Raw genomic sequence first — 72089 nt, 5'->3', positions numbered from 1 at the left:
ATCAAAGCTGCATCGGAGGCAGCCAATGGCTGTTCATGAGGAGGAAAGACCCCTGCTGGGCCCCCAAGTAGCAAGCCAGGAGGTATGCGGTCAGCTTAGGCTTGACTCAGGGAAAAGGACGCCCCTGCCATGCATAGTCCCATGAGAAGTCTGCTGCTCAACACCAAGCAACTCATGATCAATTATGATTGACGCAAGCCCTGGGCCGATCACCCTGTGGCTGGCCACCCCTGGAGAGGGGGTCCAGTGATAAGGCCGAAACGCCCAGTGACCCAGGGGCACACTACTGATGATGCGTCCAATTGTAAAGCACCCATCCACCATTCCACCAGTCATCACCAAACACTCTCAAGTATGTGCCAGCACAAAGGAATTTTACAACTTATCCTGTGTTTTGTATACTATGAGTGTCTCCATGATGACAGCAAGTAGTACACACAAAATCCTCACTTAAATAGGGCGGGCTGCACAACTTTTGCACCTGTTAATTATTGTACACGCAGTCCTCTTGTCTTGGGGCGGCATTTACCCTGACGGGTTGAGCCGGCTTCCTCTCTGGCCTTAACAACATCCTGAACCATGGCGGTCCACGCACAGCGGTCTTATGTGAGGTCGCAGGAGATGGCGAACCAATCTCAATTCCGCCAACGAAGGCCGACCGCCTGCGTACCCTAGAGTTCGGAGAGGTCCTTCTTGATAATCATTGCCCAGGTCTTCAGCTGTCTGCTAGTGAGGCACTAGAACCACCTCACCCTCCAGCCGTTGAGTCGCATGACCACACTGTCTTATTCGCCGTTGCAACAACAGGGAAAGAAGAGGCCGTAGATTCAGGCGTCGACAAAGACAGGCGATAAGTACACGATTAATGTGTCGGCTCTGTAGGATTCGGCAGAGGCAGTCATTGTCGAAGTCCGCCAGACTTCGTTGACCAGCTACCCTTATGGACCACGTTTCCCCGCCATAGAGAAGGATAGTTCGAACAATTGCCTGGCAGATTCTCCAGTTGGCCACCAAGGCGAGCTCTCTCCTGTCCCACAGACAGTGCCGATACGAAAAACTCTACGTCCTGCAAGTCGGCGCCTTCCAGAGAGATTGGGTGCTAGGCATCTGCCGGGATAAACGACATAATCATCTTTGACTTGGCTGGTTCTGAGACCAACGCGGCGTTGTGCAGACTATCAAGAGCATAATGCTAACATGAGGCATGGCTTTTGAGCAAGATGGCTGCAACTGTTTCTCTCTGCTGAAAGGCCTAATGAAATCCACTAAAATGCACTGACATCCAACAAAAGTCAAGATTGCTCGAAGAACAATGACTACCAACGCAAAGTTAGCAGCTGAAATGGCGGGAATTAAAGATTCCCTAAACTTTATGTCAAGGGAACTCAGTGAAGTGATGGAACAACAGAGGAAACTGACAGGCCTCATGGAGGAGATCAGGCAGCTAAAGGCTATCATCCAACACAAAAATGAACAGATTGAGCTCAGAACAAAGGGTGGATGACTTGGAACAGTATCCAGAGCTGATGACCTTGTGGTCACCGGCCTGGAGACCAGGCATCGGAGTTATGCCCGGGTTGCTGGCCCACCTGATGACCAGCATGGTGAGGATGCACCATCTGAGGAGCTTGACACCTTGGAGCAACAAGTGGTATGCTACATGAAGAGTAAACATATTCCTCTAGAGAGTCAGCACATATCAGCATGTCACATTCTTCCAAGTAAGGACAAAAAAAACAAGCCTAAAGTCATCATCAAGGTTGCAAATAGAAAGCACAAGGTGGAAATTCTGAAGGCAGCTAAAAAACTTAAAGGCACTGGAGTTTATCTAAATGAGCACCTGTCAAAGAAAAATGCGGAAATTGCTTGGACAGGCCGGATCCTCAAAAAGCAAAATAAAATCCAATCGACCTGGACCAGGAATGGAAAAGTTTTCATCCGGACAAACGGACCACCAGAACAAGCCAAAGTGATTGTGATGAGAACATTGAAAGACCTGGATCAGTACAAATGAAAATAGTGAGTGCATTTTTCTTTTTTCTTTTTCTTCTTTTTTGCTTGATTATTGGATCTCCTGTAAGGAACTCCTGACTCTTTCTTTCAAGACTGAAGCCCTTTCAAGTGTTGATTATACAGAAAGTGGCATATTTGATTTTGAGAATGAAGTGGATCCAGAGACTCATCTAGACTCATCCAGAGACTCCAGAGGCACATTTGATTTTGATAATGAAATGGATTCAGAGACTCATATATTTAAGCATATCAAGGATTCTTGCCAGTATTATACTGAGGAACAACTTGATGACGTACACATAGAAAATACATTTTCTTTGATTCATTTTAAATGTAGAAGTCCACCAAAACACATTTCCAAAATCCAAAATGTTTTGGAGTCACTTAAAGGTAGATTTACGGTAATTGCTTTATTTCAAACATGGATAAAGAAAGGAAAGGAGGTTGATCTGAAATTAAAGAACTATGATCTGTATGTCACTAGCAGAGACAATAGGACTGGAGGAGGGGTGGCCCTCTATATATATATAATGAACTAAAATGCAGACCAGTTAAATGTATGACAATGGCCATAAATGATTTAATGGAGTGTGTAGTTGTTGAGATAGAATTAGAACAAAATAGAAACATTGTTGTTGCATGTGTATATAGAAAACCAGGATCAAAAGTGGAAACCTTCATGGATAAATTAGAGGAAATGATTAATGGTGTAAATAAAAATAAGACTATCGTAATTTGTGGAGATTATAATATTGATCTTCTAAAGGTAGATTCACATAAACAAACATCAGATTTTTTAGAGATATTATATGAAAAAGGGCTGTACCAATTAATTACAAAGCCTAGCAGAATAACCACAACTAGTGCAACCTTAATAGACAATATCTTGACAAATGTTTTAGGGATTCACATCACTACTGGGTTAGTGATGAATGACATAAGTGATCATCTGCCTATATTTGCAATATTTGACTATCAATTCCCTAAAATAACTTATCATCAAACACTTAAGAGGAAAAGAAGTGTCAATCATATTAACAACTTCAGGAATGACCTATTAAAACAAGAGTGGAAAGAGGTGTACACAGACGATATAAACACTGCCTATGATTATTTTCTTAAACATTATATTACTCTGTATAACAAGCATTGTCCTGAGGTTCCATTCAGATCTAAACAAAGGCAAAATAATGCACCTTGGATGATAAACAGTTTGAAAAATGCATGTAAAAAGAAAAATAGACTTTATAAGGAGTTTATCAAATCAAGAACAGAGAATGCTGAAAAACGCTATAGGAACTACAAAAACAAGTTGACCAATATATTGAGACAAGCAAAAAGGGAATATTACAAAATAATGTTGCATGAAAATAAAAATAACATAAAGGCTACATGGAATAAGGTTATGCAGTCAATGTTTCTTAGAGAAGTGACTGAAAATTAAATATTATCTGTGGTTTATAAACTAAAAAACAAGACCTCAACAGACAATGAGGGTATTGACATGAAAATAATAAAAAACACAATTTATTGCATCATTAAACCATTACATTATATAATTAATTGTTCTTTTAAAGTAGGAGTTTTCCCAGACAGTATGAAAACAGCTAAGGTCATACCTTTATTTAAAACCGGAGATAAACATTCATTTGGTAATTATTGAACAGTATCTCTCCTATCTCAATTTTCAAAAGTGCTTGAAAATTTGTTTGTTAATAAATTAGACTGTTTTATTGAAAAACATAAATTATCAAATGAAAGTCAGTATGGATTTCGATCAAATAGGTCTACGAGCTTGACCATCATGAATATTATTGAAGAGATTACAACTGCAATTGATCAAAATAAATACACAATAGGAGTGTTAATTGATTTAAAGAAGGCATTTGACACTATAGATCATCAAATTCTCATTTCTAAATTATATACTTATAGAGTTAGAGGAGTTGCACTGGACTGGTTAACCAGCTATATACAACAACGACAGCAATATGTTGAGATCCATGATCATAGGTCAGAATGTATGAATATTGAATATAGAATTCCACAAGGTTCAATTTAAGGACCCAAACTTTTTATTTTATATATAAATGATATTTGTGAGGTTTCGAAAATGTTACAGTACATATTATTCGCAGACGATACAAATCTATACTGTTCAGGAGATGACTTGAAAATCTTAGCCGATAATATTGAAGAGGAAATGGTTAAACTAAAATTGTGGTTTGATGTAAATACATTATCTTTAAACTTGGAGAAGACTATATTTATGGTATTCAGTAATAAAAGAAAGATAGAAGTTAGTTTATCCATAAACAATGTGAAAATTGAGAAGGTGTCTGAAATCAGATTTCTTGGGGTCATCTTAGATGAAAAGTTGACATGGAAAGCTCATATATTGCATGTGAAAAATAAGGTATCTAAAAGCTTATTTATTTTGAACAGGTTAAATACAGTTTCCCATATAATACAATGAGAATGTTATATTGCTCAATTATTCTACCTTATTTCAATTATTGTGCAGTAATATAGGGAAATATCACAAATATCACAGCAACATAATGCCTTTATTTCTTTCACAGAAAAGAGCAATTCGTATAATTTTTACAGTAGGATATAGAGACCACACAAATCCACTCTTAATTAGGTCAGGATTATTAAAACTAAAAGACATTGTAGAATTGCATACTCTATTAGTGATGTTCAAAGCTAGAAATAAAGTTCTTCCGAAGGACTTACAAAAGTTATTTGTGTTCACGTCTGAAGATGAGAACCACAGAAGGCCGTATGATTTTAAACATCCAAGAGTGCGAACAAATTCGAAACAAATGTGCTTGTCTGTTGCTGGTGTGAAAGCATGGAATTTTCTAAACAAAGACTTAAAAAGTTGCAAGAATATCTTTGAATTTAAAAAGAGTTACAAAAAGAGACAACTGGAATTATATCAAACTGATTTTTTTTTGATTGGACGTGTCATTGTGAAAATGCTTAAACGAAAATTAAAAGTATGTTGGAGTTCGGGTGTTTGTGGAGGGAACAGTGATAAAGTCATCTAAAATAATTTGCGTTAAAAAGGGGGCAGATAAACATAAGAATAGTATTCTTCCATCTGCTCCTTTCTGATCATGGAAATGTATAAGAAACAAAAAAAACAATGAAAGTGTCAACTGTATATGGCTTGTATATATGCATTTTCATGAAAGGAATAAAAAGAAATGATGATGATGATGAAGAGCATCTTGCACCTCGCCACTTGTGGATCCTATTTGGAAGATGTCGTCTGAACACAGTCTTAGTAGATCACCTGCTACACACCCACTAATAGCACACACAATTGTAAACTTTGCACATGCTATTTGGCGAGTCTTATTCGGATGTTAGTAGATCAGGCCCTTAAGCGACAGCACTGCCTGAATATTATCTGATCCTCCTTCCAGAACCTCAGAGTTCTGGTCAGAAGTTAACATAAACTCACCATGGACTGGAATGTCTTATTTATTTTGGACCCTTGATGATTCATTTTGAACATTTGATTATATTGATTGGAATATTTGCATCAACACTAATTGGCTCTAGTGTGTGAATGTGAGTTTGAATGTTGTCTGTCTATCTGTGTTGGCCCTGCGATGAGGTGGCGACTTGTCCAGGGTGTACGCCGCCTTCCGCCCGAATGCAGCTGAGATAGGCTCCAGCACCCCCCGCCACCCCGAAAGGGACAAGCGGTAGAAAATGGATGGATGGATCTTCATTCTATTTATTTTTTAAACGTATCGGGTGCACAATTTGGAATTAATTTTGCTTTTCCTTTGATATACACTGTCAAAATCATGCAGGATGTTCACCAAAATCTTACAATATAACATAACATGTTTGACAACCCTCATTGCATCCACAAATACTCAGAACAAAAGCAAAGTCCATGGAACTCAGTGAAGATTTAAGAAGGAGAATTGTAGACTCATCTCCTGTTATTACTTTACCAAAGCATTGTTCAACCCATCGTTATGTACTGTTCCACATGTTTTCTCACCATGCTTTCTATAACCAACCGGACCAAACTCACACGCATTACAAACATAGCAGCTAAAATCATCGGCCTACCCACACCCAACATTTCAGATTTAAACCACAGGTCCATCACTCGACTGGCAAACACGATAGTCCAGGATATGACTCACCCACTACACCAATACATCATCCCACTACCATCAGGGTGCAGGTACAGGACCATCAAATTCCGGAGGGCCCGCCTTAGGAAAAGCCTGATCCCTGCAGCTATAGCCGCACTTAACAGCAGGCCCGGCCGACCTGTCTGACAAGCCCATAAATGTGTTTGTCATGTATGATGTATTTTTGTTATTTTTGTTTTGTGATGTGTAATGTCTATTGTTTAAATGTACGGCAGTGAAAATGAATTTCCCCACGGGGACCAATAAATCAATAAATCTATCTAATCTAATCTAGATGTACACACGCTTTAGGAAAGTAGACCATTTCTGAACTCCCGCAAATTCCAAGACCATAAATTCAAACAATTGCAGGTAAGAACATTGCTGAGTCAGCACTCTGCTAAGGTCGAGAAAAAGACCCACACGGTCATCCTGAGTTTGAAGGAAAATCAGTTTGAATGTTCAGGAGCAACCACAACTGCTGATAAAATTATAAAAGTGCTATCCATTCCAATAATGAGGGTATGTAAAGTTCTGACTACTGACTGTAAACAGAGATGCAGCCTCACTTTCTGGCATAGTTCTGTGCAACACAAAGTAAACCTTTGCCCTTTTCGCCACATTTCCATGCCTCCCTTTCCCACATTGTTTCACTGTAACGTGCCCTCAAGCTATAGGCTGAACCTGTTTCCCATAACGCAGAGCGCCACTTCTGCTTAACTTCATCTCCTACTGCCACCCTGCTCCCCCCCCCCCCCCCCCCCCTCACCCCTCAATCTATCCACCTCTTAATACCCACAGATGACTCAATGCCCACCTGCCCTGCAGCCATCATCAATCAGTCCAAGTGAGTCGCACTCGTACAATGAATACCTGGGTGTTGAGATACAGTCAATAACAGCCTCCCCCCGCAGGGATAGGTTGAACTTCTGCCAGTGTGTGTGCTTAAGGATGTCAGTGGAAATGCCGTTATGACTATAAATATGTATGGTAATGCACTGCAAGGACAAAAAAAACCCAGAACAGGTGAGGGTTGCCACCCTTTATTTTGGTGTTTTTTGGATGTTCATCCACAAGCATGTTGTGATTGAGGAGGCTTCATTTCATCTGTTAAATTGCTACATGACTGTGTAGCAAATATGTTCCAATAAATTGCATTGTAATAACTTAGTATCATTGTGGCTGCATTCATTCAAGCACGAAAATGATCTTTGTGCATGCCTAAGCAACAGGGTGCGCTGTAACGTCTGTTATCAGAAGCCTGAAGAAAGCTATTAAAGGAAAAGGCACACCAATGGTAAATTAGGTGAATGCTGATTAAAATAGTACATGTGAATATGACATCAACACAGCAGTATTAATATACAGTAAGGTTTTTTAAGAGGAAACAATTCTGAACAACAACATTGTCAAATACAGTCATCCCTTGAAACATCACACTTCAATGATTTTGTTTGGCAGATTTTTTTTTCTCTCTTACCCATTGGTGCTGGTTTTTGTGTATTTGGGATCTGCATAAGTTCTGAAAATTTGAAATCAAACCGTGGAGGCATGGTGGAGATATTTATAAAATATTTTTGCCTTCCTTCATATTTCCATCAAAGAGCCGTTTGGGATTTGCTCCCTTTGTGAAGTTTTTGCTGTTGTGTAACGTCAGCGGATTATCCATATTGTAGTTCACGCTGTAGTTAATAAGCTCCTTTTTTTTCCGCTATCCTCTTTTTGAGGGACAGACTGGCTCGTACATGCACATGCATCCTCCGCTTTTGCCATTCCTAGTACAAAATAATGTATAGTTTTAACTGAAATCTGTCAATAGACTCCATATGGTAGCGCCTTAAAGTACACGAAAGTGGGGGTGGAGAATACGCAGTCGAAATGGAGGCACGTAAATAGGGCCCGCCCACAAAACAGCACATTCCGAAGTTCAAAATGTTGCATCTTCAAGCCACTTTCTGACCATCTGTTCAGGATGTGCCGTTTTGTGTACCGGTAGTTTTTAGCTCTTCCTTAGCGAGTCTACTGACAGATATAAGCTAAAGCTGTACGCTAATTTATATTAGAAATGGCATCAGCAGGAGATGAATGCCCCACAACAAGAGGATAGAGAAAAAGAAGGAGCTTATTGACTACGGTGCAGACTACGATGGGGGACGCGTGCAAATGTTCGGGACTTATGCTTTGAGCGCCTCGTGTGACGTTTTATATTCTCAATGAAACATCAAAGTTTTATGCTTGCTTGCTCTCCTCATTTTGCAGTCCACACGTATCTAATGTGTGACTGCCATCTACTGGTCACACTTATCATTACACCATGCACCAAATTAAATTACTTCAAAGTCGGTTAGCACAACCAGAATGAATCCGTACATTAGGCGCACCGGGTTTGATGTCGATTTTTGAACAAAAGGAACATATTTTAAGTGCGCCTTATACTGTAGTACTACATACTGATAGTACTACCGTATTTTTCGGAGTATACGTCGCACCGGAGTATAGGTCGCATCTGCCGAAAATGCATAATAAAGAAGGAAAAAAACATATATAAGTCGCACCGGAGCCCGGCCAAACTATGAAAAAAAAACTGCGACTTATAGTCCGAAAAATACGGTACATACTTTTCTCTCTGGCACTCATCAAAGGCGGACGCTTTCCCTTCAGAAATCAGAATCAGCTTTATTGTCATTACGCAAGGTAACGAGATTGAGGCCATTCCATACAGTGCGATGTGTGCATGCTAGAAAAACAATGTGCAAATATATAAAAATTTAAAAACATGTAGAAGTGCAATGAATATGGTGTGAAATGAATATATACATGAAAAAACAAAACAAAAACAGGGTGGTTGGTGGAATGGGTTATTGCACCGAAGAGAAGGCAGTTATGAGGGACAATGGGGCAGTCCGTTCAGGATGGTTATGGCCCTGGGGAAGAAGCTGTTCTTTAGCCTGTTTGTTTTGGTTTTAATGCACCTGTAGCGCTTCCCAGAGGGCAGCAGGTGGAACAGGTCAGAGCCAGGGTGGGTGCTGTCTTTGATGATGGCACTGGCTCTGTTGAGGCAGCGGGAGGTGTAGATGTCTGTCAGAGAGGGGAGAGGGCGGCCGATGATCTTCTGAGCCGTCTTGACCACTCTTTGCAGCCTCTCCCTGTCTGCTGCAGTGCAGCTGCCGTACCATACCGTAATACAGTAGGTCAGCAGGCTCTCGATGGACGAGCGGTAGAAGGTCAGCAGCAGGTCAGGCTTCAGGTTGTACTTAACGAGGACTCTAAGGAAGTGTAGCCGCTGCTGAGCCTTCTTGATGATTGATGTGGTGTTGACTGTCCAGGAGAAGTCATTAGAGATGTGGACTCCAAGGTACCTGAAGGTGTGGACTCTCTCTACACGCTCGCCGTTGATGTAGAGGGGGGCAGGGTCGGTGCTGCTCCTCCTGAAGTCGACGATGAATATCTCTGGTCTTGCTGGTGTTGAGAGCAAGGTTGTTCTCCGAAGACCAGGCCGTCAGCTTCAGGACCTCCTCTCTGTAGCCAGCCTCGTCACCCCTGGAGATGAGCCCGACCACTGTGGTATCGTCGGCAAACTTGACGGTAAGGTTGTCACTGTGGGCCGGACTGCAGTCATGGGTGTAAAGGCAGTAGAGGAGGGGGCTCAGCACACAGCCCTGTGGGGAGCCGATGCTCAGCGTGCGGGAGGATGAGAGGTGCGGGCCAAGTCTCACATTCTGGGGTCGGTCCGTTAGGAAGTCCCTTATCCAGGCGTTTGTGAGAGGGGGGAGGCCAAGAGTGTCCAGTTTATTGCAGAGTCTGTCCGGGATTATTGTATTGAAGGCAGAGCTATAGTCCACAGAGAGCATCCGGACGTAGCTCTGCTGCTGCTCCAGGTGGTTCAGAGCAGAGTGGAGAGCAACAGCGATGGCGTCCTCTGTGGACCTGTTCGCCCGGTATGCGAACTGGTGGGGGTCGAAGTCTGGAGGGATATGGTCCTTGATGTGCTGGAGAACAAGTCGCTCGAAGCACTTCATGATTACCAGAGTGAGGGCCACTGGTCGGTAATCATTCAGGCTGGTGATGGGAGACTTCTTCGGCACCGGGATTATTGTAGATGACTTCAGGCAGGATGGGATGACTGCCTGAGCCAGGGAGAGGTTGAAGATCCTGGTGAGGGGGGGAGCGAGCTGGTGGGCGCACGTCCTGAGCACCTTTCCAGGTACTCCATCTGGTCCGGTAGCCTTCCTGGGGTTCACAGCCAGGAGCACTCGTCTGACACTGTGCTCCTGTACAGTGAGTGGAGTGGCGCCGGAGCCCGGTGGGGGCGGGGGCAGGGCTGGAGCAGATGAGTGTCGCTGGGGGGTTTTGAAACGGGCAAAGAAACAGTTAAGCTCCTCTGCCAGTGTCGCACTCTGATCCGCAGTTGTCATATTGCAGCCTCTGAAGTTCGTGATGTCATGAATGCCCCGCCACACCTCCCGTGAGTTTTTGCTGGACAGATGGGACTCTATGCACCTCCTGTGGTCCGCCTTTGCTTTTTTAATGATTATCACCGAAACCTGGCTTCACCCGGAAATACCCGATGCTAGCATGCAGCTAGCCGGACGTACTCTGCTCCGCCGGGACAGAACTAAGGACTCCGGTAAGAGCAGAGGAGGGGGGCTCTGTATCTACGTGCATGAGAACTGGTGCAACAACGGGACAATCACTGAACAGCACTGTTGCCCGGACGTGGAGTACATGTCTGTTAGATGTCGGCCTTTTTTTCTCCCGAGAGAGCTGTCTGTTGTTATCATCACGGCTGTGTATATTCCACCGGACGCCAAAGTAAACACAGCGCTCTCTCTTCTGCTGAACACCGTCAACGAACAGCAGCGGGCCCACCCCGACGGTGTTCATATCATAGCAGGGGATTTTAATAAGACCAATCTGAAGACTGTACTCCCTAAGTTCTACCAGCACGTGAAGTGTTCTACAAGGGGCAAGAACACCCTGGACCACGTGTATACCAACATAAAGCACGCGTACAGAGCTACACCCCTCCCCCAGCTTGGACAGTCAGACCATCTTTCCCTCCTGCTCTCTCCTACCTACACCCCCATCAGACGCCAGGCCAGGCCTATCACAAAGACTGTTATGACCTGGCCTGACGATGCACTCCCCAAACTTCAGGACTGCTTCCAACACACAGACTGGGACCTCTTCCAACAACAGGAGCTGGAGACAGCCACAGGAACGGTGCTGGACTACATAAAGTTCTGCATCGGGAATGTGACTGTGGAAAAAACCATCCGGGTTTACCCCAACAAGAAACCCTGGATGACCAGCCAGGTCCGCACACTCCTCAGGGTCACCTCTCCCTTATCACCCCTGCTTGCTTTTTTGTTTTGTCTTGTCTTACCTTACGCATCCAGGGAAAATACACGCCACACACACAAATACTCCACATCCCATGCCTTCCTACCCCACGTGGTAGGAAGGAAAATGGAGGCACTGCCCCTAGTGGCTGGCAGCTTCGGGCCAGATGCCCACCCCCTGCCCCCTCATTGCAAGTCTGGAGTTGTTTGTCATAATATGTATAAGTGCTTTGGTTTTCTCCTGGTCTCTAAATAAATCCTTGCCCCCCAGGAGTTTAGGTTGGAACTTGGGGACTTGCTTTTCCCCCCCGACACTTTCCACCCATGTTTACCATCTTTCCTACCTTTTTTACAGGGCGCTGCCCATGAGGCGGCTCAATCTGTGTTCCCGTTCTGTCTACCCTGTATCTGTATGTCCAATCCTGTAAATTTGTTGTAATTTTTAAGTCCATGAAAAATGCAATCCATCCATCTGTCCATTACCCAGAAAACTTAACGCCAGAGACAAGAACTGGAAGTAGTTGATATTTTGTTACATGTTTCTGTCCCATCCATACATTTTCTACCGCTTGTCCCGTTCGGGGTCGCGGGGGGTGCTGGAGCCTATCTCAGCTGCATTCGGGCAGAAGGCGGGTTACACCCTGGACAAGTCGCCACCTCATCGCAGGGCCAACACAGATAGACAGACAACATTCACACACTAGGGTCAATTTAGTGTTGCCAATCAACCTATCCCCAGGTGCATGTCTTTGGAGGTGGGAGGAAGCCGGAGTACCCGGAGGGAACCCACGCTGTCACGGGGAGAACATGCAAACTTCACACAGAAAGATCCCGAGCCTGGGATTGAACTCAGGACTTTAGTATTGTGAGGCACACGCACTAACCCCTGTTTCACTGTGCTGCCCCTTGGTTTACATATGAAACAACATTTTTTTTTGGATCAGACAGTTGATGTGTGTGTTTGAACCCCGCACAGAGACAAACATGATTCGTAAAAATTACGGTGATTGGCTAAATGTGTGTGGAAGTTGCAGACATTGGACAGATTGGTTGAATTGGCTGATAAGTACCAATTTTGGCAGCGATATCCGATAATATGTCAACAATACCCAACCCTGCTCCTGTTCTCTGCCACGGTGCCTTTTCCAAGTTAGCCCTCCCTCCTTCACACAAACACACACACACCTCCACCTCGCCGTTTCCTCCCCCAACCTTGGCTCCTTCTCTGTCTGTGTTCCAGCCCATCAGACATGACAGCACCAGCTGGCTGTTGGCAAAACGCACGTCTGACAAAGTCTGCCCATCTTCCTCTTGATGCTCTGTATTCTTGACACCTGGGATGGTCGCGGTGAGGTGCCAGAAAGTGAGTCAGAGGTGTGGCAGTTTGCTGGAGGAGGCTTGTGGGGAGGAGGGGGGCATATTTATTTAATTCCAAAAAAGCAAGATGCGTGAAGACTCGCTGCGAGTGACTCACAGAGCACAAAGACGCTCATTTGCCTTTTTTTACTCTGTGGGCGTCCGCCTGCAGATGTGTGCGCCCTTGCTTTTGTGCTGTGGAGTTTAGGGACGTTATAATAGCAGCTAATGAAAAAAAGAAGAAGAAAAAGAAGAAGAGTCCACCTACAGTCTAAACAAACATCAGCTTCCTCCTGTTTTGGCTGCTCGCTGCACTTCTACGGGGCTTCGCGAATCATTTAACGCCTGCTGGAAACTTTCCAAATGAATAGCAGATGTGTGAGTGATTTTTCTTCAACAAAATCACCCCCCTGTACCTCCTACAACCCATCTTACCTTTTCACCACTGTCCTCACTTTCTTTCCCTCACACATTTTTTTCCATCTGTCTGCCCAAATTTCAGCTGCTGCCCTTTAACGTTTTGCCCTAGTTTGAAAAGAGAGGAAAAAGAAACATCCTACAAGATGGCAAACGCATCCCTCCACTCCCTCAATCCCTGATGAAATGTGTATTTTCAGATGCTTGAATTAGAGTGACCTATTTTTTGTTTCGTCGGTATCATCCATCTGCAGTATCTCCATCATTATTGTTGCTATTGGGGAATAATATGTTCTTTGGCCCCCTTTGGATAATATGTTGATTTAAAACGTATATCCATCCATGCATTAATGTTCCATTCCACTTTGTCATGTTATGCTGACGACAATCTTCTCTAGTATTCTGCAGAATTGAGCGAAAGCCTATCCCAGCTGACTTTGCAGGAAAGGCACCTTGGACTGGTCATCAGTCAATCACAGAGTAGCAACCATTCCCACTCACATTCACAACTATGGCTGACGTCCTTAGCCACTGTACAACCACAAACCAGCTTCACACTTAACAGTCATTTCATGATCAATAGTAGCATTAGTCCCATTAGCAGTTCAAGGAGTCCCTCAAAGTTCCCTCTTGATCACATACAGTTCTCGTTATATGTGCATACATCTGTCCATGAAATTGCTCTATACCTGATTTATTGTGGTTGTCATTTCATGCTGACGACACCGTGCTTTTTTTATATGCAAAAAAACTCATATGAACTCCTTTATCCACCGTGGACAAAAGTCAAAACACATGTGTTCGTATCCAGTGTTGGGACTAACGCGTTACAAAGTAACGCGTTACTGTAACGCCGTTAGTTTCGGCGGTAACTAGTAATCTAACGCGTTATTTTTTTATATTCAGTAACTCCGTTACCGTTACTACATGATGCGTTACTGCGTTATTTTACGTTACTTTTTATGTAGTATAAAGTGTGTTTTATCGGAGGGCTGCTGTGTCGTTCTGATTCTTCTTGTGTCACAAGCCGGAGAAGAGAGAGAGACATGCGCTCTGTGTGGGTGTGTCTGAGTGTCAGTGTGGGGAGCGAGGGGGGGGGGGGGCGTGTCTGATCATGGCGGAGCCAGAAGTCGAGTTTGCTAACATGGAGATATTTTCACTACTTTTCTTTTGTCGAGCACAAAGAAAATAACATTTTAGTTAAATGTAAATTGTGCTTTGGATCAAAGATGCCATCTACTGCCCAAAACAGCAATTCAAATCTGCTGAAACAAGCTACATAGCAACATGCTTCGACGAAGCTAGTAAAGAGAGACAGAGACTCTGATGCCACTTCACCACCACCACCACCACCATTCACCGCTGAAGGTACACACTCTGTCAATCAATGTTCCCTCTAATTGTTCATGTGTGAGCAAATGCAAAAAGTCCCTGAGCATTGAGTGGAGTCCATGTGAGCAACTTTAGACGTGCACACTGTGGCTACACCAGCAGCACACCTGTCCCAAACCTCACTAAATAACAACTTACATCTCCATCCATCCATCCATTTTCTACCGCTTGTCCCTTTCGGGGTCGCTGGAGCCTATCTCAGCTGCATTCGGGCGGAAGGCAGGGTACACCCTGGACAAGTCCCCACCTCATCACAGGGCCAACACAGATAGACAGACAACATTCTCTTATTATTAGAATCAAATGACAGCAGTCATTTCCATTTCTAATATAAGTGTTTAGGCCCACTTATAATGACAATAACAAAAAATATTGTTTTTCATGAACTGTGTACTTGTATTGTTTGTCTGGGTGGAGGTCCTGCTTTGGAAATAATTTGTACCCCTTTCAGACATTGCATTTAGTTCCCATTAAAACATTCACATGTTGCACAATGAGATGTAAGCAGGGGATCATGTGTACATTCCTGCAACTTCCTGTTTGTAAAAAATATATTTTTATTAGTATTTATTTAATATACTAACAGCATTTAATGATTAATATTTATAAATTAAGATTCCTAATAAATGACACTAGAATAAGCACACATTTGATTGGTAAATCATAGTGTAACGACCTGGAATGACACTTTATGTGTGGTGTTGGAGTTGTCCGACTTTTTGTGTGGCTGTAAACGCATCACTGGCTAAGTGCCATATGTGCAAGTGTTGGCGCACGTGAGAGAGCGAGCGGCTGCTGTTGATATAACAAAGTTGCTTTTGGTCTGGTTTGTACTGCAGAAAATGACCAGTTTTGCTAGATATCATTTTTTTTACTAATGTTTTGGTGATGTGTTTATGGCCGACAGTAAAGAGTTTTGCTCAGTAAAGTGATGGATGCAATTCATGTCCTCAAAGCGTCTCGACAGACGTTACAATATTTGAACAATGATGACGAAAACGGTTTTCTCTGTCGTGTCCGTGTCGTGTCGAAAATTGTTATGCGCTTATTTCTTTATTTGATTTTGTGCATGGCATAGATTTGCCGTGCGCAGAGGACGCTTGAGCAGTGCGCAATTGCACATGCGCGCTCCTGAGAGGGAACGTTGCTGTCAATTCTCTTATATACTCTTTCATTCTAGACTTCTAGAGTGTTTGATTATCACATCACTCTAAATGTATAGACTATAAAGTTCACAAACATAAAGAGGGATTCTAGTGGGCCAGGCCAATCTTTCCTTATCTCTAAACTAAAACTGGGGAAATGTGTAGTGTTCTGGGTTTCAGACATGATTTTGTATAAGAATTACTTGAGGAAGAAAATGCCTGGTTAGACTTTGTGTATGTAGTGTGTGCCTTTCTTGGTTTACATCTATGCTGTTATTATGCTGTTTGTTACTTATGTATGTTATGTTGCAGATATTTAAAATAGTTTTGTCAATTTGTTCTGGCCAGAAACAAATTGGCCTTTGTAACATATCTTTGTCTTTGTGTGTTGTATGTAGACCACATGGCTTAGCAGAGTTGAGTGATGCAAATGCATGTCAAGTTGATCAACAGATTGTATTATTCTCCAGTGCAATAACAGTACTGAAATGAAGGCTAAAAGGGCATTAATTGGAGCTTTAAAAAAAAAGAAAAAAGAAGTAACTAAATAGTTACTTTTCACAGTAACGCATTACTTTTTGGTGTAAGTAACTGAGTTAGTAACTGAGTTACTTTTGAAATGAAGTAACTAGTAACTGTAACTAGTTACTGCTTTTCAGTAACTAACCCAACACTGTTCGTATGTCAGCGGCTTGAAGACGTTGTTTTTGTGTTTTTTTATTACATTCATTTCACATTCACAACTACGTCTGATGTTATAGCCACTGTCAGTGGTGTCATTGAGTCCCATTAGTGATTCAAAGAGTTTGAGGTTGGATATACGGCTTTTTAAAGGGAGTCGGACCTTGAAATAAATGACTCATTCTTATAGTTATTTTTTTCTAAGAGGAATCAATCACTGGTAGCAGTTATAGGATAAAATATGGATCAAAGTCATTTGAATCTCCATCAATATAATTATTCGTTTTTTTTAAACATTCCATAAGGATGTCCAAACTACAGGCCACAGGACAAATGCGGGCACCTAGCGTCTTCAACATGGGCCGCGAGACAGAACAAGTTCAATAAACATATTTGACCAGGAGCAATGTATACTTATCATATATTGATATAGCGGTGTGATTGCTGCCATTTTGTCACCCAGCTGATAGCTGATGAAAGAAACTGCAATTAATTGTACTAAGTAGTACATAAAGTACAGCAATACTTATATGACCTAATCCAAACAACCTTCCCTAGTCACGGTGCAGAAAAAAAAAATCAACCAGTACAAGAATTCAACAAACATGGTCACACAACACAATCTGCTCATTGAACTATAAAAAACGTCCAATCAACATAAAAAAAAAAAAAAAAGACACCCATTTAAATCCATTACAAAGGATGATGGTAAAAATGCAAAACACTAGCTTACCAATGTTTGCCGCATTTTAGCTTTTTGATATTTCTGATTGATTAAAAAACCTTGAGGTTGTCATGAAATTAAACAAGGTAGGAGTTAAATGTTCACAACCAATTATAATAATTATTAATTCATATAGCATATCGTTTATTATTCTTCGGTCAATGGTCAACAAAATAAACAAACAGTTGTACATTCATAGATTGAAAATGAAAATGTTGCAGACCGAAAGGGTTTAGACTGAAGTTGAACACTTATTGCGCCTAACCCTATAAACAAAGTCAAGTCAAGTAATTCCATCCATCCATCCATTTTCTACCACTTATTCCCTTTGGGGTCGCGCGGGGCGCTGGAGCTTATCTCAGCTACAATCGGGCGGAAGGCGGGGTACACCCTGGACAAGTCGCCACCTCATCACAGGGCCAACACAGATAGACAGACAACATTCACACTCACATTCACACACTAGGGCCAATTTAGTGTTGACAATCAACCTATCCCCAGGTGCATGTCTTTGGAGGTGGGAGGAAGCCGGAGTACCCGGAGGGAACCTACGCAGTCACGGGGAGAACATGCAAACCCCACACAGAAAGATCCCAAGCCCGGGATTGAACCCAAGACTACTCAGGACCTTCATATTGTGAGGCAGATGCACTAACCCCTCTTCCACCGTGCTGCCCAAGTCAAGTAATTCAATATCCATTATATCAGGGGTTGGCAAACTACGGCCCGCCAGCGTCCAAAATCCGGCCCGCGGGAAGTCCCAAATTTAAAAAAAACCCAAAATCATATATATATATATATATATATATATATATATATATATATATATATATATATATATATATATATATATATATATATATTTTACAAATCTGTCCTTTCTAATCCATTTTCTACCGCTTGTTACTCTCTGTGTCTCCTAGCCACTCAGGCAAATCATATTGTCTAAAAATGCATTTTCCCATCGATAATGTGACGTCATCGGGTTTTTTACATTTAACGCGCTCGGAATATGTATATATATATAGCCCGGCCCCCGGCCAAGTTTTTTGTAACCCAATGCGATTTTTTTCATTCCTAGTTCAGTTGCCAGTCGAGTTGCACACACATGCAACTTGGGAAATGGCAGATGCTGCATCTGCATGTGCATTAAAAATGGCTTGCAAACAAACGGCTCCAAAGTGAAAATCGATTTACGTTTTTCAATTAAGAGCTGTTCAAAAGACTCAATTTGTTTACGAATGTCACATCTCTACGAGGGATGTTATGATATGAAATTTTCCTATTGCAGTTATCTTGACCAAAATTATGACGGTTATCATTATTAACGTGGTATTGTTGAATGTTGTCAAAAGTACTTATGCATGCACTATAAACTTCTGACCAAGTAACTTTTTTTTAAATAACTAAAATAAAAAGACACATTGTTAAAAAAAACAAAAAAAACTATAATGCATGTTTTGTGTTTCTTATCCATCACTGTTAGTGTTTAATTTTTGTATTTTATCTGTTTTAATGGCTAAGCTTTTAGTGTTTTCAATATTGGTTTGTACTCTAGCACTTTAAGATTTATTGAAATGAAAAGTGTGCAACAAAGAAAATCTATCATTTGTATTACTGGCGGCCGTTTGGCGTCCTACTCTGTTCAGTGATCCTTGAACACACTGTGAAAACAACTTTGTCTTGTATTCCTCTGAGTATAGTATATGACCACTCTGTTCTGAGAAAGCACAGCTTGTGGGTTCAAAGTGCACAATTGAATAGCTTAATTGCTCAGACAGTTTATATTGTCATTTCTTAAAGGTGATGCATTTACACAAATGCCTAGGGGGCGCCAACTTTCCAATGTATTTTACACCGTTTATGGCGCCCTCTTCTGGTATGTAATGACGCAACTCCACACGTACGTAACACATGCACGCGCATTAGCTTTAGGTGTTGTTGGCTAATAATAGCAATTTGGATAGCTACCGTTAGCTGTCACTGAATGTACATTCTATCATAACAGCAACATGACTGCAAATCAATTGTTGCTTCTCTTGGACTGCTTTTGTATGTGTGGATGCGCTCCCTGCATGTATACGTGTTGACGAGACTGGGTGAGTGACCGCCGTAAACACCAATCATTTTATTGGGGCCGGTAAAAATTGTTGTTACATAAAGTTAGTAATTGTGAACAATATAGAGCAAGCTAGCCAATGGGGTTCTTGTTATATTTTCTGCTTTGAAAAATGTTACTCAGAGTAAGTTGCAAAAAGCACCTTTAATGGGGAATGGTGTTAATGTGTCTTGTTTTCATGTTAGCATTTAAGATAGCAAGCTTGCTCTACTCAGTCTGTGTGTTATTCAATCCTGTTTTTGTTTTGTTTTTTGTTTTTTATTAATCAATCCAACAAAATAATACACAATAATACCATAATAATACAATTCCAATTCCAAAACCAAAACCGACCCAGCAACATTCCGCATAGCAACCAACAGAGCAATTGAGAGGACACACAAACATGATACAAAACAATCCAAAAGTAGTCAAACAAAAATGAATAATGCCAACAACAGTATCAATATTAATAATAATTCCAACATAGCAGTGATTAGAAATCCCTCATTGACATTATCATCACAGCCATTTATAAAAAATAAAAACATTTAAAAAATGAACAATAGTAGCTTTCACTTGCATCGCATCTCATAAGCTCAAATTCAAATAATGGATCCCATATTCCGATATGTGACTCATTATTATCTAAAATAAATGCAGTTTTTTTTTCTACTGATATAATTTCCATAGGTTGTGTGTACCAGATAGTATGTGTTGGACTATCAACATCTATCCTTTTTTTTTTTTAATTATCCTATTTGTTATGATGCATATTGAAATAAATGCAGTTTTACTCTTTGATGACATGTTACTAAATTGATGCAGATCAGTGTCATTTGGATGTTTATATTTAGGAATGTGATTGCTTCTTTTGTTGTTTTCAACCATAACTATTTTATTTGACATTCCCTACAATAAATGAGCAAGAGTTCCCTCAATCCTGTTTTTTGATCATTTATAATAATAAACTATCCATTTATAATAAGTGGTAATAATACAGTTGTACATCAGTTGTCATTAGTACTGTTTATTATTGTATCCCTAATCTCTATAAGGCAGTGTTTTTCAACCACTGTGCCTCAGTACACTGGTGTGCAGTGAGATACAGTATGGTGTGCCGTGGGAGATTATGTAGTTTCACCTATTTGGGTTAAAAATATTTTTTGCAAACCACAAATTATAATCCACAAATAATGTGCCGTTGTTGAGTGTCGGTGCTGTCTAGAGCTCAACAGAGTAAGAATGTTATTCTCTTCCATATCAGTAGGTGGCAGCCGGTAGCTAATTGCTTTGTAGATGTCGGGAACACGATGCGATGGTTTGTCGTGATCACAATATACAGGCGACAGTGGGAGACAATGTGAAGGTAAAAAGGTATCTATTACTTAAACCAAAAATAGACAAAAGGTGAGTGCCCTAAGAAAAGGCATTAAAGCTTCGGGAAGGCTATGCAGAACAAAACTAAAAGTGAACTGGCTACAAAGTAAACAAAAACAGAATGCTGGACGACAGCAAAGACTTACTGTGGAGCAGAGACGGTGTCCACAATGTACATCCGAACATGCCATGACAATCAACAATGTCCACACAAAAAAAGATAGCAACAACTTATATGTTCTTGATTGCTAAAACAAAGCATGTGCGGGTAATAGCGCTCAAAGAAATACATTAAACTGCTACAGGAAAATACCAACAAAACGGTAAAAGCCACCAAAATAGGAGCGCAAGACAAGAACTTAAACACTACACACAGGAAACCCCCAAAAAACTCAAAATAAGTCACGCCGTGATGTGACAGGTCGTGACAGTACACCTACTTTGAGACAAGAGCTATAGTGATGCATGGTTGGGTATGGTTTAAAGTCATACCCAACAATTGCCAGAATGACTTTTTACTGTAAACATCGACTGATGAGTTTCATTATTTAATGTTTTCTGCTCGTGGTGTGCCCCCGGATTTTTTCAATAAAAAAATTATGCCTTGGCTCAAAAAAGGTTGAAAATCACTGCTGTAAGGAGTCACTCAGAGTTCTCTTCTTGAGCCCATTCACTTCTCGTTACATGTGCATACATCTGTCCATGGATTTTCTATATCCTGACACTATTTACATGAAAAAAAAGTACTGGCTCACTTCCTGCACCTCCAGCTGACACAAATGAAAAAACATGCATTTTTATCCTGGCGGCTTAAAGGCTATGGTGCACAGTTTTTGTTGTGTTTACATTAAAGGAGTGGCACTATGCTGCATTGCAGCTTGTTTAGACATCAAGTAAGAGGCTAAATGTGGAATAAAGTGTGTTGGTAACTCCCACAGCACACTATTTATTCCTCTAAGACTCTGGAAATCTGGAGCAAATTTTTTAAAAGCATTGGAAGGAAGGGGTAAAAAAAAAAAAAAAAAGAGTGAGTAGGAGTAGAGGCACAGGAGGTGACAAACTGGAGAGGAAATAGGTTGACAGGCAGGATGAGGAAAGTGAGAGATGTAATTGAGAGGATTCGGTCTGCTTTGTGCCTCGTCCTGGTGGTGCTTCCCCTGTTGAGGAACAGGATGAAACACAAGTTGTGCAAGTGAGAATGTCCCACAGGTGGAGGAGAAAGATGGATAGATGCATTGTTACCACATGCAGCAAAAAGGGGCCAAGACAAGAGGCCCAGGGAAGCTGACCTAATGTAGCGTGAAGTGGAATAAATGGAGGAGCAAAGTGGGCAGGAAAACAGAGTAAAATAAATGCGGCTATATGTGTGAATGTGGAATCTGTTTCGCCTTTAAGCCACGGGCGTTTAACCTCGACAAATGGTCCCTAATAGCCAGGTAAGCTGATAACGTTTGGCACCAAACACACAAAGACATCAGCAGCTGCTGTTGGAAACTCAATCACTGCTACAGGGGCTTGGAGAAGGCAGCTTGAAGGTGCAGGTGAGTCCATGGAGGTGGGATGCGGGGGTTAAAAGGAAGCAGGACATCCACTTACAAATCCTCCAATGGCGCAATCTGCTTACGGAAGCTTTTTGTCGTCCCTCCACGCTTCCCCCAGGGGGCTCCTTGCGGCAGCTTTTCATGGATTGCCTGCACTGTAACCCAGTAATGTGTGTCTGTGCTCATTAGAGACAACACTGCTTGCCATGTGCTGCCTTAGGGGGGGTCCCAGGAGGAGGTAGCCCCCCCCTTAGTGGGTTCAGACCTCTCATGTAGCGTACAATGACTTGTCGTGGAGCAGGATGCAGCCTCAGCATCGCCAACATTGTGAGTCTCTCGGTGATTCCAGGGAGAGGATGAGGATTCGAAGTGCAGCACGTTATTTATCGGACATGTTGTATGCAGAGTCTTGCTTTTATGGTTGTTGGCGCCGGAAATCCAGTTTTATACAAATAATTTTGTGGAATTGCAGCATCTTTATTGCTGTTGTGGTAATTATAGAGCAATCATGTGGCTTCAACATTATTTACATGTGAGAGCCTCTCATACTGCAGTTATTGTTTAAGGATGGACTTATTTTGTTTATTCTACGGGAGGGAAGCATCATTTTTTTTCTGCCTCTCAAGACCATTATTATTACCGATAACTTATTTATATCTTTTATGAACTATATTTAGATTTAACTGTAGTTTTTGCACAGCTGAGGGTAAGAAAGACTCAATCAAAGGTGGATTTAAAAACTGTACCTGAAAATTTGTCAGAGTCAAATATAATATCTAGGGTTGTCCTGGGGCCGTATTTATCAAGCGTCTTAGAATTACTCCTAAGAAGTCTGCTAAGAGTTGACTTATGAGTAAAGAAATTCTTCGCTGAAAGCTGCACTTAAAAGTTAGTTATCAATCGTCTTGCTCACACTTTCAGTGAAGTGTAGGACTGAATCCTATGTGTCACACTCAGAGCTGAATTACGACATTACTATGTGCCGTAAACGGAATTTTAGGTGACGTCATTTATGTGTCCATAGAAATGACCAATCACGGAAGGGAATCCCTTGTCTAAGAATAAATACATATCTTAGAAATATTTAAGTGGACAATGGGAGCGTATATTTTGACAATAAACTACAAAATAATACAAAACAAACAAACAATATTGGCAATGAATCAAAAATAAATGTTTCCTTTTCTTTCCAATTCACTTTCCCAGTGGCGAGATATCGAAGCATTGTGATGACCGTTAGTTCTGCTGCGTGATGTTGCTGATGAGATGACGCCCCTTATTAAATCTGTGACAAAAATAATACCCGCTCTGTCGAAACGATATCGTTTGATCAGCTGCTCGTCATCAAACAAAGCCAGGACATCCTTCCGCTCCCTGAACGTTCGCACACGTCTCTCTCGCCTCGGTGCCATCCCCCGCTGGCAACTCCTAACCACTTAGGACACCTCTGAAGTTCTCTTAAATATCATGGAGAGTAGGAGTGATTCTTAGACTTAAGAAAGTTGATAAATAGCTTTTATTCTTAAGTTTGAGAGTAGGACTAAATTTCGCAAATTCTCAGGACTTAAGTGTAAAATGGCACTCTTAGACGCTTGAAAAATACGGCCCCTGATCATCAGTTTTGGCTTTAGATCTGATCCGATTTCAAGCACTGATCCAATACGTTGACAAAAGATTATAGAACTGAAAATGTTTTTTTAGCAAGTAATTAAAGTCAACACAGTAACATATTAAGGTTTTTTGTCCCACTTATTTAGTTAGTTTGTGAACAACTTGTGAACTTTTTCTCCTAAAACTACAGCATTATTTTTATATGTATTTATTTATTTACAGACAGGCATAGTTTTGTATTTCATTATTGTTTATTTTGTTAATATCAGAGTCCGTTCTGCAAAAAGGTCATCCTTAGAAGCACACAGCTTATGGACAGGGACCCACAGTTAAAATATACATCATCATATAATATACAAAATACAATACAATACAATACATTTCAGAATCTACCCACCAGATACCCATTTACAATTTCATTTATTAATAAAAAAGGAATATTTGAATCCACCAAATCAGTCTCTGTATCCTATTATTCAAATTTGATTAAAAGATTGCATCTTGAATATCTGAGATAATCTCATCATACATACAGAGTTCAAGACCCAAATTATGCAACTAATGTGAATTCCTCAACCATAAGGGGTGTGCTAAATGTACTAAGCATAATGTCACAATAAATTTAGCTTAAAACGCTTTTTAAAAATGTTTAAAGAATACGTTTTTTTTATAGAGCTATCAATCTCATTCCAGATCACCGGGCCTCTACAGGCTATACTAAAGCTTGCACACTTTAGATGACGATCTGTCCCTCTTAATAAAGGTTTATTTCTAGTGTTATGTCTATGAGAAGTAGTGGTCACTGGAATGAGCTGGTAGAGTCTAGAATGTAATCCATATACTACGCTATACATAATACAAGCACTGTAGAATCTGTTGCACTCCGTAAGCTTTAGAAGATTCTACCCATAAAAAAGAGGATTTGAGGGAGCATTATTGTGAGCGACCTGTGGTGCTGAATTTCCCCCAGGGGTCAATAAAGTACTTTCTAGTCTATTCTATTCTATTCTATTAAAGTTTCTTCTAGGACAAACACTCGGCGGCCTTCCTATGAAGGGATCAACGCCATGTTTACTGTCACTTCGGGGTCGCATGTTATTTTGCGGATCGTTTTCCCAGGATGCAGACGGAAGTCCGGAGGCAACGTGCAGGTAAGACAATGATTTATTTACCATAAATCAGTCAAAATCCAAAACTACAGCGAAATGAAAAAACACAAGAAAAGCATACCGATTGCACGGGAAGCTAAGGGAATAGCTAACAGGAAGACTTAGCATTTATTCAGCAATCAAATAGTATACCCACGTAACTTGTTGCATAGTGCAAACAAGACAGCCAGACTAAGTGTGGCGAAAAGCAGGAATAAATAGCTCTCTGATTAGTGCCCGGGAGCAGGTGAGCATCCCAAACACTAATCAGAGGCAGGTGAAAATAATCAGCCCCTGTGGCAACTAAAACACAAACCCAGGGGTGCTGAAAACAGAACTAAGGGAGTCAAACTAAAATAAAACATGATCCGGGCAACGGATCATGACAGTTTACACTGTGAGGTCTGGTGAGTAGGCCCGACTTAACCTCAGGGAGGGCCCTGGGCCTGAGGGGGTTCTGGGGGGCACCCCCAAACCTCAACAACCCCCCATTTATTTAACAAGAGGCAGTGGGGATTTAGGGAAGAGGGTCGTGTTCAATGAACACATGCAACGTAGCCGGGTCACAGAATGACTGTAATGCAAACACTCCAAATTTAATACAAATAATCAACATGACCCAAAAGTCAAACGCTCACCTGCGACAAACAAGTGCAAAATAAAACATCATAAGGACTCCAAATAAGACTGCAAATAGTCCACAAAGTCCAACAAATTGCGGTAATACGGCAGAATAGAAAATATTCGACATGTAAACTGGTTATAACACAAATGGTGAATGTAGACCAGCGTGACCCAAGAGAGGAAGGGGGAATTGAACCAAGTCCAGCCAGGTACGGATGGTCTTCTCAGTGAGTAAGCCTTTAAAGGAGAACTGCGCTTTTTATTTTGAATTTTACCTATCATTCACAATCCTTATGTAAGACAAAAAACATGTGTTTTTTGTTTTTCCTTTTTTTAATGCATTCTTTATGAAATAAATGCAAACAAAAGTCTATGGAGACTATGGGACTCGCTCTATTCCTCCTATAAAGCCCTAAAAAAAACACCTCCATTGAGGTTTTATATACATGATATAAGTATATATATAATGTAGTATCGGGCACATTTATAAAAACATTTAATATTTACGTATTTATCACTTTAAGCATACGCAGCACATTCATTTCAAAAACGCATCACAACGTTTGCTTTTTTTTCCAACAACATCACTGATTTCAACTCACTGCAGACTTTATGAGAGCCAAAAACATAATAAAACATCACTTACTGCATAAGGTCTGCTGTCATTAGGGTGCCAACTGCTGGGATGTTCATGTATTCCCATTTCGATGAAAAATTACTCATAAACCTCGCCAAGGAAAGAGGGGTGTAACCAGATATCTTTTTGTGACGTTCTCGCCATTACCGGGTCTAAATTGGCTGTCAAAGTTTATCAACATGTTGTATTATGTCCTCACCCTAATACTATCAAGATGAAAGCAAGGATTTATGATCTACAATACACTTCCAGGAAGCAAGGAAACACCTCGCCAGTCAATCATGTCGAAATAGGCACTCAAGTTGGTGATCACGGCGCTACACTTGGTTAATATTCAAGTCACAAAATGTAAATGGAGTATTGTTGGTGGTTTTGAGGTGTTTTTTTATTGGATTTTATGGGCGGCACAGAGAACCTCCTCAGTAAGCAGACTTTACTTACGTTTATTTACGAGTTAGAATGCATTAAAAAAATACATCCATTGTCATGTCTTTCGTAATGATGGTGAACAATAGGCAAAATTCCCCCCAAAAAGTGCAGTTCCCCTCTAAAGAACCCATAGCGTCCAGATGACCAACATTTCCCCAACAAATTATCTTTGTTTATTTTATATATATATATAAAAAAGTGTAGACTGTACTTGGAACGCCCCCTTTCCATCACCCGACTAGATAGGCTGCCTCTTCTTGGTGTGACGTCATCTATAGAACTGAAGCTTATTCCCTGCCTAGATAGTAGGGGTGTGGGAAAAAATCGATTAGAATTCGAATCGCGATTCTCACGTTGTGCGATTCAGAATCGATTCTCATTTTTAAAAAATCGATTTATTTTTTAATTTTTAATTTTTAAATTTATTTATTTTTTTATGTATTTTTTATTTTTTAATTAATCAATCCAACAAAACAATACACAGCAATACCATAACAATGCAATCCAATTCCAAAACCAAACCCGACCCAGCAACACTCAGAACTGCAATAAACAGAGCAATTGAGAGGAGACACAAACACGACACGGAACAAACCAAAAGTAATGAAACAAAAATGAATATGATCAACAACAGTATCAATATTAGTTACAATTTCAACATAGCAGTGATTAAAAATCCCTCATTGACATTATCATTAGACATTTATAAAAATAAAAATAAAAGAACAATAGTGTGACAGTGGCTTACACTTGCATCGCATCTCATAAGCTTGACAACACACTGTGTCCAATATTTTTTACAAAGATAAAATAAGTCATATTTTTGGTTCATTTAAAAGTTAAAACAAATTTACATTATTGCAATCAGTTGATAAAACATTGTCCTTTACAATTATGAAAGCTTTTTACAAAAATCTACTACTCTGCTTGCATGTCAGCAGACTGGGGTAGATCCTGCTGAAATCCGATGTATTGAATGAATAGAGAATCGTTTTGAATCGGGAAAAAATCATTTTTGAATCGAGAATCGTGTTGAATTGAAAAAAAAAATCGATTTTGAATCGAATCGTGACCCCAAGAATCGATATTAAATCGAATCGTGGGACACCCAAAAGATTCACAGCCCTACTAGATAGTGTGGATAAAGGAATGTAAAACTATTATTTTGATCACTTTGTTACAAGTTTTTGTCGCCCTGGTGCATGATGACTTCACAACTGATATGGTTAACATTAACAGCAAAAAATAACTTTCCTGCTCTTTTATACACACCATAGTCTCTGTTTCCTTATTCTCTTTCAGCATTTTCTTAAGCATTTTGAGGATAACATCGGTAGACAAGAACGCAAAATTGAATACTAGTAGCTTTTTTCTGCAGGTACTGACTTGGTCTTTCTCCCTTAAGGGTGCTCCTAATTTTCGTGATCGCATTTGGCTTAAATTTTTCTTCTCCATCCAAACTCCAACAAAAACCCTTCCTCTTTGTAGTCAGAGTCATTAAAATAATGGCTGCAAATTACACTCCTCTCGCTTGCTCTATACCATTTTGCACAAGTCAATTTAAACTGGAGAGGTCCATATTTTCCTCATATTCCCATCATTTGGAAATGTTGCCCTTTCTTTAGTTGTATTGCTAGAACTTAAAACAATGCATCTGTCAGACATATTTAATATCCAAATCCAAATTCCGTGTGAAAATATCATGATTCAGAATGAAGATGGTACCAAAAGACGTACTACGCAATACGTATTGCCTTCAGTCTTTTCTAGGTGACGTCAGCAGGCTGATGCAGGCGCACTACATTAAAAAAGTGGGCATTCCAAATTGTGCTGAAACTTGCCAGAAAACAAGCCTAAGATACCTACAGTTTTTCCATTTTAGGGGGAATTTTACCTGTTGACATAATTTTTAGATCCAGAATTATGAAATAAGTGCACATGCTGTTAGTGATAGAGGGGCTCTTTACTCTTCACATCATGTAATGTACGTTAACACGCTATACAAGCAATCTGAAGATCACAAATTTAAAGTACCGTATTTTTCGGACTATAAGTCGTTTCGGAGTATAAGACGCACCAGCCGAAAATGCATAATAAAGAAGGAAAAAAACATATATAAGTCGCACTGGAGTATAAGTCGCATTTTTTTGGGAAATGTATTTGATAAAACCCAACACCAAGAATAGACATTTGAAAGGCAATTTAAATAAATAAAGAATAGTGAACAACAAGCTGAATAAGTGTACGTTATATGACGCATAAATAACCAATTGAGAACGTGCCTGGTATGTTAACGTAACATATTATGGTAAGAGTCATTCAAATAACTATAACATATAGAACATGCTATACGTTTACCAAACAATCTGTCACTTCTAATTGCTAAATCCGATGAAATCTTATACGTCTAGTCTCTTACGTGAATGAGCTGAATAATATTATTTGATATTTTACGGTAATGTGTTGATAATTTCACACATAAGTCGCTCCTGAGTATAAGTCGCACCCCCGGCCAAACTACGAAAAAAACTGCGACTTATAGTCAGAAAAATACGGTAATCTTTTATGGCTTAATAATTTTGTGTCAATGCTATGTGAAACTCTTTCAACCTCTCCGCAGGCAAACTAAAGAAAAAAAATGTTTGTGTTGTTTTTTTCGTCATTTCACCTTTGTATTAATCATCGTTCAATTATCTGACTGTTTTGCGCATCACGCAACGGTTATGGTTTATTTGTTTCAGACATGCTTAACCCCTTACATTAAGTACCATCACATTATTAAAGTTATACAATTCAACATGTCCGAAAAGGAGTAAGAATTGGTTGCTTTAATCCTGCTCCCTCTCCATATCTCAGCAATTACTGAACAATTTAATTCACATTATGAAATTAAGACAATAATTCATATTTATGTTTGTCATTACAAAGTTTGTTTACTTCTTATGATTGGTGACAACATTTCCGAACAGAACGACAAAAAGAATAGAGAACGTGTAGCAAAATATTGATCAATTATGCAGTAATGAAGGAAGGGAAAGAATTAAAAAAAATATGAGTTACACATATGTTGATGATATATACCATGGGTCCCCAAACTATTTGACTTGTGGGCCGCATTGGGTTAAATAAACATACATATACACATACTGTACATATGCATTCACTGTACATACATACATATACACATACTGTACATATACTTTCACTGTACAAACATACATATACACATACTGTACATATATACTCACTGTACAAACACACATATACACATACTGTACATATACATTCACTGTACAAACACACATACGCATTCTGTACATATACAAGTACATATGCATACATACACTCATGCACATAATCACGTTTCATCAAACATATATTAATGTTGTTGCCCTAGGGTAAACTGGGTATAACACATGGCACACTGACAAAGCTTAACCTAATGTTACTATAACAATCTACAAGGTTAAGGTAGGTTGCTTCTCTTTCTTCCCCTCCATTTTTCTGCATTCTTTCGTATCTCAAGTTATCATTACGTATATGTATTGTTGCATTTGAACAACTGTATTGTTGATAATAAAGGAAAAGTATTGGTATTGTTCATTATCAATAGCGCTATTTCTATTGGTATTTGAATTGCTCCATCTGTAGTGTAATAATGCTCATTGTCATTTCTGTATTATTTTTTATTTTCGCTAACTGCTTATTTGCTATTACTTTTACCATCATATTTGTGCATGTCGTATTTGCTGATGTTGCTCTATTGTTGTTGTTGTTGTTGTTGTTGTGTTTGCTGTTGTTGTTTTTGTCTCTCTGTCTTATCCCCCTCTTGTCCCCACAATTTCCCCCTCTGTCTTCCTTTTTCTTCTCTTTCTATGCCCTCCTGCTCCGGCCCGACTGCACCAAATGATAATATAAATACATTTAATAAAGTCAAATACAAATAAGGCAACAAGTGAAGTATCCTACACTTCTCTTTTGTAAAGTAAATCTGAACAGCCGATATGGGCATCTACATCAACAATATGATTTGCCTGAGAAGCTGGACAGGACATATATATAAAAAATAAAAAAAAATTGGGCTGTGTGTGTGTGTGTGTGTGTGTATGTATATATATATATATTCCTCACGCACTAATTGACTAAAAGAGTGTGTACTTGCCGCACGCTCGCCCGACACTGTGCCGCGAGCGCAATGATGTCACAATATCGATGGGAAAATGCATTTTTAGACAGTACGATTTGCCTGAGCGGCTAGGAGACCCCAAGTATAACAAATGTTAGAAAATAGATTAGAAAGGACAAATTAAAAAAAAAACATGGGACTTCCCGCGGGACGGATTTTGGACGCTGGCAGGCCATACTCGGCCTGCGGGCCATAGTTTGGGGACCACTGATCTAAACTTTACCTCTACCGGGTATTTTTTCTATACTTTTATTGTAATATTTTCAGAATGGCCAAAGTAAGACAAAGAAAACAATCTGAAGTTATCTTTATTTTTTAATGCCATGATTTTAATAATCCGGCCCGCATGTGCGCAGATTTCCCTTCATGCGGCCCCTGAGCTCAAATGAGTTGGACACTCCTGATGTACAGTATTATAGTCAGTGTTGGGACTAAAGCGCTACAAAGTAACGCGTTACTGTAACGCCGTTAGTTTCGGCAGTAACTAGTAATCTAACGCGTTATTTTTTTATATTCAATAACTCAGTTACCGTTACTACATGATGCGTTACTGCGTTATTTTACGTTACTTTTTATGTAGTATCGGCTAGAAACTGAGGATCTGAGTGTGTTTTATTCCAGCGAAGCAGAGACGTGCTTCTGATTCTTCCTCTGCGCTCTCTGTGTGTGCGTGTGACTGTGTGTCTGAGTGTGGGAAGGGGAGGGGAGGGGAGGGGGGTGCGCAATACAACCGTTGGCCAACAAAAAAGTAACCACAGAACACTATACGCCTATACGGTATAGTGTTCTGTGGTTACTTTTTGGTTGGCCAAGCGGACGTGACGACAGGCTGTCCCCACTCAGATCCGCACAGACCGGGAGGGGGCGTGCCTTAAGTCCGGCTGGAAATCGGCAGAAATTTGGAGAATGGTTGTCCCAGGGAGAGGCAGTGAAATTCGGGAGGGTTGGCAAGTATGAGATATTCTCACTTCTTTTCTTTTGTCGAGCACAAAGAAAAGAACATTTTAGTTAAATGTAAGTTGTGTCTTGGATCAAAGATCCCGTCTACTGCCCAAAACAACAATTCAAATCTGCCTGGTTAGGCTCTGTGTATGTCACGTGTGCCTTCCTTAGGTGAAGCCAGCTTTACAGCTATGTTGTTGATTGATTGATTGATTGATTGAAACTTTTATTAGTAGATTGCACAGTACAGTACATATTCCGTACAATTGACCACTAAATGGTAACACCCAAATAAGTTTTTTAACTTGTTTAAGTCGGGGTCCAGATACAGATATATACTATCAAATATATACTAACATCATAATACAGTCATCACACAAGATAATCATCAGGGTATATACATTGAATTATTTACATTATTTACAATCCGGGGTGTGGGATATGGAGGGGGGGGGGGGGTTAGGTTTGGTTGGTATCAACACTTCAGTCATCAATTGCATCATCAGAGAAATGGACATTGAAACAGTGTAGGACTGACTTGGTAGGATATGTACAGCAAGTAGTGGACACAGAGAGAGAGATCAGAAAGTATAAGAAAAAGTGTCTACATTTGATTATTTACAATCCGAAGAGGTATTATGTGGAAGGGAGGGTGTTAGTTTAGGGTTGTAGTTGCCTGGAGATGTTCTTTTAGTGCGGTTTTGAAGGAGGATAGAGATGCCCTTTCTTTTACACCTGTTGGGAGTGCATTCCATATTGAAGTGGCATAGAAAGAGAATGAGTTAAGACCTTTATTAGTTCGGAATCTGGGTTTAACGTGGTTAGTGTTAGTGTTAGTGTTAGTGTTATTATGCTGTTTGTTACTTATGTATGTTATGTTGCAGCTATTTAAAATAGTTTTGTCAATTTGTTCTGGCCTGAAATAAATTGGCCCTTTGAAACATATCTTTGTCTTTGTGTGTTGTATGTAGAGCACATTGCTTAGCAGAGTTCAGTGATGCAAATGTATGTCAAGTTGATCAACAGATTGTATTATTCTCCAGTGCAATAACAGTACTAAAATGAAGGCTAAAAGGGCATTAATGGGAGCTTTAAAAAAAAAAAGTAGAAGAAGTAACTAAATAGTTACTTTTCACAGTAACGCATTACTTTTTGGTGTAAGTAACTGAGTTAGTAACTGAGTTACTTTTTAAATAAAGTAACTAGTAACTGTAACTAGTTACTGTTTTTCAGTAACTAACCCAACACTGATTATAGTACATGCAACAGCTGCAGCAAAAACAAAGGGCAGCATAAAATAGAGAGTAGATCCAGCAGAAAATATAAATTATAAACAAAGAGAGGTAGCTAACATAGAAGCGGTCGGACAAATAAAAACAAAACTTGAGACTTCCCGTGGGCCGGATTTTGGACACTGGCGGGCCGCAGTTTGGGGACCCCTGATATATACTATAGCTTGTGCAGTAATAAAGGACAATCAAGGAAATAAAAGATGGGAAAAAAATGAAATACAAATAACATAATAGATAATATATAAAGTAACATTTTTTTTTACAGAATATACATTTTAGTGATCAAGAAAAAATAAATAAAATAAAATATGTTAAAAATAAGGATTACAAATTAAAGAAAAAAATAAAAGTCAATAACATAAAATAAATATAATTAATGATATATATAAAATACACTATGTTAAATAAGAGAATAAAGGCAAAGACGGAGTTATAAAAACCTGACAGAAATGTAATTCATCAATAAATGCTGGCTATATATATGCCAAAAACCTATAAAGAAGGATCAATGGAGGAAATATATTGCTGATATTGTTGAAATTGCCATACATCAGTGTCCCAATGTCATTATTATAGTGTTCCCTCAAAATGTATTATTTCTGTGTTAGTGTAGTTATTTTTATAGGAATAACTATAATGATAAATTGTACTGGAATGAAGACTGATAAGCAGTCTTGTTGGAGGAATAGAGGAGATGGCGGTAGATGAGGCGCCTGATAAACAATGACAAAAGCGTTAAAAAAAAGACAGTGACAAGTGCGACAAAAGAAGCGCGTGCAGGATATATTTAACACATCTTGCCTCGGCAGCCATAGAAATACTGGAAAGCAGAGATGGGAGATGACTTTTCCTCACAAGTTATCAGAAAAATGGGGAATAAGCTATTTCTTAGGACTGGTGATGAGTCAAGCTCCTTTTGACAGCCTTGTCTGACTCCTCCATCTTTAATAATAGTGCTGTTTAAAGGGCACGCTGACGCCTCAGATCGGCGCCGCAAAGAGTACGTTTTGGCACGCGGTCTCCCCTGTCGAGAATCCCAGATGGATGCGTTTACCCAAACACCGACTGGTCCGTCACAAAAGCGAGGGTTCTGAAACGAGCGGCGCCCGTCAAAGAAGTGGAGCGCTGCAGGCACAGCTGTTCGGCATGACAACAGGGGAGACAGTCTGGACACTTGTTACTTAATTATTTAAGATGACACATCATGCAGATCACTCCCTGCCTCCCACGCGGGGGAAGATGAGTGCGCTCACAGTGATAGACCCCCAAAATCTGCTGTGCACACCAGATGGAGTCATGCACACATGCACTGAGTGGTGGGCGAACACTTATGGCGGCGCTCTCCAAAATGCGGCCTGGGCTCCACTTGTGGCAGCTACTTTATCCATTGGCTGGCTGTACACAATAGTGCAGTGGCCAGCAGGGCACACAGAAATGATCCAAAACAAAAACACTAAGCCTCCATTAAAGACGACCAATTATGCATGTTGAGATGATGGTGCGTTCCATTTATACTGGGAAGTCAGAATTTCCGACTTCCTTGTCAAGGTCGGATTTCAGACTCGGAAAGTTGGAGCATTCTCACCACCCCTGTGTTTTTCAGAATCAGAAATCAGAAATATTTTAATAATCCCGGAGGGGAAATTAAGATTTTCAGCACAATCCCATTCAAGAGCAGACAAACATTACAGGGAGACAGAACAGGATCGCTGACGGGTCTGCCAACTTCCTGCGCCCCATACAACAAAGGTTAGAAACAGGTAAACGCTGGGCAGCGGGGTGAGAAAAAAAAAATCAGTCTAAGCCTGGGCCCCTGGAGAGGGATCCAGACTGAGGCCAAGGCGAAAAAAAATTCATAGCCATAGCACATATAATAATAATAATGATGGATTCGATTTATATAGCGCTTTTCTAGACACTCAAAGCGCTTCACAGAGAAGTGAGAACCCATCATTCATTCACATCTGGTGGTGGTAAGCTACATTTGTAGCCACAACTGCCCTGGGGTAGACTGACGGAAGCGTGACTGCCAGTTTGCGCCTACGGCCCCTCCGACCACCACCTTTCATTCACCAGTGTTAGCTGCACTGGGGGTAAGGGTCAAGTGTCTTGCCCAAGGACACAACGGCAGCAATTTGGATAGTAAGAGGCGGGGAGCGAACCTCCAACCCTCAGGTTTCTGGCTCTACCCACTACGCCAGGCCGCCCCTACATAAACATGTGTGTAAGAGGGAAACATCAAAGAACACAAAGGACATTAAAGACATTAAAAGAGCAGAGCTGATGCAACCAGCCACTTCTACACACAGCCACTAAAGTAAAACAACAACAAATAAATGATAAATGGGTTATACTTGTATAGCGCTTTTCTACCTTCAAGGTACTCAAAGCGCTTTGACAGTATTACCACATTCACCCATTCACACACACATTCACACACTGATGGCGGGAGCTGCCATGCAAGGCAAGGCTAACAAAACATATACACTTTGTTGGCCTCTGCGGTGTTCCACCCCATCGTCTGCTGAGGTATGGACAGGAGCAGACCCAACAAAGCAACCAAGAGAGCTGCCCACCAACTCTTGGCCAGTGTCCAGTCCGCATGGATGAGCGAGGATACGTCCAAGGAGACTGAGGTGTCCGATACCTGCTCATTCAGCCAAGACACTGCGAAGCTTGTCCGTCCCGGCGCTCCGCAGCCCTGTCTCTTCATCCTCCAGTCTCTCCAAACAGACTCTGGTGTGGCAGAGACCAGGCAGCTGGTCTCCATGGCCAAAAGGCTCCCGGGAGACATCCAGAAGTTCACAAAAAAGCATCGCAGAAGTCACGAAAGTGCCAGCCCTTGTCACACAGTCTCAAAGGGTCCCGAACTAAAAGGCAAAAATAAAATAAAGAAGCACATGAAAACAAGAGGGAAACATCAGGAACACAAAAGGATGACACAAGAGCACAGAGCTCCTGCCTGCAAAGATGGCTGCTCTGGATGTAAACAATCACGTCCGCTTCTATAAAATCCATTAACAGCAGTTCTGATTAGTTTTTGTCGCAGTAAATCAGTCATATACGATGTATTGTTGGATGTTTAAATATGTTAACGTTACTGTTGTGTAAACTACATTTATTTCATGTTTTACATACGCTGTAGCTAGCAATAGTGTCTCTGTTTCCACTGCATCCACCGTGCTTGAAGGTTGTTGATGGAGTCCATGTTTTCTCATAAGTTGTTTATATTCAGACAAGGCAAGCACAGAAATAGCTTTCGTGGATGTGGCCATCTTGATTTCCGACCTGGTAACTTGAACACTCACAACTCTGCTGTGACATCATTCCGAGCTCCGAGCTCTGACTTCAAAGTTCCGAGGTAAATCCCTGGACATTGATTGATTGATTGAAACTTTTATTAGTAGATTGCACAGTGAAGTACTTATTCCGTACAATTGACCACTAAATGGTAACACCCGAATAAGTTTTTCAACGTGTTTAAGTCGGGGTCCACATGGATCTGTATACTATATTTCAGGGGTGTCAAACGTACGGCCCGCGAACAGGTTTTATGCGGCTCGCGCAATGAGTTTGCTAAGTATAAAAATTAACCTGAAATTGTTGAATGAAAGAAACAGCTGTTCTAAATGTGTCCACTGGATGTCGCAATAGCAATTATTTGTATCTTTGTAGATGATGCTACATATGTACAAAAGAAACCACATGATGTTAGTACATCAGTCGAGGAAAATGATCAAACTACATAAATAAAATCCTGTAATTTTATTTTGATATATTTTTTTTATCGTGATAGATTGAAAATAAACACCAATGAGTTGACTGATGAACATTCTCAAATACTTTATTCCAAAAATATAAATAACAACAAATAAAGATTGAATACTATTAACCACAACATGTAAGTGTAAAAAAAAACTCAACAACATTATGATTTGTACATTTTCAGAATGTGCTTGTTCTATTTTTAAACAAAGAAAATAACCTGAAGTTGTCTTTATTTTTAAGTTATCGTGCCGTAATTTCACCAGTCTACTTGGGAGTAGATTTTTCTCCATGTGGCCCCCGATCTAAAATGAGTTTGACACCCCTGCTTTATTTCCAAGAGTGCACCAGTAGCAGCAAACAGGTGCTTGTCACCTAATCAGTCATCATCACTGATGTAGAGCACCTGGGACGAACTGGGCGGAAGCTCAGTCAGTCAAAGAAAGAAACTTCAGAGGAAAGAAGCTCCATGTCTACTCATGACTTCAGTCTAAAAACGCCAATGTTCAGTGACATGTTTTCATTGCTTTCATGCATGGGGTTTAAAATGTTGCCTAATATGGTCAGGTTTATGTTTGAATGCTGCGTGATTTGTGAATGATTGCACTGCAGCATTTACTTCATTGATTTAGTGTTAAATGAGTTTTTCATTACGATATGTCATGTTTGAGTTTGGGAAACTAAAAGAATAGAATACACAGTACAAATGCTACAATTTTGTTAAATGGTAAAACTTTACTGAAAGGTGTTTTGTATCTTATCCCTCAATTTCCCCTCGGGGATTAATAATGTACTTCTGATTCTGATCTTCATTCAGTTTAAAAGTCTTACAATGTGGACACTTTATGATATTATATTATTTTTTGTTCCATTGAAAATGCTTAAAGGGGAAATGGGAGCAATCCATTCTGCCTCTAAATCACTTTAAAAATGCATTTAAAAACCGCCAACAATGCTTTTATTTACGTTCCGTAACCTGTATGGTAACTGAGCTGTAGCAACATGATTTTTGTAAGAGCAAACAATGAGGAACTGTTTTTCTAGCGTAGTAACACATCGCCTTGCGACGGCATGCTACAGTATTAACTGTAAGCTAGTGTTTGCATCAGCAGGTGAATGGCTTTTGCGTTGGTAATGTGTCGTGCTTCTTCACGCAAAGCGGGCCCCCCACGGATTGCGAAGACCGACACACAGCTGGTGTTTTGCTTTTAGGGTGGGGCGGGCTTGATCTCTTTGAAGAAAACCTGACTGACATGTATTATACCGACAGCGTTTCGAATCAATTTCATTCAGGTGAAACCAACATTAGTTACGCCAGTATAATTTAATGTTGACGTTATGTTGACAGCACATTTCGGATCGGATGAGGTTTTAAGTAAAAGTGGACTTCATTGCGGTACATTGTTGGATTTGTAGCGGGCTGTGTATAACCAAAGATCGTATATTGAGAGAAGATGATCTACCGCATGCTGATGTACAGCACACACAATGTGCTACACAAAGTACATTTGCAGTCAGTCATATCTTCTTTTTGTCACATTGAAAAAAATACAGAGGACATGACCTCGGTGTCCTCGATGGTAGTTACGCCATGTATACTTGCAGTGTGTATCTAAAACGTTGATGGGGGGGTTTTGAAGTTGTTTTAGAGGGCTTTGAAGACTGCAATGGTGACTCCCATTAGTCGCATCTTTCCAGCATTTTTCATCTTTAATATCCTAAAACAAAAGACATATGTTCTTGTCTCTCATAATGATTGTGAACAATAGGCAACATTCCAAAAAAAAGTGCAGTTCCCCTTTAAATGGGACAAGACTTTCTCTTTTCTGTGTGTTCGAAATAGTGAACATTTGCTAGCAAGAGCTAGCTAACAATGCAGGTAACCCCATGCATGAAAGCACTCTAAAAAACACAAACATTACTAACACTAAGTTAAAGTTAAAGGGGAACATTATCACCAGACCTATGTAAGCGTCAATATATACCTTGATGTTGCAGAAAAAAGACCATATATTTTTTTAACCGATTTCCGAACTCTAAATGGGTGAATTTTGGCGAATTAAACGCCTTTCTAATATTCGCTCTCGGAGCGATGACGTCACAACGTGACGTCACATCGGGAAGCAATCCGCCATTTTCTCAAACACCGAGTCAAATCAGCTGTTATTTTCCGTTTTTTCGACTGTTTTCCGTACCTTGGAGACATCATGCCTCGTCGGTGTGTTGTCGGAGAGTGTAACAACACGAACAGGGACGGATTCAAGTTGCACCAGTGGCCCAAAGATGCGCAAGTGGCAAGAAATTGGACGTTTGTTCCGCACACTTTACCGACGAAAGCTATGCTACGACAGAGATGGCAAGAATGTGTGGATATCCTGCGACACTCAAAGCAGATGCATTTCCAACGATAAAGTCAAAGAAATCTGCCGCCAGACCCCCATTGAATCTGCCGGTGTGTGAGCAATTCAGGGACAAAGGACCTCGCTAGCACGGCAAGCAATGGCGGCAGTTTGTTCCCGCAGACGAGCGAGCTAAACCCCCTGGATGTCTTGGCTCACACCGTCCCGAAGATGATCAAGAGAAGAATATCGACCCTAGCTTCCCTGGCCTGCTGACATGAGGGTATGTCTCCAGAATATATTAATTGATGAAAACTGGGCTGTCTGCACTCTCAAAGTGCATGTTGTTGCCAAATGTATTTCATATGCTGTAAACCTAGTTCATAGTTGTTAGTTTCCTTTAATGCCAAACAAACACATACCATTCGTTGGTTAGAAGGCGATCGCCGAATTCGTCCTCGCTTTCTCCCGTGTTGCTGGCTGTCGTGTCGGTTTCGCTTGCATACGGTTCAAACCGATATGGCTCAATAGCTTCAGTTTCTTCTTCAATTTCGTTTTTGCTACCTGCCTCCACACTACAACCATCTGTTTAAATACATTCGTAATCTGTTGAATCGCTTAAGTCGCTGAAATCCGAGTCTGAATCCGAGCTAATGTCGCTATAGCTTGCTGTTCTTTCCGCCATGTTTGTTTGTGTTGGCTTCACTATGTGACGTCACAGGAAAATGGACGGGTGTTTATAACGATGGTTAAAATCAGTCACTTTGAAGCTTTTTTTAGGGATATTGCGTGATGGGTAAAATTTTGAAAAAAACTTCGAAAAATATAATAAGCCACTGGGAACTGATTTTTAATGGTTTTAACCATTCTGAAATTGTGATAATGTTCCCCTTTAAAGTCCCAACGATAATCACACACACACTAGGTGTGGTGAAATGATCCTCTGAATTTCACCCATCCCTATTTTCACCCCCTGGGAGGTGAGGGGAGCAGTGAGCAGCAGCGGAGGCCGCATCCAGGAATCATTTTGGTGATTTAGCCCCCAATTCTAACCCTTGATGCTGAGTGCCAAGCAGGGAGTCAATGGGTCCCATTTTTATAGTCTTTGGTTTGACTCGGCCAGGGTTTGAACTCACGACCTTCAAGTCTCAGGGCGGACACTCTAACCACAAGGCCACTGAACAGGTTGCACCATGTCCCAGCATTATGTGCTAAACAAGAAATACAATCTGCGAACCAAAAAAAAACACCTACTGTACAATTTCTACTCTCACTGGGATGCCGACTGATGGGATGTTTATATCTTTCAGCACAAGATTTATGTCTGGATGATTAACTATAACCCCCACTCCTCAAATACAAAAATCTGGGCGCAAACAAACATCTTGTCATGCCTTCCTAGCGACATCTTTGCTTCTAAGTTGAATTTTAAAGTTGACCAACATCTTGCCCTATGGACACGTTCTTCTACTATACAGGTGTGAGGTATGATTTATAATCTCAAACAAACTTTTACAAATTTGGAGGCGATTCAGCAGCAGCGGAGTAGTCAGCTGTGAACAAGGCGTCGTGTTACTGTAAGTAGTTCCTCTGCGTTAGATATTACAATAACAATGTTGCTATAGCTTGGTAATAAGCAGGTCAAGACACGTAAATGGAGCGTTGTTGGCTGTTTTTGCATGTTTTTTAGAGGGTTATTTAGGCAGAATAAATGACGATGATGATTTTTTTTTTTGTCTGGTTTAAAACGCACAGAAAAAAAAACGGATCTCACATAAGTATTGTGAATAATGGGCAAAAAGTGAAAAAATGTACAGTTCCCCCTTCAAATACACTCGGCTTCTTCATACTCATTTTGGGACAGTTTCCTGAACACTGCAAATGTAAATGTTTAATGTAAACACACTATACCATTGAAGAGTGTAGCCAGGGTGCTCTGCATTCAACATGAAGCAATATAAAAAGCCCAATGAGTTCCTTCTTTGCTGTAAACTTTTTTTTCATGAGTGCAAATAACAGCCAAAGTTCCCACAGTAGTAAACTTTTCATTGTGTACATTCCTTCCCTCCGCCTCCTCTATGGCAACCTTATAACTGTCCGTCTTCTTTCACTCTGAAAAACAGTAAACCGTGGGGATGATGACATTTTATAATTACAGTCTACAGAATCTACTTTGTCTAATAGACGTGATACTCTTGCGATGAACAACAAAGTGGAGTTACCGTTATTTATTCAAGCTTTTATCACCACCCTTGGTCGCCGTGCTTTCACTCACAGCTGTGGAGACGCAGACAGACGGTGGCAGCTGGCCCAGAGGAAGTTCTTTAGTTTACTGATTCGCCTGAACGTCTCAACCCTGATAACTGCAATGAAAGCTTCTCATAAAAAACTATGAGTAGTTTGGGGTAAAAAAATGAATGCGTTTTAACTCGTGTGGTCAAAACAAGTTTTATTTAACTACGTGGTGTGTGAACTCAAACAGCTGTAGAAAGTGTTGGTTTATGGTGTATAAAGGTTTTTAGAATGACGTCATACCTTTTAAAGCTGACAGCCATTATTCACAAGGAGGGAAAAGTGTTGTTTTTATTATGATTGTTTCCCATTAAAGCCTGAATGAACACGAATGTGACGTCTGCGTTTTGCTCTTTGAGCACAGCGCTAAAAAGTAGGGTCGGGCTGATCCAAATATTGATGGCATCGATGCCAATGATAGAAGGGTGGAACCTCAATTTACGAAAACATCTGTTTGCAACCTTTTCGATTTACGGACTTTTGGCATCGCGCCAGATGCCTCTGTGTGCGAACCATGTCTCAGCGTTCGAATGCTTCATTCATTCTTTTGCGTTCCGCTGGAAGCCATATATACACGGGCAATTTTGAAGAGGCGCGGTAAAAAAAAGAATCATATTGGGTCAATTATTTAATTTTTTTTATAAAGACTTTGAATATGGTTAAAAGTAGAAACACCCTTAAAGGCCTACTGAAACCCACTACTACCGACCACGCAGTCTGATAGTTTATATATCAATGATGAAATTTTAACATTGCAACACATGCCAATACGGCCGGGTTAGCTTACTAAAGTGCAATTTTAAATTTTGCGCGAAATATCCTGCTGAAAACGTCTCGGTATGATGACGTCAGCGCGTGACGTCACGGATTGTAGAGGACATTTTGGGACAGCATGGTGGCCAGCTATTAAGTTGTCTGTTTTCATCGCAAAATTCCACAGTATTCTGGACATCTGTGTTGGTGAATCTTTTGCAATTTGTTCAATGAACAATGGAGACTGCAAAGAAGAAAGCTGTAGGTGGGAAGCGGTGTATTGCAGCCGACTGCAGCAACACAAACACAGCTGGTGTTTCATTGTTTACATTCCCGGAAGATGACAGTCAAGCTTTACCATTGGCCTGTGGAGAACTGGGACAACAGAGACTCTTACCAGGAGGACTTTGAGTTGGATGCGCAGACACGGTACCGTGAGTACGCATGCAGCTGCGGCTTCCAAACATTTGATCGCTTGCCCGTACGTGCGTGCCGCTATGTGCATGTCACGTACGTAACTTTGGGGACTTTGGGGAAATATATGTGCTGTATGAACTTTGGGGAGGTGAACGGTACTTTGGGCTGTGGGATTGAGTGTGTCGTGCAGGTGTTTGAGTTGTATTGGCGGGTTTTATGGACGGGAGGGGGGAGGTGTTAATTTGTGGCATATTAAATATAAGCCTGGTTGTGTTGTGGCTAATAGAGTGTATATATATATATATATATATATATATATATGTCTTGCGTTTATTTACTGTTTTAGTCAATCCCAGCTGAATATCAGGTCCCACCCGCCTCTCACAGCATCTTCCCTATCTGAATCGCTCCCACTGCCCTCTAGTCCTTCACTCTCACTTTCCTCATCCACAAATCTTTCATCCTCGCTCAAATTAATGGGGAAATCGTCGCTTTCTCCGTCCGAATCGCTCTCGCTGCTGGTGGCCATGATTGTAAACAATGTGCAGATGTGAGGATCTCCACAACCTGTGACGTCACGCTACTCGTCTGCTACTTCCGGTACAGGCAAGGCTTTTTTTTCAGCGACCAAAAGTTGCGAACTTTATCGTCGATGTTCTCTACTAAATCCTTCCAGCAAAAATATGGCAATATCGCGAAATGATCAAGTATGACATAGAATGGACCTGCTATCCCCGTTTAAATAAGAAAATCGCATTTCAGTAGGCCTTTGTTGGGGGAACTTGAGTTCTTTTAGATACGTCCAAATGTAAATGATGTTGAGGATCTCTTGCTGGCCTCACTATGTACTGGACTCTTACATTATTAACCGTATCCACTCGGCATCCATTGCACCGGTCACCCAAGGGGGATGAAACATCTACGGTTTCACGTTGTTCCCATTGGGTTGAGTTTTTTCTTGCCCTGATGTGGGATCTGAGCCGAGGATATCGTTGTGGCTTGTGCAGCCCTATGAGACATATGTGAATATGTAAGTAAACTCTCGGAGTAGCGGGGGTGGCTGGAGCCTATCCCAGCCGTATTTGGGCAGAAGGTGCGGTACAGATAAGTAAATTGTTCAGTAAAAAAAAAAAAAATGAAAAGACTGTGCCCCCTACGTCCCAACCTGTTCACATTGAAAAGAGCACAGCTCCCTCCCCCCGTTCTCACCACATTCTGCAGAGGCACTATAACGTACTGACCAACTGCATCTCTGTCTGGACTGGAGCCTGCAGTGCCTCAGACTGGAAGTCTTTCCAGAGAGTGGTGAGGACGGCGGAAAAGATCATCAGGACTCCTCTTCCTCCTATCCAGGAGATCACAAAAAGCCGCTGCCTGACCAGGGCTCAGAAAATCTGCAGAGACTCCTCCCACCCCCACCAAGAAAAGTTTTCACTGGTGGACTCTAGAAAGAGGTTCTGCAGCTTCCGTAGCAGAACCTCCAGGTTCTGTAACAGCTTCTTCCCTCAGGCCATAAGACTACCATGAGCTAATGCAACAAAATTTCGTTCTTATCTGTACTGCATAGTTCAAATTTGAATGACAATAAAAGGAAGTCTAAGTCTAAGTCTAAGTCAGGGGTAGGGAACCTGTGGCTCTTTTGATGACTGCATCTGGCTCTCAGATAAATCTTATCTGACATAACTTAACAGGATGAGTACTGAATAATTCCGCTGGTAATCACAGTGTTAAAAATAACGTTCAAAATATAAAACATTCTCATGCATTTTAATCCATCCATCCGTTTTCTACCGCACCTGTTCAAGAAGTCTTTTATTTATTATTGGTTAGCTTCAGAATAACAATGTTATTAAAAAGAATGAGAGACTTATTATACTCTAAAAATGTTGGTCTTACTTAAAAATGCATGCATTTAGTTGTATTCAGTGTTAAAAAAATATTATATGGCTCTCACGGAAATACATTTTAAAATATTTGGCTTTCATGGCTCTCTTAGCCAAAAAGATTCCCGACCCCTGGTCTAAGTCCTGTAGACATGGGTGTGGCCATATTGAAGAGGGCCCCCAATGTCACATCCTGTTTACATAGCCATCACTTAATCATCACTTTGCAAGTGCTTCAGCGTGTTGCTTTTCTAGCCATTTTACCAAGTTATCTATTTTGTTACTTAATATGGGTTCACAAAAGTCAACAAACCAGCCTGGAAACAAGGAGGGATTCACTATTTTCGCGGAGTATGGCAATGGTGCACATGTAGTGGCTGTATGTTGTGTAATGACCGTCGCCCGATTGTGAGGTAAGTGTGCTAGCGACTAGCTAAAAGCCCGAGCTGCAAACACAGCGCTAGTACGCTCTTGGAAGTTGTCAGGGAGAGAGGTTTACTATTGTAAACCTGGTGCAACCACTCTGGCTGGCCCCAGTTACAAACGTATTGCTGATATGGCGTTGTTAGCTTTGCGGCACTTCTAACTTGTTTATTTCTGCAATTGTTGTACCTTATGCTGGTCAGAGTTGTGTCAGCCTGTTTTAGAGATCACTTTGTGTGATCAGAAAACCTTTACATGTGTCCGAACTCTCTCAATCTAGCAGTATAGCTTTGGATTGCTAGGCAACCCCTTTAAGCTAGCATTTTAGCTAGTTAGCCTCTGGCTTGTGGCACCTTCATTTCGAGGATTTTATCAGCGAAGGGGGATTTGTACTGCAGCAAGTCTTTAGTAGTTATTGGAAAATGATGCCACAGCGGACCTTTTATTACCCCAAAGCAGAAGGCACTACCGGGACACAAGTCGATGAAGGATCGTCTCACACATGCTAGTTTTTGGCAGCGGTGACAATAAGATGATCCCAGAATGTTCAAAAAATGCCACAAATATTTGGTAACACAAAGTAAAAGTGAGTTTCATTTTTTTTTTTTTTTTTGTATCAACATGTTTGTTAACGTTTTAAAAGGCACCAAAGAGACTTACTAGATTAAGAACTTTTGTCGAGGCTAAAAACAATTATATGTTTACATTGATTCTTATGGGGAACGCTGCTTCACTATACAAACGTTTCAGTTTATAAACCATGTTCAAGAACCAATTATGTTCGTAAAGTATTAGATATCAACATTTTTCATTTCTCTTCTAAGTTGATTTTAGAAAATAGCTTTCTGTTGTGTTGTTACAAAGTTTTTTGCAAAAAACTGCACTTTACATTGCAATTTTTTTAACCTCAAATTCAGGCACATTAAGAAAGGCCTGCAAGATCCTCGGGGCACTGGTAAATTACTGTCAATATTGAAAAACGTTTAATTTAAGATGTAAATAAGGCATATTGTGTTAGATGTGTTGAAATCTTGTGCTTTTTTGGGTTAGAGTTACAAAAAAACATTTAAAAAACGGATCACAAATTCATAAAATCACAAAGGGATGTATTGTTGATGAAAAAGCAAGCTTTGAAACATTGCTACTTTTGGTGCAACTTTTTTGAAAATGCTGCTGCAGATTCACAAAGAAAGCGCACAAAAATCCCAGAGGGACTGAATAGAGTAACGGTTTTGACCCCTCTAAATGTCCTCATTCTTTATTCCACTCTCTTTTTTTTCAGTTGCTGGAAAAAAGCAAACGAGGGCAAGAAGATAACGTGCAAACAGGCTGTCATTAAAAGCCAAAATAAAGGAAGGAAAACTTCCCGATCAATAAATGTAGAGATAAACTAAGGAGGCTAAAGAAGGATCAGGGAGGGATATTTGGGGAAGATAACTCCTCAAGACCACCAGTGCTCAGCAATCAGCCCGAACATGACAGCTTGTAGACCCGACCGATTATTTACCCCCGGACAAAATCAATAAAGTTCTCTCCAAAAGATAGCCATCAGCTGCACACATTCACAACATGCTTTTCTTCACTGTGAGGAGAAAAAAAAAACATTATATAGAAAAAGTCGATACACCATGAAAACAAAAGCTGTGGACTAGACATAGGAAGAAAGTCATTGAAAGAAAAGGTGAGAATAAGCTAATAAAGTTATTATTCAATATCAGACTTCAGTATTAAATTAACATACTGGAAAGTAGGAATGCATGATAACTATCAGTCTATTTGGAATTATGATGTCACACCAATAAATCCAATAACATTAAAAAATAGCTCCAACAACTGATTAGGAAACAATTGTGGTGAGATTACTTCTGCTGTCTGGAAGTGGGTTGAATTTTGCCTATCATTCACAAGAACACATATGTTTTTATGTTTTTATGCATTCTAACTTGTAAATAAATGTGAGCAAAAGTTAGCTTTCAATGGCGCCTCTGGAAATCGCTCTATTCTGCCTATAAAGCGCTTAAAAAAACATCCAAACACTTCTAGCAATGTTTTATCTACAAGCTACAAGTACACATTCGCATTAACAGAATATTTACGTATTTTGTTGACTTCAGGCATACGGCGACGCATCACAACGTTCGCTTTTTCCTTCCAACAACATCACTGATTGCTACTCACTGAAGACTTCATGAGCAACAACAAACACAATAAAACATTACTTACTGTACAACGTCTGCTCTCACTGGGGTGCCGACTGTTAGGATGTTGATATATTCCCGTTTAGATGATTGACTCATAATCTTCTGGAAGAAAGAAGGGGGTGGAACGAAGCGTATTTTTTGCCACCTCCGGGTCTAAATTGGATGTCAAAGTTGACCAACTTCTTGGATTATGTTCTAATCCCTTCACTATTTAAGTGAGAGATATGATTTATAACCTAGAGTTAACTTTCACGAGCGCCGAGGCGAGGAAGTGTGCTACCAGCTGATGATGTCAATACAGCAGCACAAGCTAGTTAGCTCTCTTTGACAATGCGTTCTTAACGTGAGCGCTTATAATAACAATATCGCTAATACTTGGTTAATATTCAGGTTACGTGATGTAAATGTTGGCAGGTTTTAGATGCTTATTTATTGGGTTTTATGGGCGGAATAAAGGACCTCCCATTGACTCTGTTGTAAGATTACTTTTAATTACAAGTAAGGCATTAAAAAAAATCATGTGTTCCGGTCTGACATGAAGATTGTGCATTATGGGCAAAATTCCCAAAAAAGTGCAGTTCCTTTTTAAGGTGAAACAAATCAAGCACTCCTGCATTGTAGGTGGTCGTAAACTTACCCTACCCAGCGGGCACAAGACATTGATACGTTGGTTGATATGTCCTTTAAAATTGACTTTAAAACAACGTTGGAAAATAATTGTATTTGTAAAGTGAGACAACGTTGATGTCCAACGTTGGATCCACACTGTTGGTTGGGAAATTACCAAAATTCAATGGTCAAATAAACATCAAAACCCAACTTTGATTAGACATCTTCAAAAAGCATGTTTCAACATTATGTTTGAGTTGCTCAATGTCATGACCTAATTCAACACGTTCTCAATGTTGTTTTAATGTCTTGTGCCTGCTGGGTAAACTCACTGGCATGGCCGGCTTAATGCCCGGGCTTACGTGGGCTCCCAGGTAAAACAACTTGCACTGAGCCTAGTCTATAAAATCCGCTACACCTCCCGGATACCGAAGTACATGTCAAACTACTTCCTTAACGTAAATGACCGCCATAACCACAACACCAGAGGGAGCTCCACTAACCATGTTAAACCCAGATTCCGAACTAACAAAGGTCTTAACTCATTCTCTTTCTATGCCACATCAATGTAGAATGCGCTCCCAACCGGTATAAAAGAAAGTGCATCTCTATCCTCCTTCAAAACCGCAATAAAAGTTCACCTCCAGGCAGCTACAACCCTAAACTAACACCCTACCCGGATTGTTAATAATCAAATGTAAACAATCAAATGCAGATACTTTTTCTTATGCCTTCTGATCTCTCTCTCTCTTTCTCTCTCTCTCTCTCTCTCTCTCTCTCTCTCTCTCTCTCTCTCTCTCTCTGCCCACTACTTGCTTTCCATATCCTACCAAGTCAGACCTACACTGTTCCAATATCCATTTCTCTGTTCTCAATTGTTGATGACTGATACACCCCGGATTGTAAATAATGTAAATAATTCAATGTGATCATCTTGTGTGATGACTGTATTATGATGATAGTATACTGTATATCTGATAGTATATATCTGTATCATGAATCAATTTAAGTGGACCCCGACTTAAACAAGTTGAAAAACTTATTCGGGTGTTACCATTTAGTGGTCAACTGTACGGAATATGTACTTTACTGTGCAACCTACTAATAAAAGTCTCAATCAATCAATCAATCAAAACCATGTAATCAGGAAGCCCCAATTTTGACGGCAGAATGCAATGATTGGTGTTCACAGCTGTCAATCACAAACAGCTCAGCTTCGTCTGGCGATTGTGTAATCTCTTTTTTTGGGCTGCTTTGTTTTGTCCCACTGCTCCGAGCGAGGCTCGAACCCACATCGCCTTTGCGAGAGACCAGTGTACTACCATTGAGCTAAAACACAGGCAGTTACTTCTTTATTTACTAGTAAAAAAATCTTGCCTTCACAAAGTAGTAGATCTAAACAGAGAGAAGGCTTAGGGCAAGGTGTTTATCGTAAGCGGATAAAGAACGAAAAAAAGTGTAAAGAGAAAGCTGTTGACAGCCATCGTTGTTTTAAATAAAAGAGAGCTGGTCGGGGAGTCGCGGTCCGCTCTAATTAGTTAAATGGATACGTTCCCCTTTTAGACAAACACTGCAGGCAGGGGAAGAAAGATGACACAACCACAGGCTAGCTCCGTCCTTCACATTTTAACCTTTGACTAGAGACTTAAATACGACACATTGATTGTCCTCCGGTTTGAGGTAATTGACTGGATTCCAAAGACAACTTTTTGATGGAGATGCCAGACAGACGTCAGCGCAAAAAGTTTGCCGTGCAAGGTCGAAATACGTTTCTTTTGACTTTCTTTGTGACATTCTGACAATAGCAGCAGGCTTCATCTGTACAACCTTCAACAGAGATGAAGAAAGAAGTCACAATCACAAGTTCTATTGTTTACTCAATAAGTGTTAGGAATTAGTTATTATAATAATTTACTGGGAACGATTACAAAAACGTTCAAATCAATCAAAATATGGAGGCCTACTGTTTTTCCAGTGCTATTATTTTTCTGACGAACACTACAAGCTGTCACTGTTATTCAACTCAAAGGGAACTGCACTTTTTTTTAGAATTTTAATTGCGGTGAATTATGAATTACAATCAATATGTGAGACAAGATTACATACTGTATGTCTGTGTCTTTTTTGTACATTCTAAATTGGAAAAAAAAAACATTAGCAAGAGGCAGCTAACAATACAGGTAATGGGGATATTTCTTTCTTTCTTTAGTTTATTTCGAACATGAACACACTTACATCATAATACATCACACAATTTCATATCATTTCATTTTACATCATGCCCGAAAAGGAGTAGGAAGAAGCAAAGCTTATTTAATCCTACCCCTTTCCCACTTCAAGCGTTTACAAATATATAGAATCATTTATTGACCTTTTTATATAATAAAATAACATCTATGAATTAGTATACAACAGTTTTGTAATATGTAATTAATTAATTAATTCAGTCATTATTAACATACTGAGATGAAGAATATCTTATTTTCAATAAGGTTGAAAGTATTTCTCATAATTCTTCTTTTTTGTACTCTGTAAGCACTATTATTTTGAACAACCTCTTAAACTGGATCATATCAGTACAATTTTTAACTTCTTTACTTAATACATTCCATAATTTAATTCCACATACTGATATGCTAAAAGTTTTAAGTGTTGTACGTGCATATAAATGTTTTAAATTATTTTTTCCTCTAAGGTTATATTTCTCCTCTTTAGTTGAGAAGAATTGTTGTACATTCTTTGGTAGCAGGTTATAGTTTGCTTTGTACATCATTTTAGCTGTTTGCAATTTTACCAAATCACCAAACTTTAATATTTCTGACTTAATAAATAAAGGGTTTGTGTGTTCTCTATATCCAACATTATGTATTATTCTAACTGATCTTTTTTGTAACACGGTTAGCGAATGTAGCGCACATTTGTAGTTATTTCCCCATATTTCTGCACAATAACTCAGATATGGTAACACTAGCGAGCAGTAGAGAATATGTAGTGATTTTTGGCCCAGGACATATTTTGCTTTATTCATTATTGAAATGTTTTTTGCCACCTTATGTTGTATGTTTTGTATATGAGATTTCCAGTTCATTTGATCATCTATTAATACTCCCAAAAATCTAGTTTCTTTTACCCTTTCTATGTCTACTTCGTCTATTTGTATTTGTGTATGATGCTCTTTTCTACTATTACCAAATAGCATTATTTTAGTTTTACTGAGATTCAAAGATAGTCTGTTTTTGTCAAACCATCTTTTTAATTTGTTCATTTCTTCTGTTATTATTTGTATTATCTTCTGTGTGCTCTCTCCTGAACAGAAAGCAGTTGTGTCGTCTGCAAATAAAACCAACTTTAAGTCCTTCGTAACCTTACAAATGTCGTTTATATAAAGATTGAACAATCTTGGTCCCAGTATTGACCCCTGGGGTACACCACAGGATATATCTAGCCGTGTTGACATATTTTCACCCATCTTTACATATTGCTTCCTGTTGGTTAAATAACTTCTTACCCAATTCAATACCAAACCTCTGATGCCATATCGTTCTAATTTTCGTATTAAAATATCATGATTAATTGTGTCAAATGCTTTTGTTAAGTCCATGAATACTGCGGCCGCACATTCTTTACCATCTATTGCATTGGTAATTTCCTCTGTTATTTTGGTTAGTGCTATTGATGTTGAGATATTTGCCTGTAAAGCCCTCTAAAAACATACAAAAAACCCCATCTGAGTTTTATATACACACTGTATGTATATAAGTTAAGCACATTGATAAAATGTAATATTTACATACTTTGAGTTTTTTTGGGGGGAGCGCATTGCAATGAACACTACTTCATTCAAGCAGACTTCATGAGCGCCAACGACGACTACTTTAGGACAAATGATGATCCAGAACCTTATCTATTTGAACCTGAATATAAAGAGGACGAGCTACAAGTTTTAGAAGCTGCGTGATTAGCAGATCCAGCCAGAGTAGCGGTATTGCTAAGTGCTAAAGAAGAAATACAAAGTACGAATTTAATAAAACAATCACTGTACAATGTCAGCTCTCAGTGGGATGTGAGTTGAGGCACAGACCCACTGTAGTACACGCAAAATTCTCATTTAAATAAGGCGGTCTGCAGCACTTTTCAATTGCACACACAATGTTAGATCGCCCGCAACTCACCCACTAATATTACACGCTATTTTATAGATTGCACAAGCTGTTTAGCGCAGGGTATTTAAATCTTGGTAAATCAAGCCCACAGTGTTAGGAGATCACCCGCAAGACGCCCACTAATAGTACATGCAATTGTACAGTTTGCACACGCTGTTTGGCGTGTGGTATTTGGACCTGAGTATACCAGGTCCTTTTTTTATGTAATGTACTAACCCCTTTTCACAAATAGTCCTACAACAAATCTTCTTTACCCTCACAGTGTTCATAATAATAAAAATATCCCAGCAAACTATTCCACTGGGAGCTGACTCTGACACTGCAGTACATTTCATATGAAATCCTACTAAATTCCCCCTGGAAGCAGGCTGCATGAGGTCATGGTTGCAAAGGAAGATCCACTAAAGTTGATGAATATGTCAGGAGCGCTGCCTCCATAATGTGTGGAGGAGACTTTTCTTTTTACAGCCATTCATGACCGCTGTCAGCGGTGTCAAGACATACTAAAAATGTGGTTAAACTAATCTCAGGCTTTTCCCGACGTTGAGTTATATATGTGGTCTTTGGCATGTTACCCGCTCAGGTCTGAGGAAGCGAGTGAGGAGAACGCAGACCTTCTGATCTTTTTGGAGGAAGACTTTGGATACCAATGTGAGGATGACACACTGAGCAGGTAAGCAGTACGAGTATCTAATAAAAAAAAATATCAATAAAGCAAAGTATTGCATTGCAATGGTGGTCAAAGGGCCTTTATACCTGGTTCCTGAAGGTGCTGGTCCTAGAAGGGTAAACAAAGAAATTAGAATGAAATGTTGAATGCACATTACAACCTAGATTTTGTAGATATTGTTCATAAATAGAAACATGTGTATAGTGAAGCAAATTCCTCCATCAGAAACAATGTAAACATGAAAAAGGGGTTCCAGCCTCAACAAAACTTCATCTTTTAGTAAATTCTTGTACACTTTGAACACCATATAAAGTGCTATACAGTACTGTATACCAAACAAGCATAACAAGGGGGTGATGGATCAACTTTCTAGATAATAACAAAGCCAAAACAATAACTAGCTGAGCTGTCCTCACGTCCAGGCGCCCTGCAAACACGCACACACTGTAACTCTGTGGTGCACTCAGTTTGAAATCACAAACATCCTTAACTTTAATAGTCAGGCCACTACAATGATTAAGAATAAAACATTTAGTCTACTTAACTTAATCTTCTTTACATGCATCAGAAGTAGGAACTAGGAGGAGAAGGTGTAGACAACGCTGTGGATACTTCTTGAATGCTTCAAACCACACATCACTTATCCATTGCTTTCTTTGGACTTATATTGAATTAGCAAAACCGGAACAATGTCGTAAAACGGCTAACACACTTAAAAAGCACACAAAGTAGCTAACTGCAGCACACTGAATGAGCACCAGAGAACTATCAGCCCGCCCACGATGGATTTGCTGCCGGGCACAAAATGGCTGCGCTGCAGTCACCCAATCAGTGAATGAAACGTTAACACTAAAGCATATATTTTGTGGTCTGTGGTTTCTAAATCGGAAAGTTCAAACAATGAGGGTTCATTGTACAGATAAACAACTTATATCATGAGTAGCATTCTGTAATTATAAAGGTACTTAAATTAAAATAAAACAATAAAATATGTACCGTACATACAGCGTTGGGCAGTAGTTCATTACAAGCGGCAAAGCTACGTAGCTTAACTCCATTTCCCAGTAGCTTGGGAGTGGCTTCGCTACTTTTTAAACGAGTAAATGCGATGTTCAGAGGCATTTGCAATGTAATACAATTGTGGGGCTTGGCCGGGCTTTTCAACTACATAATGAAGAGGGTGGCAGTTTCAAAAGCCCAAGTGCTCAGGGGCCAGACATCGAAATGTGGATGTTTTGGTAGAAAGTGTCTTTGCAGGTTATATTTCTTTGAGACTGTGTATACTTAAATGCTGAGCACATCGGCACCCCGACGTGTCTTATTTGCACAGAGAAAGTTGCGGTGCACAAGGAATACAATTTGAAATGTCATTATACAACTAGACATGCTGAGGAGTATGCAAAATACCAGGGAGATGAGAGAGTGAACCGGGTTGCAAATTTTAAAACCAGTCCACTGAGGCAACAAGATTTCTTCAAGAAAGCAACCGAAAAGAGCGATGCAGCAGTCAAAGCTAGCTACATGGTGAGTGAGATGGTTGCTAGGGCGAGAAAGCCATTCAAAGAAGGTGAATTCATTAAAAAGTGCATGTTAGATTTTTTTTTTTAAGAAATCTTTTCTTGTGGCCCAGCCTCACCCAGTTTCTGCATCCAGTGGCCCCCAGGTAAATTGAGTTTGAGACCCCTGATCTAGAACAACAGAATGAATGTTGAAAAATGCTCGCACGGACGTTTACAACACAAGATCGCTGATTCGCTCATTTCGTTGTCAATCAAAAAGGGAATCAGCCTTAGACAGATCATCCAATCATCATGCAGAAGTTGAGCGTCCGGGCAAGCCCACTGACCCACAGAGACATTGAGCGTCCGATGGGCGGGACAAAGCCTAGCATTTATCCAATGACTCGTCCCGTTTCGCTTCCCCATTGAACTCTCTGGACGGCCAGCTCTTACACTGTTTAAAGCACCGTGAAGATGCGGGAATGATAGAGAGGAAAGCCGCGTCGTTACCAGTGATAAGAAGCTGATTCTGAACAAAAGAGCGCGTTGTAGGGCATATTTAGTCAATGACATGTACACTCAACACTATATATTTAATCACTTATTTTTTGACATTTTAGGGGAAGCTGAGCTTCCCTTGCAGTCTTAGAGCAATCGCCTCTGGTACACTCTCAGTTACATTAACATTGATATGACACATGTGGGCCCATAGATATAAATTCCATTAAATATAGCTTTGATGTAGCAAGCTACTTTTGCCGGGCAGGTTGTAGTCGGGGATAGCTTCCCCTGTAGCTTAGCTACATTTAAGCGAGAGGAACTTGTAGCTTAGCTTACTACATTTTGCAAGCTGCTTGCCCATCACTTCCCATTGAGCATGTATGAGATGCTGTGGATCGACGCATACGACAGTGTGTTCCAATTCTTGCCAATATCCAACAACTTTGCACAGCCACTGAAGAGGAGTGAACCCACATCCCTCAGGCCACAATCAACAACCTGATCAGGTCTATGCAAAGGAGATGTGTTGCACTGTGTGAGGCAAACGGTGGTCACACTAGATACTGACTGTTTTTCTGCCCCTCTCCTACCCCAGACTCCCAATAAAGCAAAACTTCACATTTCAGAGTAGCCTTTTATCGTGGGCAGCCTAAGGCACACCTGTGCAATAATCATGCTGTTTAATCAGCATATTTTATTTTTTTTGCAGTGTCTTGACCATCACACGTTAGTTATTGTAAGGCTAAATATTGTATTGTAAGTTCCAACCTTTATTATTTATTGCCACCTTATCAATAATAGAACTATCTTCTCATCTTTAATAGATTACAAACCACAACAACAGTAGAGCAAAGGTTTTTCTAATCACACGCCGGCATGCGTCCTCTCCCGCAGCTTTGCGCCGCCAATTTGAAGGCCAGTGTGGTCCTCCTCAGCCTGGAGCTGCAGGCCGAGCGGCTGCAGGGCGCCCATGTCACCAGCGTTGCCAAAGCCAACATCAACTACGGGCTCTGCCTCAAGGTCTGCTCCCTTTCTTTCTTGTATCATTCTTGTCTCAGGTTGAGAAGTTAAGTAAAGCCACAGAAGGTGTTGGAAAGTCACAATTTTACAATTTTTACTTTATTTAATGTAATCATGTATAAACACTAAACAAAAAGACAACATTGACAATCCAACAAGTTTAATAGCCATATGTTGATATTCCAGATAATATCCAAATTTTACAGCATATAAAATGGTCAGAAAATAGATAAGTCCAAGGGGGATAGAAAAGTGTTGTGGCGAACATTAGGGCCGAGATCTCACACCCAGTAGGCCTGAGGTGGAGACGTGGTTTATTATAAGTAAGTCGCCCATAGGAGGGTTGCATATGACGTCACATCCATTTGTATTCTTCGCAGCTTAATTCACACGATGGTCAAGCAGCTTGAGCGTAGCATTAAAACAAGTGAGAGTGAGTGTAGAGTTGAGCAGAAAATGCGATATTGCTGTTTTGTTTTTGGGTGTTCGAGTTGTTCAAATAGAGAGATTGGAAAGAGCTTTCATAGAGTCTCGAAATAAGTGGTTCATAAACGTAATAAAGTCAGGGAAAAATGAGTGCGTTGAAGGAAATGGCTCTTAAAAATATCAATTTCATCATCTTGGTTTTAGTCGACTAAAATGTTAAGGAATTTAGATCAGTATGTGGAATTAAATTATGGAATGTATTAAGCAAATAAATCAAACAATGTACTAATATCATCCTCTTCAAGAAACTCTTCAAACTTAAAGTGTTTACAAAGTACAAAGAAGAAGAACCATGATAAACATTCTGAAAGTATGTTATCCATCCATTTATTTTTTAGATAATCTTATTCATCTCACCATATGAAATATAAATTACTTCACTAATTATTATTATTATTATTATTTTTTTTTATGTTATTACTTGTGGAGTATATTGTGAATAAATTGAGAACAGGAAGTGAACAAAAGTTTTAGCAACTGCCATGTAAAGGAAAAGGGGTAGGATTAAATAAACTCTGCTTCTTCCTACTCCTTTTTGAACATGTTCAATATCGTTATGGTGGGACTTGGAGAGCCAAGTGTTTTCTGAGGTGGTACTTGGTGAAAAAAGTTTGAGAACCACTGATCTAACGTCCCATCCCTTGTGTTTATTAAATCAACGTGTGAGTTCATCATGGCTCCAACCACCATTTGTGGTGGCCACTTTTGTTGATTTCTTTGAGTGGTCGCTCTAAACAGGTTGGACCGTGGCGCGAAAGAAGCCGGCTTCATATCTCCCGGTTATGGAAAGGTGTGTTTGATTTGTGTCTTGGTCCTCCTGGAAAGTAGAACAAGTAACATTTATTTTAAATTTTTAAGTGTATTGTGATGATTGCCGCTATCAACAGTAATGCCTTACGCTACAAATGTAATCTGATAATGTGTTATGACAACAGTGGTCTTGACTACAATGATAATGAAACTTTTGCACAAATTGTTCTTCTCGCTGTAAACATTTTAGAAAAGGGAAGCAATTTGTTTGTAGTTTTGGTAGAATTTAGGTTAATACTGCCTTTATTTTGTAGCTTACTTTGCACCAAACAGAAAGTCACTGTGCACGTTTTAATCCTGCGTAACTAGACATTAGTTAGCAATGGAGGCAACAATAGTCCAACACATGTTGACATTTCATTGAAATGTTATTTCGACAAAAGCGGTCAACTTAAGCAAGCACATTTGAGTAATATGAACACGGTAAACCAGAACTTGATGAGTTGGTCATGTCGACATGAGCAATTTAAGCGGATTCTAATGCATATGAGATAATAAGTTAAGGTATTTTTTAAGAGAGGAAAGTTTTACTCTACAAGTGCAATAATATGAATAGGAAAATAAAGTAAAATAATAATACTGAATATTTTGGCACATAAACAGCATATTATCATTAGTTTCTCTTCTGTGTGTCTGTTCCCAATGAGAAAAACAACACATGGAGTGGACTTTAGTTGGATCATCAGCAGCGCAATGGGGAAAAAAAACAAATATCATCCACTAATTAAAACCGTTTTCTCAAGAGACACAGCTGCTGCTGGGCTCAGACTGCTGCGTTGTGTGAGAAATTTGACATACTGCAATTAAAAAACTGAAATGTATCCATGTAAAACTACAAGTTTATCTGCGTAAAGATGTAATTTTTTGGTTTTGCGTCTTTTGTAAAGAGGATCCTCAAGCTCGCCTGCATCCTTCTGTACGTTTCGGCTCGGTTTTAATGGCCCTCAATGAGGAATCAAATCCGCGGCCTTGACGCGAACCGGGATGACCGTGACTCGCAGTGTCCCTTAAGTCTCCCAGAGAGCGGATTTGCAAGAAGTCAAAGGCCAAACCAAAGCCCAGCTGGACGTCTGCTCTGGCTAACCCTAAAAACAGTGTGCTGCTGCTTGGTGTCGCGAGGCCAGATGAGGCTGAGAGGAGTGCCAGGAAGTCGAGTAGCGCTTGGCTGATTTCTGATGCTAATGTCAGTCACTTTGGGCGGTATGTCCAGCAGGCCAAACCAGAATCTCACAAGGGGACAAGAAGCCCATAGCAACAGCTATAAATACATTTAAGTATAAGGAGCTGTTTTTGCAAAGTTATTTTAACTGTTTGTTAGCATGGAGACTGTGATTCCGTGTAGATAATATATATATTCGGGGTGTAACGGTACATGTATGTATACAAATTTATTTACCGTGTTCTGGACTATAAGCCTTAACCTTTTTCCTACGCTTTGCACGCTGCGACTTACAAAATGGTGCAGACAAATTTTTATTTTTCCTTGCTAACGGCTGTAGTGTTTTGAATTCAACAAATGTTTTTCACCAGCACTGAAAAGCTGTGTTATTGTTTGTGCTATGGCCATTTGAATGAGTCCGCTCACTGTAGGTGCTGCGGGTTGAACATCTATAGTATTTCCTTCTGTTTAGTGCTTTTGACCGAAAGTACAAGTGCCCTTCTGTCTTCTAGTCGTCCATAGTCATTCTACTTGTATGGATTCTTCATTCATCACTCCAAGCAACGTTTGTAAGTTTTACAATACATCTAAAACAATTTACACTTACTAAACCGTCCCATGTGTGATGTCTGTAACAGTGTTTTCATGCATATTTTTATGTGCTACCATAATGTAATCAAGCTAGCAACATTAGCATGAGTGAATATGCTAACACGTTTATGAGGGTCTGTGTTAGTACTAATAACTGACAATGGTATTGTTTTTGTAATGTTCCAGTTTGGTAAATTCACCAAAACTTCACAGCGGAGTTATTTAGTCCGTTTAGCTCAGACCGGGACAAAAAAAGGCCCGCCGGACAGTTCCAAATATTTTTTTAGACCTTGAACATTGAAACCGTGACCATTGTGATGTGCAGTGCTGTTTTCAAATTACCGTAAGCCTTGAACTATATTACGTATTTCAATGGCTTGAATGTATATATATTTTAACAAAAAACAGTTGATAATGGTTATGTGCAGTAAAACTTTTCATGAACTCTTCTCATCTTAATGTGTGTTCCTAAATGTATGTTGCCCGTCTTAGATGAAGAGAGCAGTTATCAGTTTGATTTACAGAGTGCACAACTAAAAACTAAGGTTTTGGGCATTGTTTTCTCTAAACGCATACATTTGTCTAAAAATGGCCAAAGACGTGCATTATTGTACGTTTCCTGGGTGTCGTCTTCATCACTAAAGGAAAAATTTAATCTGCGGGAGAGAATTCTATGTTTCTGTTTTCTTTAAGTCGTCAGCATGAAGCGTCCCTCTGTCTTCGACTCCCTCGTCGTCATGTGACATGAGTGTGTGCCTGTTATGATTTTGCTTCCCAGTTTATATGACCCACCTTATCTTGCCTTTGACTGGCCAGTTTAAAATGTTTTGCCCTAACCTTAGCTTATCATACAAACACCAACCAATCATCATGGATTTTCTTCGTTTTGTATGAACGGAGGTCCCCTCCAAGGTTTCTCATTGTATCCCATTGGGTTGAATTTTGTCTTGCCCTGATATGGGATCTGAGTGCAGCCCTTTGAGACACTTGTGATTTAGGGCTATATAAATAAACTTTGATTTATTGATTGATTCTCATTCATCCAGGTCATTGTATTTCTTTGTATTTTTTTGGCCTGGATTCGCTGTCCAATTTCTTTCTTTGTCGCTTGTAGATTTGACGAAAGCTACCTAGCTACTTGGGTCTAAAAATAGCTAAGCTACAAGAATTGCTACTCATTCAAAAAGTAGTGAAGTTACCGCCAAGCTACTGGGAAATGTAGTTAAGCTACCCAGCTTCGCTACATCTAGCTTTTTACTACCCATCACTGACTCCATGCTATTGTCTGCTTGGGGTCTGTGACCCAGCTAAATACAAAGGTCTCATTTCTAGTCATATATTTGATCACAGTTTGTTTCTTAAAACGATGGAGGGAAAAACCCTGTCAGCCAGGGTCCCTTGGAATTGTCCCAGCTATACATTGCTAAAGATTGTTAAAATCTCGTCTCGTTTTTGTGTATGGTCTTGTCTCGTGAGATGAGTCTATCCTCACACCCCTGATTTTCACATATTCGTTATCAGATGGTGTACCATTATATTACACCGTTTTTATCTATATGAAGTGCCTATTGGCACGGCATGCATATGATCACGTTTTTAGTCATTTTGCAGGTGAAACATTCCACATAATAATAATAATAATAATAATAATAATAATACTATGTTGTCTGTGGTGTCAACTGTAGCTTGCATCAATTGTAGTGACTGTGATGTGGCATTTTAGTGTGACTGCTCATCTTCAATCTAATTTATTCATAAGAGGCTGCCCTGCCTCTAAACTTTGTTCTGCACACATTTGATGATGCACAGTTGAGAGGATGTGTTGGAGAGCGCAGCAGAACCAGAGAGAGAGAGCTGGTGTCATAAGACTGCGTCCCCAAGGCTGTCTGCACTCATTGCAGCCTGCCACCATGTCCACTTTAGATGTACACTGTAACCTCGTCATGAACCGATGGAATCCACTTAGCCCTTGGTTCTGCTCCAACAAACATCTCTTCTTTTTGTTTTTCCTGCCATGTTACTCCAATCACCGTGCCCTGAAGAACATGTTTTTGACGTTAACATTGTTAGGGCTCGCCGGGTGGGTGGTAAGGGGGAGTCAGCAATCTACAAGTGCATGTCTTCTTGTTGTCCCCGATAGACACTTTGACACACAGCAGACGCCACTTTTAGGAACAGCAGCAGTTTCCGGGGGTTTCTGCTACCCAATCTTTGGATGGTTGAACGAACACTTCAGTCTGTTTCATCAGATAATTAGTACAGAAATCATAGACCTCAAAATAGTAGCCCATCCATCCATCCATTTTCTACCGCTTGTCCCTTTTGGGGTCGCTGGAGCCTATCTCAGCTGCATTCGGGCGGAAGGCGGCGTACACCCTGGACAAGTCGCCACCTCATCACAGGGCCAACACAGATAGACACACAACATTCACACTCACATTCACACACTAGGGCCAATTTAGTGTTGTTAATCAACCTATCCCCAGGTGCATGTCTTTGGAGGTGGGAGGAAGCCGGAGTACTCGGAGGGAACCCACGCAGTCACGGGGAGAACATGCAAACTCCACACAGAAAGATCCCGAGCGCAGGATCGAACCCCGGACCCTCGTATGGTGAGGCAGATGCACTAACCCCTCTTCCACCGTGCTGCCAAATAGTAGCCCAGATTTATATAAATCCTTTGACATGATGACCAGTGCAATGGATGCTGAGTGGGTACGGTTTATGATGTGAGAGTCCAGTTCATAGGGACATCAGCAGGAGGGTCCTCTTGCATGTAGACAAGTCGGCAGCGCAGAGACGTCACCAACTGATGCATAGAGGAGTGGTCCACCCCGGGTGATACAGCCAGCAGTTCCTCCTTAGAAACTGATCTGTGCTCTACCGCACGCGGGGTAGAGCAGAAAAGAGAAACGGCAGATTAACTAGTCTAAAAAGGAGTCTATTTAAAGGCTAGCATGTACAAATGAGTTTTAAGATGCTTCTACTGAGGTAGCATCTCTGTTACCAGTAGAAAACGCTTTAGAGCCCGCAGACTTTGTTTGGGCTCTGGGAATCACTAAAAAGCCTGGGTCCTTAGAACGCAGATTTCTGGCCGGGACATATGATGCAATACAATCAGCAAGATAGGATGGAGCTTGACCGTTTAGTATTTTATGCGTAAATAGTAAAACCTTAAAGTCACATCTTAAGTGCAGAGGAAGCCAGTGCAGGTGAGCCAGTAGAGGCGTAATATGATTGATCAAACTTTCTTGTTCTTGTCAAAAGTCTAGCAGCCGCATTTTGTACCAACTGTAATCTTTTAATGCTAGACATAGGGAGGCCCGAAAATATGTTACAATAATCGAGATGAGACGTAATGAACGAATGAATAATGATCTCGGCATCACTGGTGGACAAAACGAGAAACATTTTAGCGATATTACGGAGATTAAAGAAGGCCGTTTTAGTAACACTCTTAATATGTGACTCAAACGAGAGAGTTGGGTCAAAAATAATGCAGATATTCTTTACCGAGTCATTTTGTATGATTGTTTTGTTGTCAAATGTTAAGGTAGTATTATTAAATAAGTGCCGGTGTCTAGCAGGACAGATAATCAACATTTCCATTTTCTTAGCGTTAAAATACAAAAAGTTAGCGGACATCCATTGTTTGATTTCATTGAGACACGCCTCCAGATGACTACAATCTGCCGTGTTGGTCACCTTTAGGGGCATGTATCAGCATAACAGTGAAAGCTAACGCCATATTTGCCTTTGATATCGCCTAGCGGCAGCATATAGTTTTGCATTTTATTCACTATTACGTTCGATAACATCTTAAAGTCAAAGATGTTTATATTAACTAATTGAAGAATAAAACTATATGCAGTATTTTACAACATTTAGCATCTATCTGAGCTCAGTAGATTGCAATGGGTCATACAATATGCATACAAATATAAAATAATTATTTCGTAAAGTAACACCATTTAATATTAAAAGTACAAAACTCAATACGGTACCAAAAATGTAAACGTAGGTAAAAAGACACAAAGGAACATTTGGCCTTTAATTGGTGCAATTCTCTGCACCTGTATACCAAAATACAGCCTGAAAAACTTTAGTAAGTAAGTACATTTTATTAATAAATTATTTATAAAGTGCTTTTTACCGATAGAAATCACAAAGTGCTGTACAAAACATAGGAGAATTAAAACATCAATTAAATTGAAACAACAGGGGCAACATCATAAAAAGAATAAAAAGGATAAAGTGGATGTAAAAAAGATAGTTAAAGGGTTCATTAACTTTTTTACTAAAAAGCGAAGTCTTCAAATGTTTTCTTTAAAAGAGTCAATACAGTTAAGCTCAGGGAGGGACGAGTGCAAGTCATTCCAGAGTCTGGGGGCTACAGCCTGAAATGCCAGGTTGCCACAGGTTTAAAATTAGTATTTTGGGTCTTTAGGAGACCCTGGCTTGAAGACCGAAGGCTGAGCCCTGAAGTGCAGGGGCACAACAAATCAGTGATATAGTGAGAGGCCCAACATGCAACGCACGGAAAGTCAGGACTAAAATCTTAAACTCAATGCGCCATTTGACTGGGAGCCAATGAAGACTGGATTGAATGGGGGTAATGTGGACTGTCCTGGGTGCACCGGTCAAAAGTCAGACAGCCGGTGATGCCAGGTGATGAAAATAGTTTTAGTCAGTGGACGACAGTGACCCTCCAAAGACATTGACTGATCAAACACAACCCCAAGGTTCCGCCCAACCAGCCAATCATCAACCGCTGATGTGTGGTCGAAACCAGACACCTTGCGCTTCATTCAACCAAACTGTGGTAACGGCAAAGGCGTTGTAACAGTAATTAACTAGATTACTCGTTACTGAAAAACATTTGTAACACCGTTTATACTCTTAACACTGTTATTACCAACACTGAGTTTAATTCATCTTCTGGGATGCAGACTGTTGGGATGTTGAATATTCCCCTTTAGATGAAGATTGACTCATATTCCTCGCAGAGGGTTTAAAAAAAACAAAGGCTGGGTGCAAACCAGTGTCTTTTGCGTGTCTTTTTTGCCATCTCCAGGTCTTTGGCTGTCAGAGTTCCAGGTTCAATCCCAGCTTCTGCCATCCTAGTCACTGCCGTTGTGTCCTTGGGCAAGACACTTTACCCACTTGCTCCCAGTGCCACCCACACTGGTTTAAATGTAACTTACATATTGGGTTTCACTATGTAAGCGCTTTGAGTCACGGGAGGAAAAGCGCAATATAAATATAATTCACTAATTCACATATATAAAAACAATTATTTGTAAATATGGTAGTGATAATAATAATAGTATTGATAGCAATAAACAAAGTATAAGATAAGAGAATAGAAATTAAAATTCCAAGAGTTTGAAATGATTAGTATAAAGCCTGATTAAAATATTTGGCTTATCTTACAGAGAAAACCATGCTCCAATCTTCTTTTTAATGCCGATCACTTGCTGCAAAATTATTTTAATAAAAGGTTACTCCTGATTTGTGTCCTCTTGTTACAAGAAAAAAAAAATGAAGATTAGATAAAGAAAGCAAAGCTTCAACCCTCTTTGTTTGCATGTAAAACCCATGTTTGTAGAAATTGACCCTAAATTCTCCTGCGTCGTGATTCTTCTTGGGTTACAAGGAATAAAACCAACAGAATGAAGATCGTCTCTAGGAATGTTTACTGGAATTTTACAATTTACCCTTGTAAATTAAATAACCTCCTGCGTTTGGGCCAAAAACTGCCAGAGTAAATAAAGTGGGCACAGGAACTATCTTAGTTCCTACTGCAGTTGATTAGTTGGAGTTTTAAAAGTTCCTGAGAAACTTTTGAGGGGCGGGCTCTGCTGTCGAACACTGATTGGTTGAACACATTTGCAGCGTTTCTAAAACTTTGTATTCAAAATTTCCGCGGCCATTACAGTATGCGGCTATGCATTATTTGATATATTTCTACTTTTCTATTTACTATTCCAACATACTTGACATCAGAGAGAAAGAAGGCAGATAGGAACGTTCCACTTTCAGTAGCTTTTGTTTGGCATCTGTGTTCTGAAGATCGCTGATTAATGGAACTATCCTGCAGTGTTTTCACTCAGCCGTAGTGTTTAAACTAGTTTGAATTTTGTTGTTATTTTCACAAGCTTCATTTTGATACGCTAAGCTGTGGGAAGTGGACGGACTCTTTGAAACTTATTTATAGAAGAATATTCTGTTTTCAGCCAGATTTTGAAGTGGCCACTCCAGTTGCTAACTGAGACTTGAGGGTATGTGTCACAGGGCCACATTCAGTAAAATCGAAGGATGTGGGGGCCACGTCGATACATTTTGTACATTAATGATGCTGAAAGCAAATCAATGTACGTCAATATACGTATGCTAAGCTAGCTGAACAGAACATCCAGGTTAGCGTCGTGTTATAGGTGACAAAAGAAATGTGTGTGACATTAGGGCTGTCAAAAATAATGAGTTAACTATATGAGTATGTATATACAGTCGTGGTCAAAAGTTTACATACACTTGTAAAGAACATAATGTCATGGCTGTCTTGAGTTTCCAATCATTTCTACAACTCTTATTTTTTTGTGATAGAGTGATTGGAGCACATACTTGTTGGTCACAAAAAACATTCATGAAGTTTGGTTCTTTTATGAATTTATTATGGGTCTACTGAAAATGTGACCAAATCTGCTGGGTCAAAAGTATACATACAGCAATGTTAATATTTGGTTACATGTCCCTTGGCAAGTTTCACTGCAATAAGGCGCTTTTGGTAGCCATCCACAAGCTTCTGACATCACATGGACAAAGATAAGACCTTCTGGAGGAAAATTCTGTGGCCAGATGAAACAAAAATTAAGCTGTTTGGCCACAATACCCAGTAATATGTTTGGAGGCGAAAATCTGAGGCCTTTAATCCCAGGAACACCATACCTACCATCAAGCATGGTGGTGGTAGTATTATGCTCTAGGCCTGTTTTGCTGCCAATGGAACTGGTGCTTTACAGAGAGTAAATGGGACAATGAAAAAGGAAGATTACCTCCAAATTCTTCAGGACAACCTAAAATCATCAGCCCGGAGGTTGGGTCTTGGGCGCAGTTGGGTGTTCCAACAGGACAATGACCCCAAACACATGTCAAAGGTGGTAAATGAATGGCTAAATCAGGCTAGAATTAAGGTTTTAGAATGGTCTTCCCAAAGTCCTGACTTAAACGTGTGGACAATGCTGAAGAAACAAGTCCATGTCAGAAAACCAACTGAGCTGAAAACTAGCTGAACTACACCAATTTTGTCAAGAGGAGTGGTCAAAAATTCAACCAGAAGCTTGCCAGAAGCTTGTGGATGGCTACCAAAAGCGCCTTATTACAGTGAAACTTGCCAAGGGACATGTAAGCAAATATTAACATTACTGTATGTATACTTTTGACCCAGCAGATTTCGTCACATTTTCAGGAGACCCATAATAAATTCATAAAAGAACCAAACTTCATGAAAGTTTTTTGTGACCAACAAGTATGTGCTCCAATCCCTCTATCACAAAAAAAATAAGAGTTGTACAAATTATTGGAAACTCAAAACAGCCATGACATTATGTTCTTTACAAGTGTATGTAAACGTTTGACCACGACTGTTTATACACACATTATAGTGTCTTCAAAGTAGGGAGAATATGGACTTTTGTCGAGGCTAGAACCAATTATTCATGTTTACATTGCTTCCTATGGGGAACTCTGCTTCAATATACAAACTTTTCGGTTCAAGACCTATTTAAGTTGGTAAATCAAGGTTCCACTGTATTTGAAGGGCAGGTACATTTGCATAGCCATATTTTTTACAAATGTTATCAGTTAGCTGCTTCACCTCGGCTTGCCTGACCCAGATGGAGGTGACATTCAGCTGCGAGGAAGCACGACTTGTGGGGTCAATAGGAGCCCAGGGACAGAGTGGACCTATAAATAACTCCTTAGACTTTTTTTTTCTGAGTCCTCCATATTGACTTCTCCTCTGGCAAAAGGCCTTTGTTGAAGCTAGTGAGAGGCGGTCGTAACAAGGCCTGCCTAGAGGTCAGGGGCTGAAGCAACGTTGTGACTCTGATCCAACACACACACACACACACACACAATGTTGTACGTCCAGTGAGTGACTAAGACATACGAGTGTACTCTCCATCATGACTAATGAGGTCAAAAGGTTGTCAAATATTTACGAGAGTGCAGAGCAGCGTCGAGGGTGCTCTTAACACAAATGTGACACCTCCGCGTGGGTCTATGGAGCGCCCTTTCTTGTTTGGGTTGCACCGCGCGAGGCACGTTTGCCGGCCATCGAAGCGAGCTAAAAGCCCTCTCGACAAGAAGACACAAAGGGAGAAATGCTTTGAAGCCGACGCTAGGCGCGGAAAAAGAAGAGCGAGAGAAATGTCCTTTTTTGAAAAAGTGTCGGCTGAAATGGAGTGGAATGGCCTCTTTTTCGGCACCTCCCACGCAGGACACGAAGGGCGCAGTTGAAAGAGATGTTTGTAGCTGAAGAATCGTTTGGTTCGGCCCCAAGGAGCCAGAGGTTTGAGATTTGGGCGGGCGGTGTCATCATTGATTCGATTAAGCTTGTTAAAGTCGAGGTCAAGTAGCTCTTGGCGGAAATCATCGAGAGTTTAGTGTGAAAGGTCTGCAGGGCTTTTAGAGCCTCACATTGCTTTTATTGAATGATACTAGATGGATCTTGTTGTTGTTGACTAGGCTTGTTTCAACAATTGCCCTCACAATTATTCTTTTTTTGGAGTAATTTGCAAAACACCAACAAAACAAAATCATCTAATTTTAAAGTCACTATTATCTCCTTTGAAAATGCATGTAATCTACAATGGGGGTTGAACAAGTTGACTTGCGACTATCCATCCATCCATTTTCTACCGCTTGTCCCTTTCGGGGTCTATGTTATTGAAAAATATGTGGTAGAAAATAAAGTTATTCCAAATCATTCAATTTTCATTCATCAATTCGAGACTTACCTCTGCTCTTACATTTAATGTTTTCAGGAAATGTACTTTTACTTATGAGAGGTTTGGTTTAGCATCTGTTGTATTATGATCTCACATGACAGTTATTATTAGTTTCATATATTTTGTTTTCAATTTCCTATCCAGTGGTCTTTTTTTTGTTTCCACTTCCTCTCTTCCTCCATTTGCCACCACTTTAGTCTGAGCCCTGGTTCCCTTACCTGTCCATGATTGGAAATTAAGACACACCTCTCCCTTGGGGGAAAATAGGATCAGTTTTGCTTTGAGTTGTGTACCTCCATGCTGCATAGTCCATATCCCTATGCTTCCTGTGCTCTTCCCTGCTGCACAATTTTTGTTTTGTCATTAAATACAGTATTTTTCAGACTATAAATCGCTCAACGCTTTGGACTATGTGGCTTACAAAACGGTGCAGCTAATTTATGGCTTTTTCCTGCACTAATGGCCATAATGTTTTGTATTCAACAAAAAGTTTTCCGTAACACTTTAGTATCGGGACATATTCACCATTAATTAGTTGCTTATAAACATGCAAATTAGTAAGATATTTGCTCTTAATTAGTCATTATTAAGTACTTATTAATGCCTTATTCTGCATGGCCTTATTGTACAACCATTAAGCCATTAACTAAGAGTCTTCCCTCAATAACCTCAGAATTATTGCTTATTAGTAACCCTAACCCTAACCTGTATGTTCCCCTAGTGTCCAAATAACTCTAAATTAAGTCTTTGTTACTTAGAATATGTTCCCCATACTAAAGTGTTACCAAGTTTTCATATTACATCGACAGAGACACTGAAAAGGTGTGTCTCTGTTTGTGCTATTGCGCCATCTTTTGGACTAGTTCACTCACTGCAGGTGCTGCAGGTTGAAAATGTACTTCCTGTTTCATGCCTTGAACTGGAAGTATATTCATTATTAGTTTCTGCTCGAAAGGATGCTTCATTCATCATTCCAAGCAACATTTTTAAGTTTTACAATATAACTGAAACTATTCATACTTACTAAACCATCCCATGTGTGATGTCTGTAGGACTGTTCTCATGCAAATGTGTGGGTGCTATCTTAATGTAATCAAGCTAGCGTTGTTAGCATTAGGGAATGTGCTAACAAGTTTACAAGTGTCTGTGTTTGTATGATTAACTTACAATGGCATTCATTTTGTATTGTTTCATATTTGTGAAATTTGCCAAGACGTCACCGTGGAGTTATTGAGTCTTTTTAGCTAATTGAGAGCTAGCTTCCGCAGCTAGTGGGTCCATGACGTTGACTTCTGTTTTTTTGATCAGCCGTTTTACTGCTGTGTGACAGGCTCTATTTGGAAACAATTATGGTATGTAAATAAACATTTAGAAAATCTTTACTACTGGTATATATATGCGGCTTGTAGTCCGGTGCGGCTAATATATGTAAAAATATTTTTTTATTCTAAAATTTGGTGGGTGCAGCCCTGAATACCGCTTTATGTGCTTTATAGCTCGGAAAGTACAGCACATTTTTACCTTCTCTAAGCCTGCCGTCTCTGCACCCTGGGGTCACGACCAACACAAAAGTGAGAAAAAACATGGCACTGTTTATTCTACTTCCTATTCATGTACCGTAGTTTTTGGTCAATAATCCTCGACTTTTTTCCAAAACTTTGAAACCTGCGCCTTTTACCATGCTGCAGCTATCGAGCCATCTATTTTCTACCGTTTGTCCCTCTCGGGATCGCGGCTAATTTATTAATTTTGTCGGGTGCACAAGCTTCCCATGCCGCCAATAAATTTGTCACAAACAATATTTCACATTAAATCAAACACAATCATTCAGTCTGCCATTCAGCGCTTTATGGACTCACCCCCTTAATTAAGACACAACAAAATGTACACAAAATCGAAAAAAAGAAACGGAATGGAAATCCACAACCACCAACAGGCCTCGAAAGGTCGGAACGCGGCGCGCTAAAGAGGTGGTGCAAGCTTAAAGGCACCCTGCCTCAAGACGTAAGTGAAAGCGTCTGCCGAGTCCCCTCAACTCCAACTCTCAATAAACCCGCATCAGCAATTAAAACATATCTTATGTGGTACTGTCAAAATTAAAATGACAAAAAACATATCAAATGTAAAAAAATAAAGAAATAAAAAACTCAACTCACAATCTGTAGAACCCATTCGAGCTTCCGGGGTTGGCTGACATCTCACAAGATGAAGTTTCTCTTTAAATATCCTCCTTGAAAATGGCCTTGCAAATACATGTGTTGTCTTGTCTAATCATCAAAGATGCAGACGAGGCGTGTTGACTGAGTTCTTAAAGTTTACTCCACAGCGTGCTCATCAAAAACATCCCGCTGCAATGACTACATTCAACAACCTAAACGCGGCTACTGCGCATGCTCTTCACTACTGTGGCATGCTGGGTAATGGAGTTCTTATGTTACCTAGCTCATAACATCACAATATATATCTGCCTTAGGCCAACTAGAAGGCCTTACTGACAACTCGTGATCTGGTTGGCTATCGCAACTGTCTGTCAAATATTTGTGTCGATTCACTTACAGTGCACGGACCCCCGCATTGTTGATTCTGAAGGCCTCGGGCAGAGAAGGCCTTGCTGGCCCTGACGGCACACCCCTGGTGAAACCCATTATCTAAATTTTTAGCTACTTTTAAACCAGTGTGGGTGGCACTGGGAGCAGGTGAGTAGAGTGGTCTTGCCCCAGGACACAACGGCAGTGGCTAAGATGGCGGAACCTGGAACCCTCGAGTTACTGGTACGGCCGCTCTACCAATCGAGCCACACCGCCCCAGATGATAAAACATAAAAATAATGATAAAGCATTGAAGATACACTATATTGCCAAAAGTATTTGGCCACCTGGCTTTACTCACATATGAACTTGAAGTGCCATCCCATGGAATTGTCCAAAATGTTTTGGTACACTGGAGCATTCAAAGTTCATTTTATTGAAACTAAAGGGCCAAGCCCAACTCCTGAAAAACAACCCCACACATAATTCCTCCTCCACAAAATTTCACACTCGGCACAATGCAATCCGAAATGTACCGTTCTCCTGGCAACCTCCCAACCCAGACTTGTCCATCAGATTGCCAGATGGAAAAGCGTGACTCATCAGTCCAGAGAACACATCTCCCCTGCTCTAGAGTCCAGTGGCGACGTGCTTTACACCACTGCATCCGACGCTTTGCATTGGACTTGGTGATGTATGGCTTAGATGCAGCTGCTTGGCCATGGAAACCCATTCCATGAAGCTATCTTCGTACTGTACGTGGGCTAATTGGAAGGTCACATGAAGTTTGGAGCTCTGTAGCAACTGATTGTGCAGAAAGTATTTGCACTATGCGCTTCAGCATCCGCTGACCCCTCTCTGTCAGTTTACGTAACCTACCACTTGGTGGCTGAATTGCTGTTGTTCCCAAACTCTTCACTTTTCTTATAATAAAGTTGACTTTGAAATATGTAGGAGCGAGGAAATTTCACGACTGGATTTGTTACACAGGTGGCATCCTATGACATTTCCACGCTGGAAATCACTGAGAGCGACCCATCCTTTCACAAATGTTTGTAGAAACAGTCACTATGTCTAAGTGCTTGATTTTATACACCGGGCCAAGTGATTAGGACACCTGATTCTCATCATTTGGATGTGTGGCCAAATACTTTTGGCAATATAGTGTACGTGTTGAATGTATGCTTGCATGTATTACAAAGCATTACGACAACCTCTAGGAGGCGCCACAAATGTCATATTCTAATTGTATCGCACGACTGCATTAAATGTTCTATAAACCCTAACTATATGCAGCGGACGCTGTTGTACCTAATAAAATGGCTGGTGGGTTTACAGCGCCGAGACAGTCTTTTATTCTAACTTGCCTGTTAGAGGAGACTCCAGAAAAGCTTCCTGTCATCCCACTGCGACTTCCTGCTTGATCTCTCGCCCCCTGTGGCGCTTATTAGGACAGCTCTTTGTTTTAGCGGCATAAGCCTCAACATGTCCTCCCTGCCACCGCCGATCCTCCCTTAAAACCCACACGGGATATGGAGAGGGGAGCTACTAAGTAGGCTCGAAATCATGCAAGCCACACAAATAGGCGTGTGTGTGTGTGTGTGTGTGTGTGTGTGTGTGCGCGTGTGTGATGTGGGTGGGGGCATCAGCAGTCTAAGAAGCGCCACATCCAACATTCATGGGGTGCATCAGAGAAAGGGCAGGCAAAGAGCAACTTAGGCTGTAATGCATCGCCACACCTTGTGGGGAGGAAACTGTTGAACTTCTCCCACCAGCAAAAGGCTGCTTAATATTTTAGAAGACTTTTTTTTTTTTTTAAATCAAGTGCTTCATCAGAGGTGT

This window comes from Nerophis lumbriciformis, linkage group LG05 (assembly GCF_033978685.3).
Source record: "Nerophis lumbriciformis linkage group LG05, RoL_Nlum_v2.1, whole genome shotgun sequence".
NCBI lineage: Eukaryota > Metazoa > Chordata > Actinopteri > Syngnathiformes > Syngnathidae > Nerophis > Nerophis lumbriciformis.
Note: the sequence above shows the minus strand (reverse complement) of the source record.